Below are 72089 nucleotides of genomic sequence, written 5' to 3' on the forward strand. Positions count from 1 at the left end.
TCTGGTTGTCCATTTGACCTCTCGATGTGTGTGATTTGTCCACTTCCATAAGCAGGCATTTTTATGACCTCTCTGACAGCGTTGATTGGCAAAGATTTGGCACTTTTGTGCTGGATTTGGACTGAAAATTCCCAGAGCCCATTTATGCCCATTTCAAGTAGCTGAGAAAGGAGACTTTCATTCCTTTAACCTGGGGTAGTATAATACCCAATAACAAGTGGAAGTGCTCAACTCAGCATTGCCTCCAAAACTGTAAGCAGTTTATCATTTTAATTGCATTCTGACATGAGTACTTGCATTGTCATAACCAACAATTGAAATAATCTAACTTTTTGCCCTATAAGGACATTTTTTTCTGAAATACCGCAGTTTAGAAGCTGAATTTACTACCCACAGTTGTCTAAATACCAACACATTGGACATTACATTTTTCATAACAGCTTTTTATTTTCTCATAAAATCCAATACAGTATAAGCTGTTAAGAATGTTTTGCATATAAAGCCACCAGATATATAAAATTCTATCATCAGTATTGCATCTAATCTAATATCATTCTAAACTGCAAGCTTTGCCCATTGCAATGTGGTTGAAAACTAAACAACTGTTGTGGGGTCTTCTTATCTTAAGAATGAGTATTTACTAATGCTGAAATACAGAAAAATCCAATTATAAATCATTGTGATCTTCTTATAGAGCAGTTGCACCATAGGTTGTCTTATGGACTGAATACCAAAAGTACTATATACATCTACATTCTGACTCTGACTGCCTGGCTTTATGAATAGCAAGCATTATTGATATGATTTCCAGTGCGCAATGTGAGCGCACTAGGCACAGGAAGTGATGTGAGCAGCAGTCTGATTCCCCAAATGTGTTCAATGGCAGCTATGGTTACAGTGCCCAGTTAAAATTCAGGGTCTAAGTTAATGGCCCCAAACCACCGTGTCATAACAGGGTTGGCCTGTAAATGCTTGCTTTGGAATCAATCAAATAAAAGGTCATGAGCAAAACAGCCATGTGTTTCCCATCTGTATTGCATGCCTTTTTTCACACTTTACAACTTGTGATTCATACTTTGGGGACTTCAGATTGCGCTGTGAATCTCACAGACCAGAAATTGCAATTTATGAAATAAATCTGGTTTGTGATTATCGCAAATTAGACCTCTTTGTTAGTATTGGATTAAGTCCCAGAGTATGTGTCAAATTTGTGATAATCAGTAGTTTGCTGAGAAACTTCAGGTGGATTGACATTTTCTGTATGAGATACATTGCAACTACTGGCATCTCCCTTGAAGTCCAGGGTTGTCTTTATAAAATCAGCAGCTTCTCTGGAATCCTTTGGTTGATCAATGGAAATCACACCTTCTCTGCAATGCTGTGGTGCTTGCATGCCATCAATATCTACTCTAGAATTCTGGTATCCAGGGTTTTGTATTGAATATTGCTGGAAGATATAAAATGTTCAATCATTTTGGCTGGTGAGACAGATTATAATAGGTAGAGCAGGAATACAAAGCTTACCAGAGAAAATGATAATAAAGAAATCACATCCACCAAGAAGAAATCTATCAATTTCAAGGATAACAAATTCATCCTCAATGGAAGTATCTTAATTATTTAATCAGAATAAAATACTTTTTTGACTGCTAGCAGCTGAAGTGCAGTTGAAAGTAATGAGCCATTCCTGTCAATCCTGTCTGTAACTCCACCCCAGAGTCCCTCTGAATTACACCCTCCGTCCTCACTTTCAATACCCACCCTCAGACTTGTTTCTTTGATGGTGTCTTCAGTTATCTTCCTGCGCCTCACCTCCCTTCCCACACCCACCACCATCTTCAGCGCTCCTTCCCCCCCATCCCCAGTGTACAATGCATTGTACATATATGGCATACATATATGTACAATGTATTGTATAAATTGTATATTAATGTACAGGAGAAAACTGACTCCATATTTCTCTCAATGCAATCACATTCACATCACATTCTGTAAATGTTGCTCCCCCCAAAAAAAAATAATGGGAAGTATTTACTCTAGAGAAAATGCAGTCAAATAACTTAAGTGTTAGCTCTTACCTGGGGAATAACAATTAATTGTTTTCTTCTTCGCCTGAAATACAAATATTTAACATTTAATATATTGTGTTATCAGTGTTTTAATATTTTTACCAGCTTATGTTTCAGTATTGGTCACTTTTAGCATATATTTCACAATTTGATATCAATTAAAATCTTCACTACTACCATTAACCGTGATAATCCACATGCCCATTCATTGTATAGTGTTATTAAAATATCATGCCCCAAATATATGGATTAAAAATGTTTAATGAAGGAACTGGATAGTTCTGTGCATTAACATATAACATTTTATGACAAAAATACAATATTCCAATGATATCTCATCTATTTTCCTAAGGCCTGAAATTCTACCTAATCTTAGCCCGTTAAGATCATTTTATCTTAAAATTTAAGGTTGTGCAATATTTCCATATTTGTGGAAAGTTCTTAAATCCAGTCTTAATTTGAAAGCTAGTTTCCACAGTTATTAAGAAGAACTTGCTTTTGAATTAAAGAATTTTCCACAATTCTATGCAATTTTCAATTTTAAGGCAAAATAGTTTTACAGGCTAAGACGAGGTGGAATGTCAGGTCTCTGGAAGTATTGACTTATGTAGGACTATGGCACATTGGGGGCTGGATGGCCCTCGGCTCACCCTACACTCATTCTTAATTTGTTACCTTCGGGATCTAGTTTAGACTAATGATTAAAAAATAGCAATCTTTTGTTTTTGTAGTTCTTTCGTGAATCACATATTCACAATTCACTGAGTTAGTCTTTTGAGTGGTGGTTCGGTGGGGCTGAGGAGGGGGATAAAACCGATGAAATCCACTTCCTGTCATCACCAAACATAGACTGAGCCTTCTACCCTCAGGCCAGCTCTGTTACTTACTGATAGACAGCATGATCGAAACAAAACCAACCCAACCAGATACCAATCAGATCCGGTCAAAAATTTGAGTACGTGTAACATTTCATCCAACAAGCTTACCGAGGACGAGGATATTAATTTAGTTGAGGTAAGGAAATTGGAGTTACAGTCGGTACTGTGACTATGACTCATGATTCTTTGGTCCAAATGACTGAACCACTTAAAGTTTCAACATCAGATTTATTGATAGTTAAACATGGGCTATGATTATTTTTCACAAAGTTCTCATTTATGTCACTGTGAACTTCAGCTTGATGCATTATCTCAGCCTGGCCATTGAATCAGTAATATCTAGCTCATTGGTTAATGTAATTTGCAGAAGCATAAGTCACGTGTTTGTTGTCAGGGTGATTTAGATAGAACAAGGTTAAAACAAAGAAATGCAACATCATTTTGACCTATTTTAAAAAAAACATATTTGGGGAGTTTTTTTCTGAATTTTGCAATCGCCAAGATGAGCGATATTTGCGTAATGAAATGCAACACTTTCCCATGATGGGCATCCATTGTCATCATCAATCACTTTCAGGTCAGGTATAGCATTTACATGCAGAATAAAGACTCGTATAAAAACTCTCAGCAATGAGGGTCTTACAAGTGATTTAAATCTTGATATTCCTAAAGTATTAATTATGAAATCAACATATAGAAATGCAAACTAGATGCAGATTCACCTCACGTTGGAGATATTTTGTTCAAAGCCAACTTGATGATAATAAAGAAAAGGTTAAAGTCATGTCTTAATTGTATTCATGAGGATTTTTATCAATACGGTTACAATACAGCAGTATGAATAGTCAAGAGTCCATGTTGTTTTGTACCACGTTTGGCAAACCAAACACGTCACATTCCATCACCTAATGTCTGGCAAAATCTGTACATTCAAAAACAACAAATATGTTTTAAATAAAGAAACCTGATTATATACAAAAGCACATAGTTATATAACAGCTGTGCTCTCCTAAATCAATAATACAGTCTGCATTTGATGAAACACATTATCATGTTGAAATATCAGAAAGTAATTCACACAAAATTACCGAAGTCCAGATATTTGTTAGGAGTCAAACGTGGTCACTCAATTGTGGTAGCAATGTATCATGAGCAGTAATTAGATGAATCACTTTTGGTGGTTGAGGAAAGAAAATTGGGTAGGAACCCAGGCAAACTCCCTGCTTTTTTGAAATAATGAACAGTCTATGTGACACTACACTGGAGTGTGAGCGAGATAATGAGCGCTCAAGACTTAAAGTAAGGCTTGAACCAATTCCTTCTGATTTAAGTTGATTGTGCAAGTGAGCCAACTGAAGCAAGAGACAATTGAGCCAAACTTGCACTGGAGGCTCCACCTCCAATATGCCCTCATTCTAGAAATTATCCTCTAACTAAGAACATATTGTGTGGGAAACTGCTGAAATAAATCCAGCATCCCTCTTCTTGTGAGGATTTCCAAAGGTGTGCAAACACTCTTGGCTCCTGTCCCAAATTGTATAAAGCCAGTCAGTCTGGAGGACTGTTGACCAATAGTCAGGCAAGAACCTGCAGGAAAACTTGAGGCTTTTATTTCTATGTATGTGAATTGGTAGTTACTTTATCAACATTTTTTTTTAATATGACAGAATAAATCTGATATTTTCTTTGTGACTTCCAGTATCAAATGCGTAAAACTGAAATGCTTTATAAATGGAGAATAATGAACACCTGATAGTGATTTCAAGCCAGTAACAAGTTCAGGGTCTATAACATAAATCAGGAATTTGACACTCAAGTGAATTACATCTATCATCTAAACAACAACATGAAGTTTTATCCTTGAAATAACTAGTGGGACATTCATACTGTGAAGTTTATGAGATCATTTTGTTACACATGACATTGATGTTTTAGTCATCAATGGCTGTCATGCTTGCTAACTCCAGTCCTCTGTGGGTCATTGATCTGAGATGGTGCCCATTCTGAAGGATTAATGAACATAGTCCCTGAAATATATCATATCGCTGTAGTCAACATTTATCATATGTCAATAATTCTCAATGGTTAGCCAAGAAGCCAACTGTGCAATGCAGTGGACTTTTGGCTGATGGATCATAGCATAGTTCACATTTTACTGGCTTTACTCTTCCCTTTTTGATTAAGTTATGTCAGCATCCTGTTAACACGGAAATCCATTCTGTGAGCCAGAGATCCAATGTGCAGCAAGGTTGGCTTCTCAGTGCAACATTGGGAAGGAGTGGTGGGGGAGAGGGAATCAACCTCCAGGATACCTAGGGGCCAGCTATGTTCATTCGCATTGTTGTTAAATTCAGCCAATTCACTGAATGTGTATGTTAATTAACATTATAGGTGTTAATTAATACATCACTATTTTCATCCAATATGTTTTATAGGCACCTCGTGCAAATGACTCCAAGTGTGATATCTAGCTGCATTCAATTCTGATTCTAAAAGTAATTTAAAAAAATGATTTGATGTAATTTATTTTTGGACAATTTTCAAAAAGGGCATGTTTTTCAGATAACCTTAATGAATTCAATTTGAAGTATACTTACCATCTAAAAATGTAGTAAGTGAATGCACTTGCCAGGAGCACCAAACATATTGTGATTAACACAATATTTGTAGAAGTCCCTGAAATAATAAATCATAACAGCCATTAAATCTTTCATCTACACTATTTAATTCATTTGACTTGATGTATTGCTATTTGCTTTTTCAGTAATGCAGCCATTCAATACAGTAGATTTCCGTTATGTATCTGTTATCACTGAAAGACATACTGAAAGGATGATTATTCTTTCTGATAGTCTAGAACTGGAATAGAATGAGCAAAAGGCAAAGCTACACGGAATTCTGTTTCAGGTAACCTACAAGTCAGATTATTTTAAATAAATTTCAGTCCCACCATGATATTTCAGATTTAATTTTTTGATAATAACAATGCCAGTATTCCAAGTGGAATCAGATATTTTCCTCTTCTGACTAATCGCTTTGCCAGCAGTACTAACAAAAATGGAAGCATTTCCTTTCAACTCTTGCTTTTGGTAACCGCTATGCTAAGTAAAGAAAAACACAAATGTTTTAAGAAATATATAGGGCACCTGCTGGACTATAATAATAATAATCCTTGCATTTGATATAGCACCTTATCATGTCATTGAGACGTCTTAAATTGCATCACAGAATGTATTGTAAACTAGATTGACTGTGTATTTTGTGGGTGAAACACGGCAGCCAGTTTGCACACAGCAATGTCCCAGAACAGCCATGGAGTGAGTGACCAATTGGAAGAATTGTTTGTCAGGACACAGCGAGAAATAATGGCACCTTTAGATTCCTCAAATGAAAGTGAAAAAAATTCGACAAGTCTAGGTTATGTTTTTAAAGGTCCATCCAGAGAAAAAGTCAGCCTTGACACGAGGATTGGAGAATAATCAGTGAATAAAGCTGTGATGGGAAATTATCGCAATTTAAGAACATCTAAAACATTAGGATGAGAAAAAGGTAATTTGATCGACCAAAGCTCTGGCATTTTAACACTCAATGGAACCTAAGAAACCTCAGTGCACAATTATAACAGTTCTACAGCATTTGTTTCTTAAGTTAGGAGTTCTAAATCCTGTTTCTTTCATGATTCATATCCATCTTTGTTAAGATAACATACAAAATATTGCTTTTTTTAATAACTTCCCTTCAAAAGGGCATTGGTGAACTGTAGAAGATTCAGAAAAAGGTCTTGTTTGCCTGTTCAGGTGGATGTTAAAGATCCTATCACTTATCTTTTATCAAAAAGGGAAAAGAGTTTCTCCCGATGCACTGGTCAGCAATCCCCCAAATAAAATTAAATTCATGGCTGTGGGACTCTGTTGTGTGCAAATTAGCTACTGTTTTCACCTACAAATGCGTACAACCTTTACAGAAAACTCACTTCAACTTACATTATATTAAATATTAGGATTATAACTTTTTATTGAAAAAGTAATTTCTATGGTTCTAAAGTTGAGAAGGGCCTGATCTGGATCTTGAAAATACAAACAGGTTGAATGATGTCAACCAGGCTACTAAATTGAAAATGTGATTTCTGAACTAGAGAACATAGTGCAAAGATCAATGATTCTTAAGTGAGAGGTTTGAAGAAGCTGGATTTTCTCACTGAGTAGGACATGTGTGAAACAGACTTCCGTCAAAAAGAATTACTACAATATTGATTAGCTCTTTTGAAAAAGAAGCCGTATGGTTAGGATTGGTATGGGAACCCTATATACAGATGGAGATGGTGACATAATGTATAATGTATATAAAACTGGTGTTTCTCCTTAAGACCCTGGAAATATCATATGTGGAATGCAGCCTTTAGGCTCAAATAACATTATTTTTAAAGTCAGATTCATATCCTGCAGTTTCACTTGATTAGCATTGAGGGTCCGATTTTTTCCTTCTTAGAATTTATTCATCTCTCTTTAAAGACTGCACAAGGACTGCTGGAAGGAATGGGCTTGAAGATCCAAATGAGCTTTTCTTATGCTTGACATTCCAAGTAGTTTATATTCATATCTGATACCTCCTGCACTAGAAGATCAGCATCTTCCTCTGAGAAATTGCACTCTCATGAAAATGTTTCTTCAGCTGTGACAGAGTCGCTTTTGAACTCTCAAAACTGCAACCCTCTCAAAAAGATTACTTTTGTCTTGTACTTAATTGATTAATTAAGTACTGTCTCCTACTCTCGCTCCTCCCTCTGGTTCACCACCCACCTCCGCTCACTGAAGAGCCAGGTGCGGGCCGCTGAACGCACCTGGGTCAAATCTGGCCTAACGGTCCACCGACAAATCTGGCTGGACCGCCTCAAAATCTACCGCTCCACTCTAGCCTCGGCCAAGTCGTCCTTCTACTCCAAGATAATCCTGGAGGCAAAGAACAACCCCAGGCTACTGTTTTCTACCACATCCCGACTCCTCCGTCCCCCCTGCCACCCCACGCAGGTCATCTCCTCCAACCTTCACTGTGAGGAGATGCTGGATTTCCTTGAATCCAAAATCAAGGGAATCCGCTCCGCGGTCACTTCCCCTCCAACATCCACCCTAACCCTAACCCTCCCACACTCCGACTCCTACCCACTTTTGTACCCGTTTCCCCACCCTCTGTCACCAAACTCATCCTATCCCTGAAACCCACCACCTGCTCCCTTCACCCCATCCCCACTCCACTCCTTATCTCCCAGCTCCACCTCCTTGCCCCACAGACATCGTCAACCTGTCCCTCTCCTCTGGCTCTGTTCCCATTCCCTTAAAAACTGCCACCATCACTCCCACCTTGATAAAACCCTCCCTTGATGCGTCGCAGCTATCAAGCTACCGGCCCATCTCCAACCTCCCCTTCCTGTCCAAGGTCCTTGAACGAGTTGTCACCTCCCAGCTGCGCTCTTTCCTCTCCACCCATTCATTATTCGAACCCCTTCAGTCGGGTTTCCGTGCTGTCCATAGCACAGAAACTGCCCTGGTCAAGGTCACCAATGACATCCTGACCATCTGCAACCAGGGCTCCCTCTGCCTCCTCGTCCTCCTCGACCTATCGGCAGCATTCGATACGGTCGACCACGCTATCCTCCTCCACCGCTTGTCCTCCCACCTCAACCTTCAAGGCCCTGTCCTTGAGTGGTTTAGGTTGTACCTCTCCCACCGTCTTCACTTTGTTTCCACGAATGGCTTTTCCTCCAGCCCCCGCACAGTCTCGTGCTGTGTCCCTCAGGGCTCTGTCCTCGGTCCCCTCCTCTTCACCCTCTATATGCTCCCCCTTGGTGACATCATCCGCAGACATGGGGTTAACTTCCACATGTATGTGGATGACACCCAACTCTACCTTTCCTCCTCTACACTCAACTCCACGACCACCGATGTCCTGACAGCCTGCCTGTCCGACATCGAGTCCTGGACGAGAGATAACTTTCTTCAGCTCAACGTGCGTAAAACTGAGGCCCTCCTGATTGGCTCACGTCAGCCCCTCCGCACCTCAGGCGCTGACAGCATCAGCATCCAAGGCTGCACTCTCCACCTCTCAAAGCCAGTCAGGAACCTCGGTGTTCTGTTCGACCCTGAGCTGTCCTTTCTCCCTCATATCTGCGCCACAACTGGCACCGCCTTCCATCACCTCCGGAATGTCGCCAGACTACGGCACTACCTCACCCCTCACGCGGCTGAAACTCTGGTCCACGCCTTTATCACCTCAAGGCTGGACTATGGGAACTCTCTCCTCGCCGGCCTTCCCGGCACCTCCCTCCACAAGCTGCAGGTCATTCAGAACTCTGCAGCTCGCGTACTGTCCCGCACCAGGCTTCGGGACCACATCACTCCCACCCTCGCTCGCCTCCACTGACTCCCCATCCCCCAGAGGATCGAATTCAAGATCCTCATCCTCACCTACAAGGCCATTCACGGCCTTGCTCCCTCCTACCTTCTGACCTACTATCCCCCTACCTACCTGCCCGTACCCTCCGTTCCTCTGGCTCCGGTCTGCTCCACATCCCCCGCCCCAACAGCCTCTCAGCCCCGAGGCTCTGGAACTCTATCCCCCAGTGCCTTCGCCTTGCCTCCTCCCTTTCCTCCTTCAAGGCCGGTCTCAAGACCTTTCTCTTTGACCGTGCCTTCAGCTCCCCTCTCGACTCTCTACCCCCTCCTCGCTCCCTCCCTTCCCTCCCCTCACCCTGACCATTTCCCCCCTGCTTGGGTCCTGACCCAACTGTACAGCGCCTTGGGACGTCCTCCCGACGTGAAAGGCACTCTATAAATGGAATCTTGTTATGTTTGTTGTTGTTGTTGCAATTAAGGGTGAATACAAACCCTGAATTCAGCTCCATTTTCCATTCAAAAATATCTGAATGTTTTACAATAACACAATACCAAACATCTTTCTGTTTATCTTAACCAATAAACATGTAGTCTCCCTATTGTTACATTATATATTCAAAGATATATTTTTTCTCATTTACACAGTCTTTGGCCCTTTTGGGCTTGTAGTGTGCTGCCACTAAATAGTGGTGAGCGAGCACCACAGGAAATGTTTTTGGGTGCTTTTTACAAGACATATGATCATATGATTACAATAAAGATCTAAGATGAATACTTTTCAAAATCCATGCAGCCTATCTAAATTAAGCAAAATTAAGTACTGCTCAAAGGGGTGTAATTTTATTATTAATAATAAAGGATACGAAGGCCAAGAAAATGTATAGTGACCTAAAAAAACAGAATGAAGGACAGTATATTCACCATATTGCAGATTAGCACAATCTCTGTGAGGGGAGCCAGGGATTAGGAGAGAGGGAATGGCCTTGACATAGAATGGTCAGACAGACAGGATTTCACAACAACTGATGTACAGTCACATTAATCAAGGGGTGCTAGCAATATATATTCATGGAGTCAAATGTCTATTTTGATAAATGAGCATAATGATGAATGTCCTGAAAGTGCTCAGAAAATGTCAGATGATGTGTTCTGAATCTTTGAATTTTTGCACTTTTGAGATAAAGTTTAGTTAAATGGATATATTTTATTTGCACGTGATCCTCTGCTGGACTGTTCGTAACCATCATTTTTTAAAAAAAGAGTACAAGGTAGTACAAAACAGCATTTCCTGCTCTATCGACTTGTCTAATTGCATCCTCCCACACTCTTCCTGTTTCAAAGTTTTTATATTCTATTGCGGTAATTTACTGCCAGAGCCCAATTACACACACATTAGTCAATGATTGATTTTGCATTTCTCAAAGTGGCATTAAATGAACATGTTGATTGGAAGTGGAGTACTCTGCCTCTACGTCTGAATTCTCCTGCTGCACATTATGCCCTTTTTGCACTTTTTGCTATCCATAGTTACAATGAATTAGGGGAGCCAATTCCAGGTAAATGCATGTGTAATACAGGCATATTTGTGACCCAAGCAACAAACTCGTGCACCAAATCCCTTTGCATGCATAGTTGAAATATTTATTGTTGGAAAAGTAATAGTTTAATGTAGTTCATAAGTCCAAAGATAAAACATCACCTAGATATCTGGTTTATATTGTATTCGGTCTATTCATATTTTCGTTCATCTTGAGGCAATTTTAGGCTAGGTACCAAAAAGTATTTCTTTATGCAGAAGGTTTGGAACAGGAAGGAAGGGCCGTCTTAATCTAAACCTTTCCTGTGATCACTTGTGATTTTGTTGCTCCTTCTTCTTTAGGCTCCATCCCTAACCCCACCATCCCCTCAACCACTACACTATTCCCCTAACAAGAAAAAACCCTTCTACCAGGTGCACCTATCCTGCTCTGTAACCCACCAGATGCAATGAAAGCAGCAAATATTGAGTTACTCTTTGATTTTAATTTCCTCATTGTGAGAAAGTACCTCAACTTCACTTACCTCACCATTTCCTCCAGACTGTCTGCCTGAGATCTGAGACTCACCACAAACCTGTATCTATATTTTTTACTTGCATTATTCAAGCATAAAACTTATTGTCAAACTAGAGGTTTTATAGGAAATTCAGTTGAAATGGAAGACTGAGGCCTGCCTTTAGCACAAATTAACAGATTCAAATTTGAATAAAGAGACTCCATGGAGTCATAGCAAATATTATGTTTTTCCAAATAAATACTGCAGAATTGTTCAAGGTTGCGGTGTTATCTCAGGGTAACAGAAAAAAAAGGATAACAAAGATTACAGTCACAGATAACAGACACTTGATCAGATTCCTGCCTCGCAATTGCTTATCAATTATTTTCTGTATCAATCATCTTTATCCATTGATCAGGATACTTCCCAGGAATGAGTCAGGTATCCATATTCTACACATGAATCATCCATGCTTCTTAGCCAGATTATTGCCCAGTAATCAGTTCCAGGTATCCATGCTTGCAAGTGCGCAAACAAGTTACAAAACCCATTCTTCTGGCTATTTGTTATTAAAGAGGTTTGATGTTTCCAACTTTCCTACATAATTTCAAAAATTCCTTTTAAAAACACATGATTTAGCTAGCGAATCATAGAACACAACCTACAATGGTTTAACAATAGCTAGTGTGATACTGAGTAATAAAACATAGCACCAATTTGAAAGAATCTGCATTGCATTCCACATTTATTTGCAATTACTAATGTTTTCCCAATTAGACTTTGAAAAAAAATTCAATCCATGCAATGTGCTATTCAGTACTGGGCTATTGCAAAGTACTTGGATAATGGGACAAAATGTCCCTCTTGATGGTCGCTGTCAACGGCATGACAAAACATATTGACTTATAGCTGTCTTTTACATGGTAATTCATAAAAAATGGATCTATATAAGGTCCGTTCAGATAAATATCATAAGGTCAGGAAATCAAATACTAGTGCGAACATAGTGTTAACACACACAAACATTGCAGAATATACTCTGTTATCAAACTGTTTGCACAACATTACTATTATATAAAAGGCCCACTACTTTTTGCGCTCAAATCAAACTGCCTGCTTTGTGGTCTAACTGGCTGATATTCATAGTTACTGAATAAATCAAACATGCACCAATGAAATGGAATATAAAGATAGGCAGACAGAACTAGTGGAAACAAAGAAAGTAAAAATCTGAGGAGAAGAGGAGAACTTCTTCTATGGAATCGATTCACCTTCATAATCCCTTTTTTAAAAATACACACTTAAAAATAATGATTCACTTTAATTCTTCATTGCAAGTCCTCACAGTCAGCAGGGAAATGGCCCTTACTATTAGCCATGAACGGCACAATAGGAAGTAAGAGAATTTATCTCCCTTTAAAGTCCTAGGTACTAATTGGGAGGCTTCATTACAGTAATTCAGCTAGTACAGCTTTGACATTTTCCAGGTCAGCTACCTGCTGATTGCTGTCCTATACTATAAAAATACTGATCTCTATTTTTCTCAGTAAAGATTTGTTCCCCTCTTGCTGAGGTAATGACAAGAGGGGAACAAATCTTACCAGGAGATCAGGATAAATGTCTACCAACACGATTGTGTTTACTCACATGCATACGTATGAATTATACAAAAGAGTACTTTAAAAAGAACGTGAGGTGTTGAAATGATACGTTTTGCACCGAGATGTCAAAGACTTCCCCTTTAATTATTATTATTTTAATTATTATTATTATAATATTATCATTATTATTATTTAATGGGGAGATATCTTGAGTGTGCCAGTTTCTAAGATGTATAGAGAAGTATGGATAAGGATGAAATTGGCTCAGATGCATTGCCTAGTATTAAGGTTCCTACATGCTATAACCAAATTCACTGTCATGTTTTCCTACAAAAACAAACATCACATTTGACAAAATTATTGTAAAGCACTTTGAAATGTTTTGACATATATCTTATTGAAGAATGACACCTCCAACATTGCAGCACATCCCAGCATTGCATTGGAGCATCAGCTTAGAATATACGAGTTCAAAGTGCAACATGGGTCTTGAATCCATAGCCTTCAAACTCAAGAGACAAGAGTGCTACCACTGCGCCAGGCTGCCATCTGATGGGTGGGTGGGTATGCTGAAAGGTTCAGACCAATCTGGCTGAAGGGCCTTCATCATCTGAACCAATCTTGTGATTACTTGGAGTATATGGCTCTCCCTCGCACTTCTCCCTACAACGTATTGAATTGACATTCCTTTTTATCTACTCCCTGAAAACTCCAACAAAGAACTATCAAGTGTTTAATAAAGTAAGTAAATCTCTTTTCGCGCTCTGCAGTTATCCATTCATATATTTTATAGTTTTAATTCCAGTTTAATTGTAATAAATACACAAATATAAAGGTTGATGAAGCACTCAAACACATAAACACTGATAAAAGTACCCACAACATAAAATGTGATTTATGCAGGATAATCTATGTTATATGGATGAATATGGCCCAGATACACTGCCCAATACTAAGGTTCCTCCCAGCGCCTTGGAATGTCCTCTTGACGTGAAGGGCACTTTATACATGTAATTTTGTTATCTTTTTATAATAATAATAATAATCCTTGCATTTGATATAGCGCCTTATCACGTCTTCGAGACGTCTCAAAGGCTTCACAGGATAAACTGCAAAGTGAAATGACTGTATATTTTGTGGTGAAACACGTCAGCCAATTGCGCAAGGCAGTGTCCCACAAATGTCACTCCCTTATCATCAGTCCTGCACAATTGAGAAGTACAGAAGGTAATTGTTGTTGCTATAACCAAATTCACCGCCATGTTCTCCCACAGAAACAGTATTCTCTTCTCAAGTTCTTTTCTCCTCTCAAGTTCTCTCACGTTCTTGGCTCCCAGGAAATCTTGGAGCTAAAGTCTCAGCAGTGGAAATGACATGCAAGGGTTTCTATGCTGACGCTCCAGTGTAATGCTGTGGTGTGATGAATTGTTGGAGGTGCCGTCCTTTGATCAGACATTAAATCAAGATCCTTCTGCCCTTTCAGGTGGATGTTAAAGATCCCATGGCACTTCTCAAACTTATAATGCAGGCATTTTTTTCTGCATTTATGTGGCAGTTACACTGGTTCAGCACTTTTTTTAAATCCCATAATGGAATGATTATCACTTTCAAATACCAGGTCTAAAAAGCAAGATTGGTAAAAAGGATTTATAAATAGTAAATTCAAGGCCTCAACCACTTTTCAGTGAACCCCTTGCTGCTGTTGATTGATCACCCTCTGTGAAAATAAATACTTTTTGGTATTTGTCCTAAAACTGTAATTTTATGGAACCTTATTAAAAAGACAATCACACTGATTACAGTCCAGCAGTACCCCCAATGCCTTTGCTCTGCTAACTTACGCTAATATTTTCCAGAATTAGATGGCAGCAGAGCCAACCTGGCTCATTGACAGGACCTGGAAAGGTAGACCAGTCACTTGGGGCAGGGATTCATCCCACTCAACTCCTGTTAATCCTGCAAGCCAAAGCCATGTTAGGTAAGGTTAGCTAACTGGACAAGCAGCAGGAAAGCTTGCCAGACAGCAATATGAATGGCAAGCTATGCGGTTTTAGTTGGCTAAACTTCAGCTGTACCCCTCTACAGTCTGCAAGCCTTGGCTCTTGCCAACCTGCGCCTAATACTTCCCAGAATTAAGTAAGCAAGATGCGTCCTTCCAGGAAGAGTGCACATTCCATTCAAATAATTTATTTCTGGAATTTCCATATGCTGGTGGAGTGCATGGAATTCTCAGTTTGGTTTGGATACTCTTAAGCATGGTGATGGGTTTCCGTGTGTGCCAGACATGAAACACCCGGCTGACCAAAAAAAAATCTACAAACAGTACTAAGTATATAATAGTGACTCAGGTTTTCAAACAAACAATTCATATGTACAAGGTTAATAAAGATAAGGACTTCAAACTTTGATCATAAATGCATGACTGATCTCTCCCCTAAACTGAGGTCACCATTCATGGATAGTCATGACATTGTGTAGACTTTCTCTCTCTTTCTGTCAGATCTAATTCACCCTGCAAAGCCTCTGACAAAGAGTCAATTACTTACTGTCCGAAATAACGTATATGTTCTCTCTGCAAGAGACATACATGACTGAAGGTGTAAAACTTGTGCTATAAAAGCTCCAGATACCTTCTCTCATGGTATTATGTAGCACTTGCAATTTATTTTGGCAAAGTGTTTCCTTAACTTTAAAAAAAAGCATTACTCAGATGTTTGCTGTTTTCAGTTAAATTTGGTTGTACAGAGCAAAAGATGCAACATATGGTCCTTGATTTTGTTTTACAGCCAGACCCTTAAACATTGGGCTGTAACTTTGAGCAAGTATTGGATTTGCTTTCAAGTGGTGCAAACTCAGTCAGTTAAAATTGTCAAAGAGCCACTTTGAGAGAATCAGCAGACAATGCCGTGATTAAAATGTATCTGAGCTGTATTGTGGCACCAAGATAAAGTCAGACAATCCCATTGAAAGTGTACTTCTGCACATTTTCAGCTATACCTTACATCGTATCTTAAGAACAATTCATATTGCAATTAATAACTGACGCAACAGTCTACAAAATTCAATTAATCTCTTAAAATTAATTTTAAAAACTGCTGTCAACACAAATGAAACATCTGCTAAGATAATGAGTGAACATTAAATAAAGAATTACAGGGTTCAAATCTTTTTTGCAAATCTGTGTAACATTTCACCTTGGCAACTTTTTGAAGTGTAAGCATCTAGAGTTAGTGCCATATTTCAACAGAATAAATTTTCTAAGAAGTTTTCTTCTGTGGTTCTCTAATTGCAATGTGAATTGGTCTGCACCAAAGAATTATACCACAAATCCTATAATGGTCATGTGAGCATGTGCAGTAATCTTCAAATTATTTTAACAATAAAATAATATACGTACATTCATCTGAAGTAATTTTAATTTCCCACCAAATTGGAGTTTGACAGTGTTGATAAGAAGCCACACATAAGTACATTCCTGTGTAATTTTTCTTCATGGGTCCTTTGAATTTGAGTTGATTTTCCATTAGTTCAGTGCCTCTTGGAAGTGTGTCATTTTCCCTTTTAAAATAATAAATAATAATTACAGTACATCAATTATAATTGTTCAATAAACACATTCTTCAGAAAACTTGGAATACGATTTCAAAAACATTCACTTAGAATTTGACTAGGTCTAGTTTCCCAGAAAATGGATAAAATAATTAGTAATCATTGAAAATCATATTGTTGAATACAACCACTCGATAAAAAGTATACTGTCTTGCAGTCTGTCAATATAGTTTAATATTAAATGACCACAGCTCAAATTAACATTGTTGGATTTAGCTTTCAATTCGAAACAAAACTGAATCATAATATTTTGATTCGGGTGTCAAAGCTTCACCAGAAACTTTCTCACAAAATACATACAAAGAAAATTACCCTCAATCTGGAGCTAGAAAATGCTTCTATCATCCTCAATTGCATCCATAATACAGAAGAAAAAACAATGGCCAATTTCAGTGTGGTAGCAATATCGCTGTACTGTAGTTACTGAACATTGACTACATGTGACCTAAATGTCAACAAATTTGAAGGTGTCCCTGGGAAATAAGTTTAAAGTATGTAAGCATTTTAAAGTGAACTGATTTTCTTTGGCTGCTATTATAGTTAGTTGTTTTTCTTACTCCAAATACCCCAACAACCTTAAGAGTGATTAGCTTTTTACAGGTCAGTTTTGTTCAGTACCAATTGTATAATTGACCCTTCACCAATTAGAAAAGAGTTGATATTAATGGAGAAGGACAAGGACAACATCAACTTGCTCTACATCTCACTTTATTACTCTTTCACACACATGCACATAATAATCCTTACAAATGGAAAAGTACCCTTCACATTTGGAGGACATCCCAGAGCGCTTAACTGTATATAATGTAAAATGTAGTGACTATGTGTTTCGTAGACAAACACAGTAGCCAATTTACCTACAGCAATATCCCACAAACAGCCTTGAAGTGAGTGACCAATTTTATCAGGGATTGTTTTACAGGCTACCTAGAGAAGCTCCCTTCTATTTTTGTATTGTGCCGTGGGATCTTTAATGTCTACCTAAAACAGGGCCATGGTTTAGACTTTTCCAAAGGGCAACACCTCCAACAACGCAGCACACCCTCAACACTGTATTGAAGTTTATGGCAAGGTTGTAAATATTAACCCTAACAATGGCAGCAGCTCCAGGAAATTCCTGCCACTTTCTGGCATTTTTGGATGAGTTTTTTCACCTTAAGTTTAACTTTTTTCTGCAAATGTAATTGTTAGCATATTTTCTAACCTCTTTGCCATGAATGTTTACGTTCAAGTTGTTTAACTTGCCTGTTTTTATTTTCCATGGCCCCAACATCTATTTTGGAGGTGAGAGCAATTTTACAAATACCTGCACTGGGTTTCACTGGCTAGAAATGACTTTGAAGGCCATTTGGTTACCCAATGAACTCCCAGACTTGGAAGATTGATATGGTCACAATCTAAATATAGCTATGTCTATACATCTTGATGTCTGCAACAGAACCACATAACTCAATTTTTGCCTCCCTCTCTCTTCTATGTCCACAGCCAATGCTACACATTATCTGCTTAGCTCTGGCATCTAAAGAGCCATCTAAACATTCCTATCTTTGTAAAAGCTATTAATTTCCTCCACCAGCACTGAGAATAACTCATCCTACTGCTAGAATATTAATGGTGAGTAGCATTTCAGCAATTGAGAAATCCAAATAAGGCAGAATCTAACATGGATTTTGAGCAGATCCTGAAAAGGTTGAGGTGCTTATGAATGGAGGACAGTTGAGATAAAGGCCGAGACCAGACCAGAAGCATGCACACACATGCTGAACTCAGGCAGCCATGTGTACATATCAAAATGTTTGACTTAATCAGCAATGCCTCATGTTTAAAAATGATAGTAACCTATGAAAAAGATTCCTGCCTGTTAATATTCCGTAATATCGCATGTGAACTTTGTGCTTTAATCTTTCTAGATTGTACACACTCTAGCATTTAACAATAATGAGCTTGATCCCCGGCTACATTTTGATTCATATAGCAGGCTTAATGACTTTCTTGATAATATTGATAACTTGGTGAAATGTCAAGGGCAGTTTGCTGGTTCCAGGCTAACTGCCGATTTTATTGTACCTTTGGTTATTATCTTTTAAGTGCGTTTTATGCTCTGGAAATCATTTCTGGGAAGTGAATGTAACTATTTATCAGCCTCAAGCACTTTGAGGTATGGTATGAATAGTCCCCAAATAGTTTTGCACAATAAGACTGCATTACGTTATTGACCTCAGATTTTGGTAAAGTTCTACTCTATTTTGTCTCAGATGAGCATCACATCTCTCTCTCTCTCTCTCTCTCACACACACATAATAATCTGTACAGCGTTGAAATAGGTAATTTGGCCCAATTTGTCTATTGGCAATCTTTACACTTTACACTCCAGCAATCCTAATCCCCTCTCCCAATCCCCCTCCATATCCCTCGATTCCCTTTCTCCCTCATGTATTTCAGGCCTTTAATGCCAATTTCTACACAGCTTTGTGGAACAAGCCTGGTTTCACTGGGAATGGGCTAAAAATGCTCACTTTATTTTCTTGTTTGATCCTCATAACCACTAATCAACCTCAGCTTTCTTTTAACACAAAACCTTGAGGTAAACGGATCATGGTAATCCAATGTGTCACCCTGTCCTCCTTAGCTATTATTTCTGTCAAAATTGGGCATTTGTTTGATATCAGAAGGGGTTAATTGAGTTTAGCAGGACTGTAAAAATGATTGATTACTAGAGTGAGAATTACAGAAATGTTTTGCAGCAAAAATGAAAATTAAGCAACATCATGATGTTAATTGGAAGTGTTAATAATTGTTAACCCAAAATCCACCTCTAAGATGATGAAAATCAGATTGTCATGTACAACCAAATAATACAATTACTATAATATTTACATTTACATTAGCACCTTTCACATCAGGAAGGTATTTTAAAGCACTGAACACAGTTGACTGGGCACCCAAGACAACAGGCGGTAGGGGGAGAAGGGAAAGATGATTGAAAGTGTGGTCAAAGAGGTAAGTCTTGAGACGAGCTTTGCAAGTGAGGAGAGAAGGGATGAGTTGGAGAAATTGAAGGATAAAGTTCCCGAAGGCAAGGGCAGAGTGGGTGAAAGTTCACTCACCAAATGTGGGTCAGATAGAGTGGGGAGCGTGGAGCAGATCGATGCTCCCTGAGCGAAAGGAGCAATTTTATTTGGTAGGGTTGCAGGAGGTTGCATGAGTAACGTGGGGCAAGGCTACAGAGGAATTTGAAGGTGAATATGTGGATCTGTGGCAGCGTGGCTCGCCTCTGAGTCAGAAGGTTGTGGGTTCAAGCCACATCAAGAATTAAGCTGATACTCCAATGCAGTCATGGAGGTATGCTGCATTTTCTGAGGTGCCATCCTTCAGAAAAGACGTTAAACCAAGGTCCCTTCTGCCTGTTTAAGGTTGATATTAAAGATCCCATGGCACTATTCAAAAAGAGAAGGGAGTTTCTTCTGGTGTCCTGATCAACAATCCCCCAAATAAAATTGGTTACTCACTCCATGGCTGTTCGTGGGTTATTGTTGTATGCAAACTAGCTGCCACGTTTCACTACAAAAAATACAGTCAAACTCCTTTGTAGTGTATCCTGTGAAGCGCTTTGAGAATCTCAGTGATGTGATAAGGCACTATATCAAATGCAAGGAATATTTATTATTATATCTTGAATTTGATGCCTTAAGGGATGGGAGCTAGCGAAACTGAGGAAGAAACATCTCTGTCAAAGGACTACAGAACTTTGTCTTACTTTAAACAGCGTAAGTTTATCTTGTTCACAGAACCAGTTATAATGAATGTAATGTTTTTCATATCTTCATTGTCTTTGAAGGAAATGGTACAGTTATTCCTTTCCATCCTCTTAACTTTCTTTGCATTGTGGGGGCAGCCTTGAATTCTAATGTTGAAGGGACCTGTAAAGGCAAAAGTGTGTTTGTTAGTCAGTGCTTTCAACAGGTGTTGATAAACAATCCACAAAGTACATGTGTGGTGTTGTGGTTGGTGATGGTGCTTATGGAGAAATAACCACTACTTGCAAAAATGTCTGCAAAGTTTTGATATGAATCAAATCAGCTTTTGAGTCTATTCATCTTAAAATCTGGACAATCCCATTATTTCTTGAACTGTTGTAATGCTGTTTTTTGGTTACGCACTGAAAGTCAAAGCCAATAATTTGACATTGATTAAATTGTGAGTAGAAAGTAATTAAGCTGGTCAGGACAATGTTTTTCTACATCTGAAGCTTTTCACATGGGGGATCCCGTCAGGAGAATGTTACATGTAAGCTGTAGATTCACCGAGTTCCGCACTTGAAATGAAGAGTTTTATGTCAGGTCACATATAAAGGTTGCCTGGTAGGTTGACAGGTCAGATTGGGTTTCCCCAGCAGATGGTCAAGTCGGGTTTGGGGTTCCTGCACAACAAACGGGAGATTCACTGACAAATCTCCAGAGTTCAGTTTGAGAATGACTTTTACTTTGATGGTTGTTGTCATTATCTCCTGAGGCCAGAAGAAGGAGGAATGGAAGGCTTGGTTCATGCTGGAGGGAGTCTACACGCTCTGATTAAACTCCCAGGAACACATTGAGGAACAGTTAGCAGAGGTTGAGGTTCTCCTTTGGGACTTTTTTCTTCGGGGTGGGGGAGAGGTGCCAATCTCCGTTTGGCTATGAATAATGTAACAGTTCTGAATTTTGTTTCTAACAAGCTTTTGTCAGTATCCCAATTGGGACTTAGTGGCCACTAGCCAATATTCCATTTGTTAAATTAAGGTATTTTCTAAGAGCCTCATCTTGACTAATGCAGAGCAATCCTATGCTTTCCAGGGATTCCCAGGAGTATTGGAGATAGTAAATTGCCCTTTGTGAGTTTAGGTAAATCAGACAAATAAGAGAGTAAAAGTAACAAGAACACTTTCTCAATGTCCAGTTAATATGGTATACTCCCCATGAGATCAAACATGTAAGCACACATTTTCAAGGGAAACACAAACTCTAAGCATTACTGAATTTATCATGTTGCAACTCTGCTTTAATATACTTCAGATGATTGTTAACTTTTGTAGACTTTGATGCAATGGCAGACATTGTTTTTTTAAATTTATTAACATCTCTATTTTCTCACCGTAAGCATTACAGGGCTTCGTGTCTGCTGCATCCTAATATTTATCCTGGATAATACTTAACAGCTTAAAAATCGCCAAATTCACAGAAGACACTGCTAAAGGGATCATTTTATTCATCTAAGAGAAGATGTAAACTTGCTATTCCATTGGATAGCTCTTGCACATTGCTAGGGCTCATCTCACACTCCATCTGATTTAGCATACAGTGAATGTGGCTCAGCACCAATTCTAATAGATAAAAAAACTATAATGTACATCTCTAATGTAAAAGATTAAGTCACAGTACATCTGAACCCCATGAAACCGTTCCTCAGCTACCAGCCTCCACAGTGCAACTCTGATACCATGTTAAAAATGACCTTACCTGCATGACCACAAGCATGACCTTGCTCCACGACCCTGCTGTTGGACACCTAGATGTCCTTGTTATTTGTATAACGTCCTTTAACCACGCACAACTGTATTGAAATAACTCAACTCAATGCTTAACTGCAAATCTTTGAAAACCATTGTGTGACAGAATTGTACCATAACGAAACAATACATACCTACAGAATTCAGATAAAAAAGATTAATTGCAGTACTTATGTTTTATATCAGTTCTGCTGGGTTTATGTTGTCTTTGCACCAGAATCTGCAGCATGAATCCAATTTTGTGGAATATACATGATATATTACATGCCATCAAGTAGCGGTAGCGCATGATATCTATAGCAGTATCAATAACTTCCATGAGGTGCCACCATCATAGCATTAAGAAAATATTAAGACTATACTATCCATTCCCCTATTATAAGTACTTGAAAATAGCTAGCAAGTGTAAGAAGTTTTATACTCGTGCACACTTCTAGGCTCCAGTGGATAAACAGTTCCCATTTTTTTCTGTGACATTTTCAAAATATTAATTTTCAGATTAATCTCTTCGGCCATAAAGGAAATCACCTCTTTAACACTCCTATTTTGTGAAGAACATTTATCTCTGGTGCGCTGATGCAAATTACCAAAAAATGTAAATGAATTTGTAAATATTAATTCAGCAGTGTAAAACTCGGCTTGACATTACCAAATAGAATATTTTTTGGTTCAAGGTTCAGAGTATTAGAATTCAGATCAAGATTTTTAGTAATAGAATATAATAATATCTTGGATTTAATACGTCAATTATATTATCGTAGGGCCTTTTTGATGTTTGGTCATTTTATGCGGTCGACCATGGCACAGACACAAATCGTTTTCCTATGTACAATAATAATAATAATAATAATAATCCTTGCATTTGATATAGCGCTTTTCACATCGGGAGGACGTCCCAAAGCGCTTCACAGAACACACTGTAAAGTGAATTGACTGTATATTTGTGGGCGAACGCGGCAGCCAATTGCGCACAGCAATGTCCCACAAACAGTCATGGATTGAAAATGACCAATTTATTATTGTTTTTGGTTTGGAGGGATTATTATTAGGCGTGTGGAGTAAGGAAACTTGCCCAAGGTTTCGCCCTGCCTGGAATTGAACTCAGGTCTCTCGATTGCAAAGCAAGTGCTCTGAGCTACAGGACTCCACAATATTAACTACAAAACGTCAGTCACAGTAGGAAGTATACTATGACATTTTTAACTTGGAAACTGTGGCAATGCATTAACTTTTAATTTACAAAGGTAAGCTATGTGGGAAAAGTACTCTTATATTCTTATTTTAGGACTTCCTTTAATACTGGTTGCATTATTGGATCTGTAGTGTATTGTTTCATTCATATACAAACAGTTACAACAAGATATTAAAGATATTCCCTTCAGATTCATTGTCACAATAATAATAATTATTCTTTCATTTGATACTACAACTTATCATTTCATCAAAACATCATAGGATATGACATTGAAACCACAACCATCAGATTCAGAAATAAAAAACTGAGCCAAACTGACATCTAATGTTGCTATGCAGAAATATATTATGTTACATAGACACTTCCAAACTTGTCTCTCATTTATGCAATAGAAAGCTATAATCTATAAATATGGTTTTCTAAGTAAATGAAATACAAAGTAATTTTTAATGTGAGTTCTTTGACATAGCTTTGTTCTGCATTTCTTGCAGAAATTCATGTATCGTAATAATGAAACTTGGGCTTTAACTTCCTGTTGTTTTACAATCCAAAGATATGTTAACATCTTCTATTATCTTATTTCTTTGCTGTAAAATACTGCTACTTGATGGTGGTTGGTTTGTTTCCTTCTAAACATTTTGAAGAAAAATGACCTCCATTACAGATTATGTTGATACAGTTACCCAAACTTATACCTATCATGTAAGCAAGGCTCACTGTTAACTGATTGTCAGCCTGTCTCAGTTGGTAGTACTCTCGCCTGAATCAGAACGTTGTGGGTTCAAGCACTGCAGTGGGACTTTGAACTCGCACTGTTCAGGCTGGCACTTCTGCAGTGCTGAGAATGTGCTGCATTGTTGATGGTGTTGTCCTTTGAATGCACCAAGGTCTTGTCTTCGTATTCAGGTGGATGTTAAAGATCCCATTGCACAATTTGAAAAGAGAAGGGGGTTTCTCCCAGTGTTCTGCCCAACAATTCCCCTAATAAAACTGATCACTCACTCCATTGCTGTTTGTGGGACATTGCTACGCATAAATTGGCTGCCGCGCTGGCCTCCTGAATAAATAGTCACTGCACTTTACAGTTTTTGCAATGAAGCGCTTTGAGACATCCTCCTGATGTGAAAGGTACTCTATCAAATGAATCGATTATTGCTTCTATCCTTTCTTATTTAATACATATTGTATTTTCAGTATTTCAGAATATATGGACCACATACTCGCCGTGGCAGACACACACAGGAGTTTAATCTAGATACTCAAACTGTAATTTTCTCTCTGGTGCTGTAAAAAAAAGTCTAAGGAAACTCAATGCTTAATGTCTTAATTATCTCTACAGGACTTTACGCACTCATTGCACCAATTCAGCGTTATACAAGATCTCAGTTTAACAAATTGTGTTTCTTTCACATGCCCTGTGCTCTGCAAGCTTCACATGTCTAGTTAATGAGTTGATGTGAGATAAGCAACTGTGGAAAACAGCTTCTCTTTGGTACTTGCATTTGTCCCATGATACAATCAACAAAATAAAATACCCTGCTTTTTCTCCCCCTATAAATATTTAAACAATAGCAACAGATCCACCCTCAGAAGTAGCAATTTAGTGTGGGATGTTTATAAGCTGAATTCTTCACTGGAGGGTAAAAAACAGTTATAAATCTTGCAATCAACAATGGTTGGATGGGTCAGTGGGTTTGGAGTAGCTGAGCTTTTCAGACCAATAGGATTTCAGATTTTATCCTATCTGCCTTATCTTATCTCTGCAGGCACATTAAGAAACATTTTTGCTAATATTTATCTTATCTGTTTCTTTGTTAATAGTCTCTGTTGTTGTTAGTTTGTACCAGAACAACATTAAGAATTTGTCTTCAGTAAATAGAGTGTACAGGACTATGTCTGGGGAGTAATTATTTTTGACATCAGCATTATATGGTGCATTTTGCGGTCAATAAGGTGAGGGATGTCAGTGCTGAGAAATGAACATTTTTCCATTCTATAACAACTAGTGTCACTATCAGTCATTCCTGGGTCATATATAGAACATGTTAGGTGCCAACTAATGCTGCCTCAACTCTTTCTCAACAGTGTGCCTTAACCTAATTCTCAGAAAAAAAACTTCACTCACTAGTGAAATATTTTCATTCCTTACAAGTGCTGATGGTAAATGGTCTTTTGATTGAGATTTACAATTCAGAGACAATTTGTTTCAATATTTTGTGCTGTGAGCTTACATTCATTGGGAATAGGGTTGAAACTGCCCCCAAACATCATGTAGATGTGATAAAGTGTATTATTGTCGTGTCTTATTAACATCAATGGTGCTGATTGACATACATATATAAAATGACTGACCATATATAACAAACATTAATACTTGCATTTGATATAGTGCCGTTCACATCAGGAGGACATTTTAAAAGCGCTTCACAGAATTTACTGGAAAGGGTAGTGACTGTTTTGAATCATAGAATCATAGAATCGTACACCACAAAAAGAGACCATTCGACTCATCGAGTCTGTGCCGGCTCTTTGAAAAGAGCAATATAATGTCAATCCCACTTCTCAGTCCCCATAACCCTGTCCTCCTCAAATACCCATCCACCGCGTTTTTAAAAGTAGTTATCGAATCGGCCTCCACCACCCTTTCAGGCAATGCGTTCCAGATTCGAACAACTCGCTGCGTGAAAAAATGTCTTCTCACCTCCCCTCTGCTTCTTTTAGAGACTATTTTAAATCTGTGACCTCGAGTCACGACACACCCACCAGTGGAAACAGTTTTTCCTTTCTAACCTACCAATCCCCTCATGATGTTGAAGACCTCTATTAGGTCTCCTCGTAACATTCTCTGCTCCAATGAGAATAATCCCAGCCTCACTAGCCTTTCCTCATAATCAAGGTCCCTCATTCCTGGTACCATTCTTGTAAATCTCCTCTGCACCCTTTCCAATGCCTTAACATCCTTCCTATAGTGTGGTGCCCAGAACTGGGCGCAGTATTCTAACTGAGACCTAACCATATATAGGTTAGATGAATGACAATGAATATATTGTCTGGTCCACAGATGTGTTGGAGGAAGTTGCCCAACATCTTTTTCACTGGTCCTGATAAGACTCCAGCCACTCCACATATTGGACTGCTTCATAGATCTCAGCAGTGGTGTGCTGGTTAGCCTGAGACTGCCTTTGTTCTGTATTTTTGTAATTATTAGTAAAGATATTATTCACTAATGAGCAGTGCGACACAATTGGCAAATGCAGTATGACTGGCTTCTGAGTGCAATAATTGAGACAGGTGTTAAGAAGTCTGCCTTCAGCACACACAGGCAGCAAGTTCATGTGTGAAATATTTAAAGTTATAACTAATTTGAATGTATTTGAATTTGAATAATTTGAAATACTTAAAAGATATTTAAGTAACATCATAATTTTCACCCTGGAATCTTTGTACCAAGGTAGCAGAGAGGAAAGACTATCACCTTCTCAATCCAGACTAGAAAATTCCTTGGCGGGAAAGACTGCACCTTGACCCATTTAGTATTTGCTACTCAATTTCTTTGTTATGCTTAGTAATTGATCAACCAGATCAGTGGCATAATCTCAGCGCTTTACTCAACCTCCACAAATTTTACTTTGTGCTTTGTTTTTGAACTGCCGTTTGAGTTCAAACCCCTGTACGAACAGATAAGATAAGGTGCTCCAGACCTAAAAAGGTGTGGAATGAAAGCCAAGAAATACAATGGAATCCATCCAGCATGCTTTGGAAGGAAGCAGACTGTGTGAAACTAGGTGGATGGAATGACACATAACTTTAAATGACTACTGACTTGATGAAATGATGGCTGTGATTTTTGTTTGAGAGACAGAAACAGCTGGAATTGTGTATAGTGTCATTCATCACAAGACATCTCCTGTTGTCACATGCAAAGGAAATTCTGACATTTTAATGGAATCTATCTCATCCCTTATGCAAATAAATAAAAAGAATTATGTCAATTTTTTTACATGAAGATGGTACACTTTTAAAAGTAGTAAAAGGTGTGTAATTAAAGATTTGCGAAGCAACACTCACAATTATAGAAGAGTATTATGCAGTATCACAGTCAGAACTCTGCATGTGCTTGAACATGCATTAGCAATAAAAATGGAGACAAAATCTTTTGTTTTGTTCTGATCAATCTGTAAAGCTTTTGATTTAATTTCCCCCCTGATATTAATGCATGTGTTCACACCTCCTCCTCCTCCTCTTACCAGCTGGACAGGCTAGTCTGGATCACAAATGACCTCAATCATCAAAGCTAGTCTGGCGCCGGCTGGCTGTCTTGGATGAGTCAGAGTCTGAAATATTGTTTTTCCATCTTGCTTCAAAGTGTCACTCAATTTTTAATATGAAATTCATTCAACTGAAGTGAGTTTAATGCCTTTGTTACATTAAGGGCCTAATTTTCAGCGCCCTGGGATGTCCTCCCGAGTTGAAAGGCGCTTTAAAAATGTAATTTTGTTGTGTTATTTTACCAACTCCATAATCAGTCACAGGCATGATGATGACTGACTGATGATGACTCACTGATGAGTTAAATTCATTCAACCATTATAGCTACTGTCACCATATAATAAAATACACAGGTAAGTGGAAAGAAATATGATTTTCTATTTTATATGCTTTTTGAAATACTTGTGATAACATATTAGAAATTTACATACACATATTAGCATATTAGACACTCACATAAACATTGGCAGTTGGGTGTCAGTCCTACTAACACTATGAAATGTGTTAAACAATGCCACTACATCAACTGCCTATAGATATAGGTAATCTGCTTTTCACCAATGAAAACAAATCCACCTCTAAGCACAATAATATTTAATCTAATGTGAGGAAATAGCACAAGCACAAAATCAAATCCCGTGATACAATTTTAGGTCACAAGATTAGTGTGGATGAATAATAATCCTTGCATTTGATATAGCGCTTTTCACGTCTTCTAGATGTCACAAAGCGCTTCACAGAATATATAGTAAAGTGAATTGACTGAATATTTTGTGGGCGAAACGCAGCAGCCATTTGCGCACAGCAGTGTCCCACAAACAGTTGTGGACTGGTGACTAAATTATTATTTTTTTTGTTGAGGGATTATTATCAGGCATGTGGAGTAAGGAAACTTGCCCAAGGATTCGCCCTGCTGGGAATCGAGCAAGAAGGCCCTTAGCCCAAATGATGTCATCCTTTCACAACACCCACCTTACCGTCCTCTCATAACAGCAACAAGGAACCTGAGAGACACTCCCTTCTCTTTTCAAATAGTGGACTGGATCTTTAACGCCCACCTGAACAAGCAGACGGGACCTCAGCTCATTCAAAGGGATGGTATCTCCAACATTGCAGAACAGCCTCAGCACTGCATTGGAGTGTCAGACTAGAATAGTTCAAAGTTCGATTTGGGGCTTGAACTCACAACCTTGACATTCAGAGCGAGAACATTACCAACTGAATCAGGCTGACACTTAAAAGTGTGCTCACCATTGATCAATACATTTAGAAAAACTTTGACAGATATTCAAATGCCGTCAAGATGTAATCAAGTGTGGAAGAAAAGTCTGTTGTTTTATGAGTAATCCTTTTTGCAAATCCACTCACTACTGCATTGTTTTTTGTCTTCCTCAATTTATTGACACTAGTAATGACCATGGTCTCCCTTCATTTTTCTTTTTTCGTCCTCCTAACCTGCCATCCTCAATAGCGATTCTCATTACATGGCTCCTTCAGAAATAATCCTTTCCCAGGACTGCAAGAGAGAGGAATTCCTTGTATTATTAAGTCTGTACTCTTACAATCTACAGGAGGACATTGTGGGACATTTCTGTGCACAATCTAGCTGCTGTGTTTGACAACAAAATATACAGTCGCTACACTTTACAGTAAATCCTGTAAAATTCTTTGAGACACCCTCGTTGAAAGACCCTATATCAAATTTAAGGATTATTATTATTACTATAGTTTTTTTGAAAAAACAAGCTTGGTGTCAGCTAAATGCTTCTTGACATCTCATTCAATCTTGGACATTTTCAACTTTGGTGGTTCATCAATGGTCTTGGCCCTTCATCTATGGATGAGAAAACCTGCACTAATAGGCTCATTTGGCCCATGAATTTAGTGGCATGAGGAATTTCTCTTTTCATTAAGATATAAAAAATTATTAGCTTTTCTCATAACTATTTCACAGTGACTCGAAACTTTCTGTGAAAAATCAATCATCACAACCAAATCTATTTCCTTCACCATTTATGCTAATAGACACCATTTCAAGGTACTGAACATGTAAGAGGTCTGAAGTTTCCACCTAATCACAGCCTCCAGCCATTTTGTCTTAAGATTTAAGATGGTAAGGTATTGTGAAATGTAGTTCAAAATTTTAGTTTTAATTTAGAAGCCACTACCATTTCAAAATTGTGTAAAATCTGCTTCCAAATTAAGCCTGAATTATAGAATATTCCACAATTCCAGCAATTACTCGCATTTATATAGTGCCTTATGGAGTAGAATCTCAGAGCACTTGAATTCCACAATTTGGATCTTATCATTTAAAACAAAATGGTTTTACAGGAGAAGATTAGACAGAATTTCAGCCATACAGTTCCGGATTTTATTTTACCATTCTATAGACTAGACTGACACTCCAGTGCAGTACTGGGGGAAGGCTGTTTTGTTGGAGGTGCTCACTTTTGGACAAGAATTTATAACATGGTCCCTTCTGTCTGTGGATTGATATTATTTGAAAAGGGACAGGAGCTTTCTTGCCTTCTTGGCCAACAATCCTCTTGGTCATTTATTCCGTGGCTCTTCTGAGACCTTGCTGTTGCGAATGGCTGCTACGTTTGCCAACACTATATCCTTGAGAGAAAATGCCTGTGAAGCACTTTGAAACATTTTGATGTGATGAATTGATGAAAAAAAGAGTTACTTCTTTATAATCAAGAAAATGTAACAAAATACTTTCAACAAACTTAAAAATTTGAATAATGTGAGGCTAAATACTTACAGTTCCTGTTGGTGTTGTGACAGTAAAGAATTGTGGTAGAAGCACAATTATCACATCAGTTCTACCATATCACTTTAGTTTAGTTACGGGAATATCAGCAGTAAGCAATTCAAGTCACTCAATGATTATGGTGAGCTTTAGCATTTCTCAACCAGGCAAACAAATCGGGCATTCCCATGCTCCTCCCATCCATAGAGAATAACAGAAGATTTGCAAACAAGAAAAAAAACTGAAATACTCACATTGTACAAACAGTTCAATATCCACAGCCTTTCTTGCATGATGTGTCGAATGATTTTGAGAGCAATTAATTTGCACCCAACTTGTAGTATTAAGTTTCTGTATTGTGTAGCTGCTGGTAACCGACAAGGTTCTATTTTCACGTTGATTGCTATTTTCCTTTTTGGTTGATAGGCATTTAAGGTAGTCCTTGCACTTTTTAAAGTATTTGTCATTATGTTTACTTATTGAATAAGGAACTAGAGAAAGGAAAACAAAGGCATAAATGTTAATTTTAACAGTTTGAAAACTAGAATCATGAAGAGATTGAACATCACTTTCATTGTGACATTGGGTTTTATCATCACAATAACAATGCTAACACTATTAACAAACAGGAATGTTTATTTGACAAATATTTTTACATTTCTAAGGAGTTTACAATCCAATAAAATACATGATCTGGTTTGCTTTTAACATCACCATCCTTGCCTCTATTGATTTTGCTTTGCTATGACTGCATCTGGCTTTTGAAAATGTATTATCTTCATTATACAACTTGCCCACAACTTACAGAACTAAAAACATTAACTGAATAACTCATTATTTTATAAACCATAGAAAACACTTTGTAATTCGTCCACAAAATACATAGTCAACCCAATTTACAATATATTCTGTGAAGTGTTTTGAGACATCTCAATGATGTGATAAGGCACTATATCAAATGCAAAGATTATTATTAAATGTATCCTAACTACTCTGTGTGTAAAACAAATCTCTATTAACCTATCCATTTGCTCATTTACTATCTTAAATTGATGCCCTCTAATTATTGATCAGAGGAATTAGGCCAAACCACTCATCCCTGGTATCATCCTAATAAATCACCTCTACAAGCAACTATCGTCCTGGAGGTCACTTACTGCTATCCAGCAAACAATTTAGGGGAACAAAAGATGGTGTGCCATTGAGAAACCAGCCAGAATGGCAATCTTAGTTTAACATGATTCAGTGGGGCATGTCCCACTGCAGAAATTGGTCAAAAACATTTCTAAAAGTAACATAAGTAATGATTTGTCTTATTTCCATCTTTTATATATACCACAACTATTGCACATATTCTTAACCAATATACTATAAAAGCACTCTCTACTAGAAGATTGTATTCGACCAGAAACAATCATATGGAATGTCTTAAACCCATTCCAACACAGTTGAATGTTTTATTAAGTAAACTTACCCCAAATCATCAGATTTATTCTTTTTCTATTTAATCCACAGGAGCTGTTGGAATTGCACACGTGATAATTATTGTTCCACAAGGGGTGAAAGAGGTTCGCACAATTATTTTTTACAGATTTGCTTTCTGTCTGCCCGTGAGATTGAGTTATTATTGCTTTGTCAGTTGGATTTTTTTCTCTCTTTGATCCGCCCAGTCTGCTTATTCCTGTAAAAATGAATGTGAACAGTAACATCCCAAATCCTAAAATAATGTAATCTTGTTATTAAAAAATACAAGTCTGATATGGCGACATACTAATTTTTTTCGCCCACAAAATATACAGTCAATTCACTTTATATTATATTCTGTGAAGTGCTTTAAGATGTGTCAGTGATGTGATAAGGTGCTATAACAAATGCAAGGATTTTTTAAATTAAATTTTGGCTTATAATAAAGAGTATTTAAATGTTACTAAGGGAATTATTTAAGAGCTTGTTGAAGAAGTTATTTTGAAAGTTTCTTTCTTTGCAAAGTTTTTTTAAAGATACAATCTTGGCTAACATGCTTTAATTGAAGTTGAAAAAGTATTTGAAGACGTAATAGAAAAAGCATTAATAATGTAAAGTGAATTGAAGAAACCTCCATGTAAAGAAAGCTCCATGTAATTCAGGGCTCTATTCTCAATACCTTGTCTACTCGGTAACATCATTCACAAACATGAGGTTAACCTCCATACAAATCTACTTTCCCACTTTGACCCTGGATTTTAATACACTGATGTTCTCTCCATCTGCCTATCAGACATCAAGGCCTGGATGAGCCTCAATTTCTTGCAGCTCGAAATGGACAAGATAGAAGCCTTCCTCCTTGATTCCCACCAACATCCCTGGCCTCCTCATCTTCCCTGGCTTTTCTCTCAAACTCACGGAACCACTGAACAACTTTGGCTCTCCTTTCTGTCTATCTGTCTGCAAATCTCGCTTATAAAACTACCTCTTTGATCACACCTACTGTCACCTTCCTCCTCCTCCCTTGCCTGGCATCTGACACTGTTAATTCACTGTTGGTAAACATGCCAACTTTGTAGGTAATGAAGCTATAATTAAACTTTCTCAGTATAAGTTTGTACTAGCTAATATGCCAAATTTACCATTGATTGAGAGAATTGATCCCTACTGTCTGTCTGCTGCATCACATTCAGAACAGAATTTTCTGTTTGAACATTTGAGAAAGCTTGTAAAGAAAGTTTGAAAATAATATGCTTTTAAAAGTCTTGTCTTTATTCTTCAGTTTTGAAAGATTTCACTCCAGGGATTTTGTGCCAAATTGTTTTTGTATTCCATTTTTCTCAGTAATTAAGTTATTACACAGTATTTGACCAAGAATCAGACCTGAAACATTTTCAAGCAGACATCAGCAAGTTTCCAACTGCTACATCTCTGTTGTAATTGACGATTTCAATGTCATGCAACTCACAATATCTGATCTTCAATGATTTTTGGGGGTCAGCTGGGTGTCTAACACGTGCGGAGTATCCAAACCAAGCTGAGAATTCCAGGCATCTCACCGACACATGGAAATCCCAGAGATAGATTGTTGGAATGGAATGCACACTGTCTCCCTGGAGGGATGCATCCTGCTTACCTAATTCCAGGAAGTATTAGGCGCAGATTGGCAAAAGCCAAGGCTTGGGGACCCCAGAGTGTGCATTGAGGTACAGCTGGAGTTTAACCAGCTATAACTGCATAGCTTGCTATTGATAGCACTGTCCGACAAGCTTTCAAGCTGCTTGTCCACGCTACCCATTAGGGCTTTGGCTTGCAAGGTTAATGAGCTGAGCACAAGGATTCCCTGCCCCCCCAAGTCCTGCTGATGAGCCAGGCTGGTTGTGCTGGTATCAGGAATCAGCCTACCAAGATCACCACTGAGGACTGAGTCAATTCTGACATTTTGTTGTCAAACATGTCAATTTGGAGCCAGTTCAGCTCCAAGGAGACCTCACATACCTCCCCCCAAGGAAGATAGACACCAGTTGGTTTGACCTTCGACAAGCATGGGTTTGAGCCCTCATTGGGTGGATCCTAGGTATTAGGAACCCCTGCGAGCTTCCCGGTGGGCAACACGGGTCAGCATAAAATACGTGAGAACATTGCCACCATCTTCCTGTCTGGGCACACATTCCTTCCCATTGAGCGATGGTTCCACCAGTGGAGGTGTGGAGTTTAAGCAGCATCTGCTTACCTCTCTACTGGCCAATCAAGGTGGATTCAAAGTGCTGGATGTACGAACATATGTTCATGAACTCTGACTCCAGGTAATGCCTTCCAACTGCTGTTACCCCAAGCCTCAGAATTTCCTCATTAGCCATCTGGCAGACATCTACCTTCAGCGTAGTAGGAGGATCTTTACAGGACAGCTTGTGACATGACAGCCACCATGATGTTCTTAAGGTCCAGTGACTTTACAGTAAAGCAGTCATTAGTGTGTTAAAGTGCACTCTAAACACTGATTTCGCATAACAGGGAATGAGGCAGCAGAGAACCAATAGAGGGAGCAAATGATTTGGCAAATGATTTGAAAACTAATTTCATTATTTATTGCCTTCAGAAGAAATCATTCAATTTAATTTGAAAAGCATGAAGTTTGTGCTTCACACCGGGAGAGATTGAACTACATTTCATGTTGCCGACATGGGCTTGACTGCAGTGTGTGCATCTCACCCTAATCAGAGGCCATGAATTTCAGTCATAAAATGTATGACTAATGTAGTTAATATTCATTACTGTCATTTAGTCTGGTAACCTTTGTCTGTGGCACCCTTTGAAAGGCCAGCCCTGTCACTAAAACAGGTAGAAAGACAAAGCACTTTTGCTTTTCTGACAACATCAGATCAAGGGAGAGAATAGTTTAGTAGCAATTTCCAGAAGTGCATTATGGCACACATTTAATATTATCAACCCCACATTGGCACTCTAAATGACATCCGTATTTCAAGGGCTATAAGATGTTTCATTGCCATATAGAAAATTTGCTAAATTAACATATTTTCCTTGATGCATGGCTCAGTTTATCACCTTATGTTGCTGACAAAAACGTCAGCCTGGCTCACTTGGTGGCACTGTCTTCTTTGAACCAGAAGATTGTGGGTTTAAGTGCCATGTCGGTATGTTGAATGTATTTAGTCCAGGCTGACACTCCAATTTAATGCTGGAGATGAGCTCCATTGTTGTACTTGCTATCCTTCAGATGAGATTTTGAACCAAGGTCCCATCATTCAGCATTAATTGTTAAGTTGCCAAGGCACTATTTGAAAAGGGAAGGGAGTTTGTCCCTGTGGCCTGGTCAACAATTCCCCAAATAAAATTGGTCATTCATTCCATAGCTGTCTGTGGGACATTGCTATGCACAAATTGGCTGCCTCATTTGTCCACAATAACAACAAATACAACAACAACTTACATTTATATACCACTCCTCATGCAGGGTAACATCCCAAATTGCTTGACAGTCCACAAAACAGTCACTAAACTTTACAATCTATCCTATGAAGCTCTTTGGGATGTTCTCCTGATGTGAAACGCACTATGCCAAATGTAAGGATTATTATTATTAAAATATCAGTCTATCCAATAGGGTGCAGTATGCAGCAGCCCTCTTTGCATATTGACTTTCAGCAGCACCTCCTGTATATTTTGAAAACACCACCCTTTCCCCACCAGACACCATTATCATCCCCATGGAAAATGAAAAAAATAGTCCATTTGGAAACATAGAAATCTACAGTGCAGAAGGAGAATATCCGGCCCATCAAATCTGTACCAGCTCACAGAACAAGGATATTGCTTCAATCTCACCCACCCCCCTTTCATATACCTGTCCAACCCTGTGATCTCCACCAACCAGGAGAGCAAGAACAGTGGAAACACAATCATCTCCAGGTTCCCCTTCGTGTCCTGACTTGGAAATCATAGCTCATTCATCACCAGAATCTGGGTATGAATCCTAAGGAGTACCATCACCACAAGGATTGTAGTAGTTAAAAAAGAATGTAACACCATACCTTCTCAGGGCAATCAATGATGGGCAATTAATGCTGACCCTGTCAGTGTCTTCCACATCTCGAGATAAGTAAACAAAAACATGTGAGGAATTAACCCCATTTGAATTATTAAGCGCTCTGGGACGCTACCCTGCATGAGGGGCACTATATAGTTGTTGTTGTTATTGTATTAACTGATCATTTTCCAACATATTCAGAGCTGAGTTCCCAAGGATCAATGTCATCCAGTTACCTCTAGGATTCCACATTTACAATTCTTTTCAAACCATGTTGCGTGTACTACATTTTAGCCTCATTAGCAGTATTAAGCCATGGGAATAGAGATTTGCTGTTATCAACCAATTAGTATGCAATGACTCAGCATATTAATGTTGCAGAATTACTCATGGTGACTGACATCATGTTCCACTGCCCAACGTAGCAGTAGCATTGTGAATCAGCATTGACCACTTTTAGTACAATTGAGGCCAATTTAATGGTACATTCAGTATTTAGGGCATCGAATGTACCCAGATATGTGGGAAGTGGACCAACCCCCCTCCAATGTTCTCAACTTAAAATCTATCAATCTGCGCCTTTGACAATGAACTTTGAAGGCTCCCCTTCGTGGACTTCATACCTGAGAACAACCACAGTGTTCCACTTACTGCACATCCGGGTACCTTCCATGTGCTAAATATTGAATCGATGGATAAATTGATCCCAAAAAATACCAATTATCTGACCAGCAGCAAGTATCCTTCAAATGCGTCAACCTGCAGTTTCTGTGACTTTCAAGCACTATTCCAAATTTCATAATTACAGGCAAGGTGCTACACTTTGAGACGTGACGAGATTCCACAGAAAATCAATTTTTTTTTAAATTGGGGCTCTTAGTGCTGTAATCAGCATTTCCTTTTAGCACTGATCATGAAAGGCTGGTGAGGAAATTATTTGTGACAGGTCAGCTTTTGAAACAATTTTGCATCTGTATTTTGGAAAGACTTCTAACACAGACGCAAATTATTTTACAAACAGATGATGTTCTTTTTGTTGATTACATTTTGAAAAGACCACCCTTTCCCCACCAGACACCATTATCAAGCTACAATGGAATCTGCCTCCATCATCCTACTCGGCAGGGCGATCCACACTCCAATTACTCTCTGGGTGAACAAAATCTTTCTTTCGCTATTCTTGTGGCTATCATATAACTGTAACTTAGTTACTAACTCCCCTATATAACCACTCAGGAGAGGTTTGTTGCCCGACTTCTTTCAAATTCAAATTTTTATTCCTCTTCTATTTTTTACCTTGCTCTCCTTAAAGCGTGGATACTTTCATGGCTGATACTTTGTGAGGTGCACTTTCTGGTACGCAAGCCTCCCTCCAGTACTCCAGTTTTCCAATCAAGCACTCTCTTGTCCACAACTGATGTCCAAACATATGCACTTTCCAATTGGGGTTACTGGATCCCCTTCAAAAACAGATAACTTGACTGATTTTCCCCTCCTTGGGCCAGGGGCACTGAAGTCTACTGCAGCTCCAATGCTGACATCCAAACTGAGATTAGCTGACTCAACATTGAATCTGCAACCTTCTTGATCGGTGGACACCTGAACAGACAGTGAATTCTACAAAAGTCATTTACAATATTTAGCTGTAAGGTATATTTTGCTCTTGATTTGATGGGGGAGATTCATCTCTCTCTCTTTAAATGTATTGATCTTGTTCTTTGGAGCTCTCGCGCTTTACATCAGAAACAGCTAACCCAGCCGTCTACAATGCTAGCATCAAACCAACTTCTAGAAGAAATGTAGGAGTAGCCAGGGCAAATTCAAGTTGATTTCCCCTCTCTCCCTCCTCGGGAGAAGCTCCCAGGCCTCCAGAAGGTCCCTCCCTCACCCTGACACAACTAAGCCTGACCACCATCAAGCAACATCTTAGCCCAAAAGAAGTAAAGCTTTCAGATTTTAACAAGATCTATTTAATGTTTTTATCTATTCAGTGGTTTGATTTGTTTTTGGCTAGCTAGGATGAACAATACTAAGAATAGATTCATAATACAGCATTATTGCAGCTCACATTAAAAAATACAAATATGGTTCAGTATATAAACACACCGTCTGGTGTGGTAATGAACTATGTACATAGATCAAGAAAGTCTAGTCATTTAGTCTGAGTTAGGGAAGTGTCGGGACAGAAATAGGGAACTGCAATTAATCTCAATACTGCGTTCCTACACCCATCTCCCTTTACTGGAAACTATATGTATGCAGATTAGAGAAGGCTGAAATCTCTGTTGGTTTCAAGAGTAGTGATATTCACAATGTTAGCTTCCAGCAGGATTTCTCTATTATAATTATGCTTCATCAATATTTCTACATGCAATGCCAATGGAAATATCAGGCAGGACAGGCTCAACTGTGATGTCTCTGTGCTCAGAATCCAGATCAGTCCTACTGATTACACAGCAACCACATATCCTCCCCACCACCAGTGGCATCTTATATATCTGAGCTCCTCATGTATCTGAGCTTTGGAGGACAGGTAAGAAAAGGGAAAAGACACATAGTTAGCTGCAGAAAAATTAACTATATGTAGCAGAGGTGTAGCACATATCTAATGAAGGTGAATAATGCAACAGGCCTACAAATATAAAATGCTGCTCGAGGAATCAATCAATCAACAGGGAACTCAGTTTTATATTGTATTTATTGTGAGATGTTTAAACAACACCACCAACAACAAAATTACATTTATTTAGCGCCTTTCATGTTGGGAGGACTTCCCAAGGTGCTGGACATTCAGTGTTTCAGACCCGAGCTGGGAGTCGGCATTGGGGAAGGTGGCAAAGCGGGGGAAGCAGGGTGATTAAAAGCACGAAGGCGGAAAAGAGCCCGAACAAAATTCAAATATCATTGCGCATCAGTCAATAATTCCTAAAATCATAACTGCATGCAAATCTATACATAATTCAGTAAAAATCAACAGAAGATCCCACAAAAGATCCCACAAAATGTAGGGTCTACATATTTGTGGATGGGAATACATATCCTCTAGCGTGCTGAAACGTGAAAGGCGCTTTATCAAATCAAATGCAAGGATTATTATTATTAAAAAGCCTTAAAATAGTCCAGTTTATACAGAAGCATTGCTCAAATGTTATCAGGTTATGAATTGTGATTTCAAAAAATATCAGCTTTTTTATTTGGCCCTTCCTTTCCCAAAGTGGTTTGACTCCTATTTCCTTCTGCTGAGATTTCATAAAATCATAGAATTATACAGCACAGAAGAAGGCCGTTCGGCCGATCGTGTTTTCGCCAGCTCTTTGAAAAGAGTTATCTAAATCAATCCACTCCCCGCTCTCTCCCCATAGCCCTGCAAACTTATTTTTCGCAAATAATTATCTACTTTTCTCTTAAAAGTTGTTAGCGAATCCGTTTCCACCACCCTTTCAGGCAATGCATTTCAGATCCGAACAAGTTGCTGTGTGAAAACATTTCTCCTCACCTCCCCCGTTTCTTTTAACAACTATTCTAAATCGATGTCCTTGGGTTACTGACCCATGTGCCAGTGGAAATAGTTTCTCCTTATTCACCCTATCGAATCCCCTCATAGTTTTGAAAACTTCTATTAAGTCTCCTCTTAACCGTCTCTGCTCCAAGGAGAATAATCCTAGCTTCTCTAGTTTCTCCTGATAACTGAAGTTCCTTATTCCTGATAGCATCCTGGTAAATCTCCTTTCTAAAGAACTGAACACAGTACTCTAGCTGAGGCCTAACCAGTGTTTTATAAAAGATCATCAATGCACTACTCCAGTTCCCTGGATAATGATAAGGAGTGGGAACCCAGATTGATTTTATCCTTAGGTCAAAGCCACAGCCCAGCTAAAATCAGCTAACTGAACATGGACTGGGAACCGATATCTTTCGGTCTGTACATTTCAGAAGCTCATTAAATAAAGCGAGGTTCCAGGTCACTGAGGAGTTGGATTTGTTTTAGCAATAGGCAAAATGAAGCATATGTGAGAGTTGAATATATAATGCAAAAAGCAAATTAATTAAATGTGCTTAAGAAACTATATTTCTCAAACAACATTTGAAACTCAGTTAACTCGTAAATTGCTGGATTATCTGTTAAACTTTCAAACTTTCAAAAGCTGCTGACGAATAAGTATCTAGACACCAACCAAAGTACAGCTAAAGTGTGTGCGGTTTGTTTAATATGGTGCATTGGATTCCAAATGCGTCATGTTACTTAAGTTTCTCCCGTGGTTATCCACGCCAGCCTCAGGCCACAAGAAGAAGAACAACAACAACTTGCCTTTATAGAGTGCCCTTCACACGGGGCAGCGCCTCCTAGCACATAGAGCAGCCTGTCCAACACCGTGACAATTAAAAGCAACACTGTGACAATTATCATTATTAATAATTATGACATTGAATGTTACATTTTTTTACCCCTCAAATCAATTCTCTGTTATTCTGTTGTATTTATCCCACGTTTTAACTTGTGGAGGTACAGTATCTCTGCACACTGCTTGCTGCTAGTAATTACGATTATTTTTTCAAAAGATCGCAAGATTAGTTTGGATGCTCACTCTTCCTGAAATACTTATCCCACTGATTTCACACCCAGCATTGAGCTGTTTTTAAAATGAGGCCAGTGTACTGACCTCAACCCCCACCCTTTCTAGTAACCTGTTCCAGCAGTTAATTGTCCCCTGGGTAAAGAAAAGTTTCCTGGTGTCTGCCCTGAAATTGCCCTTTGCAACTCTGCCATCATGTTAAATCTGTTATTGATGTATATTGTACAGGAACATAACAACATAAATATATCATTGGACACATTTCTTCACTCTGTTTCCACATCCCTTCATATGCTTATCTGCTTCTCTCATTAAACTCAATTGTTTCTGCAGATTTGACTGGTTGGGGCAGTGCAGCTCACATTCTCACACCTCTTTCTTTGACAAAAAATATTTACTCATTTATCTTTTGACCACCTTAGCTATAATGTTAAGATTATGAGGCATCCATTCAATTACAAAATTGGGATACAGTTATGAAATACATAGTCACTGCACTTTGCGGAATATCCTATGAAGGCGAGCGCTTTGAGTCGAAATGAAAGGATTATTATTATTTTATAAATGAGAGTACACATTAAAATTGAATCTAATATAAATAGTCACTCAGGGCTCAGACGAAAATCTTAATTTCTTCAGGGGAATGTTTAAAATACCCTGGTTTTATCTTAAAAGTAGCATAAAGTTTCTTTCTCTGACTGACTAAGCATCAGCTCATCGATATATTTGAATTGTTACTGGTAAAGTGTTGTTTGGAAACTTACCACTGGTGCTGAAAAGCTGACACAGTAGAAGAAAGAGTATAATCTCCATGTTCTCTGCAGAGACCTGAGCTGCAGATAATGATCTGTGTTCTGATCAGAGAGGAAGGACTTGAGCAGCAACTGTCAGCAAACCAAATGATATAATAAGTCATGCGTCAACCTTTACCACAAACAGCTACGACTTCAGACCAATTGTTTTCTGAGTTCGGTTTCATTTGTGCAAAAATCATCAAGTTTCACAAGAAAGGTCAGCAACGTATGGTTCTGGGGCACAAGTTGTTTCTCAAATCACTCATAGCAAATCTGAACACAATGTAAAAAGTGTAGCACAGTGGAATTCATATTTTAACTGTGTTTATATGACAGTATGTTATACAGTTTAAAACTATTTATGAGGTAACTGTTGTAAATGAAGATTTATGTGGAAACCCTCCTGGGAGTCATTGATTCTGATAGAATAGTGTCATTCCTGAGTCAGACACTGCATCTCAAAAGTCAGGCAGTGCTGTTCCTCCAGAGACAGCATTGTTGTAGCCATCTACATAATTAATAGGTGTGCATCCAAATTGCCAATGGTGCTGAGGTTTGAACATGCTCGTGGTATAAAGACAACATGCACTGACTGCTGGCGAGAAGCAAATATTTATCTTATGAGTGTCTTGCCAAGCTTGTGAAAAGAAGTTATATAAACGTAAATTGTATTACATTGAATTGTAATCCTGTCACGAAATTAACCCAACCCGGTCAACTGTTGAATATTGCAGACATTCAACACATCTATGTCTTCCTCATCTCCAAGCACAAGTCACATAATTTCCTGCACCATGAATCTAGGCAGATGGCCTACTCTCAGCATCTGACAACATGAAGCAGGTCCAGAAGATGGATCTCGCCTATTGTGATACCCCCTCAATCCTATCCCACCCCATGCCACATATCACGACTTTGAGCTCATAGTTGAGGCTGACACTCCAAAGATGGAGATGTGCTGCATCATCAGAGGTGCTGTGTTTTGAAAGAGTCGTTAAACTGAAATCATGTCTTCCTGTTCTGGTGGATGATAAAGATTCCATGGCAGTTTTCGAAAAGAGAAGAGTGTGTCTAGCCAATAATCCTCCAGATAAAATTGCTGCGTGCAAATAAGCTTCTGTGTTCAACTGCAAAATACATAATCATTACACTCTACACAGGCATTTCCAAACTGGGGCCATGAGATGGTTTCAGGGGGCTATGGAGCCGGGAGACACACCAGAAGTGCAAAGGCTACGGAAGTCTAGTTGGACTATGGGAGCCCAAAAAGAGATGTGAAAGCGCATATTCACGGTTCCTGAGGTATTTCAGGACAGCCTTTTTTGGAAGCTGTGAGGAAGGGAGGCAACCTGTTTGTTCGTGTGTGTGAATGTGTGTGTGGGAGAGGTGGGAGGGGCCTCAGTCAGAATACATGTTGAGTGAAAATATCAGGCCAGTTCAACATCAAACTACAGTGTACTTAGGTTTCATTCGATTATGGCTCACTGAAGAATCTAAACAGAGCCAAGTAGTTGGGTTGCTGATACAGGAACACTGAATAATGTGTCAATGTTATCTCACACCTTTTTTTGCAGCTTTGCATATTTACAACTGTGTTATCACCCCCATAAGCATTTCTTTATCCGTCTCGTTTTATGACATTTTCTATGCTTTTGTTTCACATGACAGTTTGGCGAATTTCACTCTCATCTCTGAGTTTGAGATTCATACCAGGGTTTGAACTCATATTCTAGGCATACTGAAAGAATGATACATTTTTGGATGTGCTGACCTTCAGATAGAACATTAAACCGAGGTCCTTTCTGCTAGCTCTAATGCACATTAAAGATCTCAGGGCATGAATTTCATGAGAGCAAGACCTGGCCTATATTCCTGTATCAATAAAAAAGCTTAATTATGTTACAACAAACACACTATATAGCACCTTTCACATCAGGAGGTTCTGGACATTCGAGGGTTTGCACCCGAGCTGGAAATTGGAGTCGGGAGGGATGGGTGCTTGCTGTTTGTGGACATCACTGGGGTAGATTAAAAAAGTAACTAATTTTCTGAAGTGCTTCAAAGAATTTTGACTTGATTGATATCAAACACAAAATGATCATTATTATTACGCATACAGTATACATCTTTGGAGTTTTTCAAATTAGCATTTATTGTAAGGAAATCAGATTTGGGAGGTCTTACTCAGGCAATCTGTCACTTCCTACAGTTACATAGATTAATATGGCATGGAAATAGGCCATTCAGCCCAACCAGTCCATGCTGGTCTAGTTATAAAATTTTAAATTTATATGAAAACAGATCTGTGTTTTATATTTTTTGGCCAGAGATGGTTAAACTGAATGATCAATTTCATCTGGAGGATTGTTGGGCAGATCTGCAGGAAAAACTTCCTTCTCTTTTCAAAAATTGTCATGGGATTCAGGCAGATGTGACCTTAATTTAAGGTCTCATCTGAAGGACAGCACCTCCAACAAAGCAGCAGCACACCCTCAGCATTGCATTGGAGTGTCAGCCAAACTACGGGACTTGAACCTACAACCTTCTGACTCAGAGACGAGAGTGCTACCAATGAGCCAGGCAGACACTTGATCCGCTGAAAAACAAAGATCATCTAAAGGCCTACTGATTATAATCGTAGAAACCCATGCATATAAGGGAGCTTAAACAGAATTGTAAACAGGACAAGAATCTGGCCTGCTGAGAGCCTGCTAGCAGTAAACAATTGAAGTAGGTGTAATTTACTTGTTTGCTGCAATGACTGATGTTTTACACATGGACAGATTTGCAAGATAAAATGTACCTACATCTTTTCAATTAGGAAAGCTGACATAACCTCTGTGCCTCTTCTTCCCAAACCCACCCTGCTCAAATATTAAATTTCCCATTATCTTGCTATTGCCAGGATTTATATCTTTAACTTAGATCATGTAATGAACAGCTGAAGAATGCCCAGCTGGAGGGCAGTTGCTATCTCAGCTTGTGGGGTAATATCAAGCACCAAGTCAAATACCGTAAACCAATTTTGCTTATTGAGCTGGTAATTTATAGAGTTCTCAGTCTTTGAGACTCCTACAAATTATTTGTTAAGCGGTAAAAAAAATGAAAACGCACAAACTAGATGTTCTTTAAAGGCACAAATATGTCACAAAGGTAACAGCCTGGCTGAGTAAGTAGCACTATCACCTCTGAGTGAGAAGGTCCTGCGCTTAAGGCCTGAGAAGTGTAGGGGTGAGTTGTTTTGCTGTAGATTCCATCCTTCAGATGAAATGTTAAACTAAGGTCTCATCTGCCTCATCAGGTTGACATTAAAGATCCCATGATACTATTCTTGGGCCTTGGGACTTCCTCCCGATGTGAAAGGCGCTTTACAAATGTAATTTTGTATTATATTCGAAAAGAGAAGGGAATGTGCCCACAATCCTCTACATAAAAGGATCTTTCCCTTCACGAATATTTGTAGAACATTTCTGTGCCCAAATTGGCTACCATGTTCACCAACAAATATATAGTTACTACACTGTACAATAAATCCTATCAAGGGTTTTGAGATCTTTCAATCATGTGATAAGACACTGTATCATATGCAATGATTATCACTAATATTCCAATATACACACATATCTTTAACATACAATAAAATCAATGAAAGTTTACAGAATAGACAGTCATTTGTGCCCATCATTCCGGTGCTAGCTTCCACACTGGGAGCTCCCTAATCTAATCCCATTACCTTGCTCTCTCCCCATTATTCTTTAATTCTAGTTTTCCTCAGCATTTACCCATCTCTTTTTAAAATATGGTTAGGAAATCTACTCAAAACAAACAGAAAATTAAATATCTTTCTCCTAACCAGAACACAGTAAGAATAAGAATAAGAATTTCGCTATGTTATACACAGGAATGATTCAGTGAACCAGATGGAAGGAAAGATAGTAATCCTTTATTTTCTTTTTCCTTTTGGAACTCTATCCACAACCTACCCGTGGCCTTGACATCTGTTGTGCGTCATTGAATGGTGCGTCATGAGGGATGCTCTGTGAATAAGCCATCAATGTAGTGCAGAGCAATACTACAGAGTTCATTTTTTTCAGTCCTGTGCATGTTTTGTCTCTACTTGAGAGATATTGAATATTTGTTAATAAGTTTTTAAAACAATATACAAAGAGAGATTTGATTCCTTAAATTAAGTCTGAACATCCCTAATTGGGTTTGCCAGTCCTGGGTGCAAAGATTAGGATTGTCATATTGGAGTAAATAATCTAACACTCACTGATGTCATTTCATGCTGTTATTTCTTATGATTAATTACTCATTAGTCAGAATGCTTGTCTGTTTTTAAACATGCAAGATAAGTAATGCTGAATTTCTGGAAATGGAAGATTAAGTGTTGGGTTTACAGAATGATTTTTTTAACCTATAAGGGCCAACTTTAACCAGTTAATTTCATAACATCTGGTATAGCATCAAGTAGTTTTGTTTGGTAAATATTCTGAACTCACTGCACAACACATTGTGGCTTCAGCAAACTGATCTAAACTGGGCCCCAGGAAACGACACAGCCCTCCCAACCTAAGTGCCATTTCTTATCTGCTAATCTCACTTTCAGGGGTTCAGTCCTATGTAACTGAAGAAAAATAAAATTAATTCTAATAATAACCATTTGCATTCAATATAAAGCCTTATGTTGAAAGGTCTCAAAGTGCTTTACAATATTGTGAAGTCATAGCACATGCTGCATATTCCTCTGCACATAGGTTTTGCAAACTCACTGCTTGTCGGCCTCCCCAACTCCTCCCTCCACAGGCTGCAGATCAACCAGAACTCTGCAGCCCATGTCCTCTCCCGCACTAGGCTCCGCGACCCTATCACCCCCATCCTTGCCCAACTCCACTGGCTTCCCATCACACAGAGGATACAGTTCAAGATCCTGGTCCTCACCTTCAAAGCCCTCCACGGTCTTGCTCCCCCCTAACCCCCTACCAGCCTGTTCGCTCCCTCCACTCTGCAGGTTCCAGCCTGCTCCACATCCCCCACCTTGCTTGCCCCACTATCAGTGGGCGGGCCTTCCGCCACTCTGCTCCCATCCCGCAGTCCCTCCATCTCATCCCCTCCCTCGCCACCTCCAAGATCCACCTCGAGACCCTCCTCTTCAACCGTGCTTTCGATCTCCCTGCTTCCCCCCCTACCCTCCACCACCCCCACCCCAACCCTCAGCTCAGGTCCATAACTCTGTCTGTCCAGCGCCTTGGGACGTCTTCCCGATGTGAAAGATGCTATACAAATGTAATTTTGTTCTTGTTGTCGTCCTTTAACCTTTGACTGAGTAGAATGCTTGCTTGGCTCTCACTGCAGGGTTCTTTCCTCATCAAACATTAGGCTGGATCTCCTTGGTTTGAAGTGCAAGACATACTTCAGTAAAGGAGGGCCAGGCCTGCAACATTGGCCAAATCCTACAACTACAACAAATTCCATTTATATAGCACCTTTCATGTCTTGAGGATGTTCCAGCGATGACACTTCTGAGATCCAGTGGGCTCCAAGCTTGTACCAAATAAGGACATAATGCTAAACATTATTGGAGACAGTTGAGCTTAATTGGAGTCTTTAAACCAAAATGAATAAATATTATGTCTCAGTAAATTGAATGAAGCATTTATAGGGAGAAAATGAGGGAGTTATTTATAAATAAGACATTTTNAAAAAAAGACAATTAGAATGAGAATGTTCCAGTCAATAATGTTAGAAAACATAAGTAAATTACATGAAACAGCCGCTTGAAATTGCTAGTATTATGGCCACAGGAGAAAATTATATAGTGGTTTGATGGTTCTGCTGACAGTTTCCTGTTAGTGTATAAGAAGATACAAACCTCTGACTAACATATGTGGTAGCTTCACCATTCAAAGGCCTATTTACATATTTTCACTTATACTAAGTTTATACTGCTAGAAGGAAAGCTACTTCAAGCAATAATAATAATAATCCTTGCATTTGATATAGCACTTTTCGCATCTTCTAGACGTCTCAAAGCACTTCACAGAATAGACTGTAAAATGAATTGACAGTATTTTTTGTTTACTATGTGTAATAAAGTCAGGTATTAAAATGGTCATTCTAAAGTTTTGGCTGCTGCAAGGCAGAACAAAAACTTTTGACAATCTCCCACTGGAAAATATAAGTAAAAGAAAGGTCTTGCAGTTGTATAGCTCCTTATTACATCAACAGATCCGAGTGTAGGACTTTAGTTTGACAAAGCTGCCGACTATTTTGTTTGTAGATACTTTCCATGGTGACAACAACAACAACTTGGATTTATATAGCACCCTCCAAGATGGACGGCGTCTCAGAGCACTTTACAGTTTCGGATCCCGGGGCCGAGCCAGGGGGAGGGGGGGAAGGTGAACAAAAGCGCGGCCGAAAAGAAAGGTCTTCAGCAGAGACCTGAAAATGGGAAGGGAGGGAGCGAGACGGAGGGAGTGAGGAAGGCAGTTCCAGAGTCTCGGGGCGTAGTAGCTGAAGGCACGGCCGCCGAGGGTGGAGCGGAGGACTCGGGGGGGTAAGGAGGAGACCAGACCCGGAGGAACGAAGGCAAAGGGTACTGTTTTGAGGAGAGAGGAGGTCAGAGAGGTTGGGGGTTGCAGAGGAGTGCAGGGACTTGAATACAAGGGTGAGGATCTTGAAATCGATCCTCTCTGGGATAGGCAGCCAGTGCAGTCTGGCGAGGATTGGGGTGATCGGGGAGTTGAGTTTCGTGCGGTTGAGAATGCGAGCCGCAGAGTTTTGAATGATTTGGATTTTATGGATGGCAGTGGATGGGAGACCGGCAAGGAGGGCGTTAGAGTAGTCCACCCGAGAGGTGGCAAAGGCGTGGACCAGGGTTTCAATGGCTTTTGGGGAGAGGTATTGGCGGAGATGGGCAATGCATCGGAGGTGGAAGAAAGCGGTACTGGTGAGGCACCGGATGTGGGGGAGGAAGGATAATTGGGGGTCGAACCTGACGCCTAGGTTGCGTACGGGTTTGGAGAGTTTTAGGGGGAGGTCGGGTAGGTGGAGGAGGTGAGCGCTGTGAGAGTTTAAACGTTGACGAGAACCAAAGAGTATGGCTTCCGTCTTATCAACGTTCAGCTGAAGGAAGCTTGCGCTCATCCAGCCCCTGAGATCTGACAGGCAGGTTGACCGAAATCAAGGGACTGGGGGTCACAATGAGAGGTGGAAGTGTATCCCATATCAGCGGATAACATCCCCAAGAGGGAGCATATAGATCAGAAAGAGGAGGGGGCTAAGGATGGATCCTTGGGGTACCCCGCAGGTGACCGGGTGAGAGCGGGAGGAGAAGCCATTTGTGCAGATGTACTGCTGGCGGTTTGTGAGGTAGGACTCGAACCAGGCGAGTGCGGTCCCACTGAGGTGGATGATGGAGGAAAGGCGGTGGAGGAGGATGGCGTAATCGACTGTGTCGAACGTGGCGGAGAGGTCCAGAACGACAAGGAGGCAGATGGAGTCCTGGTCACAGATAGAGAGGATGTCGTTTGTGACTTTCGCAAGCACAATCTCTGTACTGTGGGCAGGGCAGAAACCGGACTGGAGGGGTTCGAAGAGGGAGTGGGAGGAGAGGTGTGCGCGAAGTTGATTGGCAACAACGCGTTCTAGAACTTTTGAGAGGAAGGGCAGATTAGAAATAGGGCGGTAATGGCTGGGGTTTGAGGGATTAGGGAGGGTTTTTCAGGAGGGGTTTGATGACAGCAGTTTTGAGGGAGGCAGGGACTGATCCGGAGGAGAGGGACTGGTTGATGATGTCAGCCAGTATTGGGCAGAGGAGGGGGAGCTGTGTGACCAGTAAGTTGGTGGGGAGGGGGTTGAGGCAGCAGGTGGTGGGTTTCATGGAGGTGATGGTGGGTGAGAGGGAGGAGGGAGAGCTGGGGAGGAAGGAATGTCGAAAGGGGGTGGTGGTAGGAGCAGATGATGAGGAAGGTGAGGGGGACAGAGAGGGCGTTGTGGTGGGTGACAAGGGCAGGTGGATGAGGCTGCCTGGCGGATGTTAAGTATTTTAGATGAAAAGAAGTCCATGACCTCCTTGCACTTGGCATTTGATACGAAGATTGAGGAGGCTTGAGGGGGGTACGGAGGAGATATTGTGTGGTGGAAAAAAGGATTTTAGGGTTGTGTTTAGCCCCCAAGATGATGTTGGAGTAAAAGGCCATTTTTGCGCATGTCAAAGAATGGCAGTAACTGTGGAGATGCTCGAGCCACAGTTGGCGGTGAACTGTCAGGCCAGTTTTCCGCCATCTGCGCTTGAGCAGACGGGTTTGGGTTTTTTGGCGGCGGAGATGGTTGTTGTACCGGGGGATCAGGTGGGTTTGGAGATGGCCCTGGATTTCAAGGGACGAGGGAGTTGAAGGTGGAGGAGAGGCGATCATGGAGCAGCTGGATGGCTGCTTCAGGATCTCCGCAGGTGAATGGCCAGAGGGACAGGATGTTTGATGAAGTGAGGGCTTTTGTGAGGGTCTCAGGGGGCAGCCTTTTCCAAGGGTGGTAGAGGATGGTTGAGGGCTTGGTGGAGCAGAGAGCGATGTGAGAGGAGAAGGAGATGAAAAAGTGGTCCGAGATGGCCTTGTCCACTATGCTTAGGTCGGAAATGTCAAGGCCGTGAGTGATGACGAGGTCAAGGGCATGACCACGGCTGTGTGTAGGTGAATTTATGTGGAGGGTAAGGTTTAGGAAGGAGAGGAGGGCAGTGGAATCGGCAGAACAACAATAACAACAACAAGATTCCATTTATAGAGCGCCTTTCACGTCGGGAGGACATCCCAAGGCGCTGTACAGTTGGGTCAGGACCCGAGCAGGGGGAAATGGTCAGGGTGAGGGGAGGGAAGGGAGGGAGGGAGCGAGGAGGGGGTAGAGAGTCGAGAGGGGAGCTGAAGGCATGGTCAAAGAGAAAGGTTTGAGACCGGCCTTGAAGGAGGAAAGGGAGGAAGCAAGGAGAAGGCACTGGGGGATGGAGTTCCAGAGCCTAGGGGCCGAGAGGCTGAAGGCCCGGCCACCGATGGTAGGACGGTTAGGGCGGGGGTTGTGGAGCAGACCGGAGCCAAAGGAATGGAGGGTACGGGCAGGTAGGTAGGGGGATAGTAGGTCGGAGAGGTAGGAGGGTGCAAGGCCGTGAATGGCCTTGTAGGTGAGGATGAGGATCTTGAATTCGATCCTCTGGGGGATGGGGAGCCAGTGGAGGCGAGCGAGGGTGGGAGTGATGTGGTCCCGAAGCCTGGTGCGGGACAGTACACGAGCTGCAGAGTTCTGAATGACCTGCAGCTTGTGGAGGGAGGTGGCGGGAAGGCCGGCGAGGAGAGAGTTCCCATAGTCCAGCCTTGAGGTGATAAAGGCGTGGACCAGAGTTTCAGCAGCGTGAGGGGTGAGGTAGTGCCGTAGTCTGGCGACATTCCGGAGATGATGGAAGGCGGTGCCAGTTGTGGCGCGGATATGAGGGAGAAAGGACAGTTCAGGGTCGAAGAGAACACCGAGGTTCCTGACTGGCTTTGAGAGGTTTAGAGTGCAGCCTTGGATGCTGATGCTGTCAGCGCCTGAGGTGCGGAGGCGCTGACGCGAGCCAATCATGAGGGCCTCAGTTTTACGCACGTTGAGCTGAAGAAGGTTGTCTCTCGTCCAGAAGTGGTGAAGGGAAGTTTTGGTGGAGGTTGAAATTCCCCATTATGAGTAGACGCTTGGAGCAGAGGGACATGGAAGGAGCCGGGGGGCTTAGGGGGGGAGGTAGACAAGGAGGATTTTCAAAGGAAGAGAGGGGTGGAAGAGGGTGAGGTGCTCGAAGGAGGGGAAGCAGCCAGAGGAGTAGGGGATGAGACCAAGGGAGGCTTCTCCTGACGTGAAAAGCGCTATATCAAATGCAAGGATTATTATTATTATTATTATTTGAAAATGAAGGCCACCCCGCTACCACGTTGGTTTGGACGGTTGTTGTGGTGGAAGGTGTACCCTGGAGGGGAGGCTTCCACTAGGGGATGGTGGGATCATTGGGGGAGAGCCAGGTTTCGGTGAGCCCAAGAATGTCAAGGTGCTCGTCCAGGATGAGGTCGTGGATGGGAGGAGAGACATAGAGGGGGCTGGGAGGAGAGACATTTGGAGTGGAGGAGGAGGTTCGGGTCGGGGCTGCAGCCAAAACGCGCAGGCAGAGACCGGGAGCGAGCGATCAGCGGGACGGCATCAGCCCGCAGGCTGTGTGGTCATGGCTGGGATGGCAGTGCCAGAGGCCAGGCCAATGTTGTTGTTGACAGAAGATAAACACATCAAATACAGTTAGGAAAAGTTGAAAATTAGGTATCTTCGGCCCAGTGAAAATCAACACTTTGGTCTTGTCAGGACTGAACACGTTGCCAGTTCTCATCAACGTACATTGAGGGGGATCAGCCAGAATGCTTCTGGCCTCTTGTGCTGATGCCGCCCAGAAGAAAATCTGATGGCTATTTAGCTGTACGTATGCAATTTGTGCTCTAATAAAACAATGTCCAAATGTTCTCGCTTCATATAATTGCCAACAAATAATATCAGACCTACTATCTCTCAGCATGACCCATATTCAAGTGAATTACAAAAGATTTCCTCATTCATAGCAGAGAACACACCTGGCCTGGACATTCACCGGGACTACACCCTGACTACCTGGGCAATCCCACTCAGGACACATTGCACAGTTGCTCTAGAATCACTCAGAAGCTGAGTTCTGCAGTGGCTGCCCCCAAAATCTTCACTCTTCTCAATCCAGGGATTTTTTTTGGGTAGCAATTTCCGGAATAAATCTTCCAACCATGTTATTTTCTAAAGAATTTTTTTTGTGATGGGATTGCGACTAATAATATTGTTCATTTCGAGATTGTAATGTTGTTGCCTGAACAAACTGCTACTTTAGCTCTCAGCAAATATGATGCAACAAATACTAGTACATAATGAGACAACAGCTTTTTGTACTTTAAGCTTTAGTGTTTTACCAGTACAATAAATATATTGCTATTCATTTGAAGCATGTTGATTAGATAGAATAATAATCCTTACATTTGATATAATACCTTTCACGTTGTTATATTGCCGTTTTATCTGTCAGCACTCACTGTCAAGACTACATTTGAATAATAGATACTTGCAATCATACTGGCCATCATACACCACACTAGAAGAATAAAAAGAGTAAAATGCCTTCGGAAGAGGAGGTGATTGCAGAAGTATTGCCTAGGAAAAAATAATGTAAGTGCTTCTTTCTTTTAGCTCCGCTAATAACAAATAATAATAATAATCGTTACATTTGATATAGCACCTTTCAAGGGAACATGACATCCAAATCCATTCCAGCCTCCATGTACATGCAAAACCACTGGAGATCATTGAATAGCAGTTACTATTACTGTTATTATTATTAGTTTGCTATTGCTTTTTAAAAAAATATTCAATTAAGTTTGTTCAGTTGCTGAAAAACAGCTTTACAGGTTACCAATGAAGCCTTAAACAGACACGTTAATAGAGCTGTACAACTGGGAGATCCTGTACCTGTTTTAGACCAAACCAGGAAATGAATACAGACAATGAGTAAACTTATCGTCAGTCCACACAGGCAATCGTGCCAACACATGAACTTATCTGTGCTCTGAGGCAAAACAAGAGATAAAACAGGACAATAATAATGCAAGGACTATTATTATTATACAGATTCATGTCTCTGGCAACTGCAGCAAATCAGGCTTATTCAAATAAACCACATAAGTATACGTTTATACCAGCATAAACATCTGCTGACAGTTACATTTTTAGCAGCTTCTTTACTGAGCATCTCATTTTCTCACCTCTCCATCTTTCTTGGGCACTATTCTCCCTATCCTGAGGTGGCTGACTGTTTTTCGTCTTTCCACTGAAAGTAAAAAAAATCAATTTCAGCAGATCACCTTTCAGATCCTTGTCTTCTTTGCCAAATCTCCTCACAGTCTTACCTGTGCTTGTCAGGTGTCCAGTGACCAACTAGTGACTATGCACCTGACTATGGAGGAAGGTAAGTGCTACACTCCCTGGAGCTGAGCAAAATTGATCCGAATTGAGTAGATCTTCTTTGACATTCTTAGCCAAGTTGGTCTGCATTACTCCGAATACACATGATGACAGACCAGCAAAGCCTGGCTTGTTGGCAGGATGTGGAGAAGCAGACATTGCAGGAAGTACTAATTTACTCATATCTGCCAATTCTCAAATATGACCTTTTTACATTTGGCAAGTTATGGCAGGCAACAAGAAGCAAAGAGTGCTGTAATGCCCTTAAAGAGTATTACAAGAGATAGCACATAAAGAGAGTATTAAAGTTTGCTAGCACACCAGGTCAAGTTGTATCGAAAAAACAATGAACAATTGGCCTGCTAGACAGAATTTAGGCCTAATATCCTATTAACGTGCCCTTAAAGCATCTTATTCTCCATTTGAAAAACAGTATAGTACTTCCTGAATTCTGATGGACGTTCTTTCTCTTTACTGCAATTCTGTTTACTTCACTAAAACAATCTGCACACATATGCTGCATTTGCCATAATCCTTTACAATTTTAAGACATTTGGAAAATAATCAGGGTTTCAATGATACAGATCAAAATTTAATATTCATAACTTCTCTCCACAAGCTGCAGATCATCGAGAACTCTACAGCTCGTGTCCTCTCCCGCACCAGGCTCCGTGATCCCATCACCAGCCCCCACACCCCACTCGCCCAACTTCACTGGCTCCCCATCCTCCAGAGTATAGAGTTCAAAATCCTCATCCTTGCCGTCAAGGCCCTCCACAGCCTTGCCCCTTCCTACCTCTGCGACCTGCTGACTCTATATCAACCTGTTCGCTCCATCAGCTCAGCAGGCGCTGGCCTGCTCCATGTCCCCTGGCCGGCCCATTCCACCATCGGCAGCAGGGCTTTCAGGCTTTCTACCCCCGCCCTATGGAACTGCATCCCTCAGTCCATTCGCTACACTCTCTCCCTTGCCTCCTTCAAGGTGTGTCGCACAAACCTTCCTCTTCGACCGAGCCTTCAGCCACTCTTCTACCCTCCACCCTCCCCAATCCTGACCCCCAGCACCTTCGGATATCCCCCCCTGCGTGAAAGGAATTATATTGTATTGTATAATGGCTTTCTCCTGCCCCTTGTATGACTGATTTGCCTACCAGCTGTTGGCAGTCTGTTACAAAGACAGACAGGAAAAGTATGGGGTGGGGAGGGGATAGGGAAGTTGAGATCAAGCTTGCTAGATTATTCTGTGAAAAACAGGATTTTTATGTAATTCTTTGATCCTGGAAAAAGTGACCTTTCACTTTATCTTCAGGGAACTTTGTTCTGGTTTGCTGAAATTTACAATACTTTACTGCATTTGTCCACAAAACACAATCATTACACTTCACAGTAAAATCCTGTCTAGTGCTGAGAGACATCCATCCTCCTGACATCAAAGGCACTATACCAAATGCAACTATGTTATTATATATATTGGTTAATGGATGTAAAACCATTTTTTCCATTTATTGGTCAATAAACTGATCATTAAATCAAAGAAAGGATTTAATTAGTTTTATGAAGGAAATCTTCTTTTAACTAAAATTGTTAAAAAGAATGCTGATTATTTTGGAAAAATAATGTTTCCCCCGTGTCAATTTCTGTCTGAGTTTTGGGATGTTAATGTGTGTCAATCTGGCTCTGTTGGTTGCACTCTCTCCTCTGAGTTAGAAGGTTATGGGTTTAAGCTTCAGGACACAAACTCATTCTAAGTTGACACTCCAATGCAGGGCTGGTAGTGTGCTGCATTGCCAGAAGTGCCATCCTTTGGATGAGTCAATAAGTTTTCGTCTTCGGTGATTCTCCCACCCCAATCCCCTGCCCTCCACCCCTCTCTGATCCCAACCCCCAGATCGGGTGCAAACCCCTCATTGTTCAGCTCCTTGGGACGTCCTCCTGACATGAAAGACGCTGTGTAAATACAATGTGTTGTTGTTATTGCCATAGAGACTGAGGGCTGCTCGAACCTTCTAACCTCATCTCTGTGAAGCTCTGAGACACTGTGGAGTCCTGTAGCTCAGTGGTTAGAGCACTCGCTTTGCAAGCAAAAGACCTGGGTTTGATTTCCAGCAGGGCAAAACCTTGGGCAAGTTTCCTTATTCCACACGCCTGATAATATTCCCTCAAGAAAAAAATAATAAATTGGTCACTTCAATCTATGACTGTTTGTGGGACACTGCTGTGCGCAATTGGCTGCCACATTTTGCCCACAAATATACAGTCAATTCACTTTACAGTATATTCTTTGAAGTGCTTTGAGACGTTTAGAAGACGTGAAAAGCGCTATATCAAATTCAAGAAGTATTAAGTCAAGGTCCCATCTGCCTATTCAAGTGGACGATAAAGATCCCATTTCAGGAACAACAGTTGAAAAGAAAGATTTCCCAGAGTCCTAGCCAATAATTCTCTAAATAAAATTGTTCATTCATTTATTAGCTATTTGTGGGATTTTGCTGTGTGCAATTGGGCTGCTGCATTCACCAACGAACACAGAATAAAATCCAGTGAAGGGCTTTGAGATATCCTCCTGACATGAAAGGCGCTATACAAGCAGGGATTATCAAGCACTTGGTGGATTAATTGATCTGGTCAGTGGAAGAGAGCCCAATCGATAGATCCATTAAAGAGGTCACATCAGCTGTTTATTACTTAATTCAGTTTCCTCATACCAATAAGATCAGAAATTCCTCTGAGCCACTCTCTTAATGTCATTGCACTGTGGTTGAAACCTTTTTAAAAATCAAAAGAATTGGAGGGGGAAAAAAAATCAAAGGGATGTCAAAGTTGATCCTAATATCTTTGAACTGGTTGATTTGAACTGTGGTCTTGATAAGACTCCTTTTTTAAGTTGCAGTAAATGTAAATGTGCTGAGCACTAATGAAAATAAACTTTACCACAGACATCACGTGTATTTTTCAAAATCTAATATATTTTAGATCAAGTATCTATGCAATTACAATTGGGATAAATCTCATACAATGATCAATCACAAAGATGCATTAAGTTACAGCAAGTAATTACCAACTTTACTTCTCTATTTAACATTCATGGTAAATTCTACAAAAGTAAAAAAGTGCATTGAAATATCGATTACTTCATGTTTAATCTAAAATATTTTTCAAAATATTAATCTGAATTCACATTTACAATCTGGATTAATAACTACATTCTGTGACCAAGTCAGGAAATAGAAAATAAAAGTCTTTAACTACATTCAACATCTACAGCAAGTGAGAACAGTAGTACTCTTTTTTGTACGTTTACTCAGAAATATTTGAAAACCGAAAACTGACTCAAATTTCCTATTTAAATAGTTTCTCAGAAATCAAATTAAATGATATTTCTTTGATCAGAGGAATTTAAGGAAAAAAGGAAATTTAAGAAAAAAAAGGAAAAAAAAAGGATTTAAGGAAAAAAACATGTTACGTTTCTACAGGTCCTTTCTTCTAATGTTTTTCAGAAATATTTGAACAATGCTCAATTCAAGAGCTCAACTGAGATTCAGTGTAAATATGGTTTATGACAGATTTAAATTAATTAAAATCTGCAGAGACCTAACGAACGGATACCAACAGGCCAAACCGTCTCAAGGGGTGATAAGTACATAAAACAGCAAATACGACCTATAAAAACAAAAGTAGTACTTGTCAGTAAAACATATGTAGTATATGTAGAAATTAGCCTAGAGGAGTAATACAACTATGCTTTTCCATTCAGGGACATAGCTACCAATGGTTAGTCCATACTCTATTGCCAATACAGCTTTCCCTTCAATTATAAGCAGCAATGGTGACAGCTCACCCACAAACTACACAGAAACTACACATTACAGTATATTCCATGAATCTCTTTGAGACATCTTGATAATGTGATGAGGAGCTTTATTAAATGCCTACAAGGCCGATGTATGGCCATGCAAAGGGTATGTCTGTCGATTCCTGGGCACTCGTCAATCGTGGTGGCTGATGCTGGCGGAAGCTTTCCATCGCCTCCTACTCACGCTGTAAGTAAATGGGAAGATGGTGGGGGGGCTGAACCCCATCTCATCCAAGTCACCCACCACTTATGTATCATTTAAAAATTGGGAGCCCTTTTCATGGGGCCGCTCGAGAACCATTCGCAGTGGCATTCTGGAAATTTCCTGATTTCCCGAATTGCCAGTCCGTGATAGCGTTATTTTGGAGCAAGAAACTTTCTGGTATATTAACCACATATTATACTGTAGCACTCACTGTTAATATTCCTTAAGGCATCACTATGATTAGTACAGTCATTTTTGTGGTTTGAATTGTTCATTATGACACATGTAAAGTCCATAAATTTGGAAAGGAAAGTGGTTTTCCACATCAGTGATTCAGTGACAACCCCAGACAATCTGCACCTGGTATCCCCAGCTCCACACATAATTTGTAAAATAACAACATTTTTGAACCGAAAACCCAAGTGTGTTATTTAAGGATACAATACTGAATGCCTTAGTCCCACATGAGGTAATGACAAGAATCACTTAATGAATAAAAACTGAAAAGGTATTCAATATCTTCCAGCGTCAGCTATTCTCAAACTGCATTTTAAATCCCAGAATGAAATGAAGTTGCTTATAAGCTATCCTGATATATAGGAATCTAAAATGTTACAAGGCTGATTTTTTAAATTCCTATTTGTTTTCCCACTTCAATATTCTCCCCTCCTCTCCTGAAGCTACTTGCTCTTGCTGGGATTCATTTACATGCATTGGTCACACTCCAGTAGCTTGCCATGCCTGAATGCTTCAGCAGCAAGTCTTGGCAGCCTTTTCAGTATGGAAGATACCATAGCTAAACCCAAACTCACCCCAATTCAATCAAGCTGATTTTCAAAGAGCACGGAGGTCAACTGAAGTAATTCTACAGCTACACAACTCAGCACAGACCTGGCGCCTTTCAGATTTATTGCTCAGTTTCACAAAGCACTTCAAAGCAATTACAGTAAAGTGTAGTGACTGTGTAATATGTCTGTGTTTTTGCAAACAAACATGGTCCACTTGTGGACCACTGACCTATATCAATCAAAGAAAGTTCTAGTGCAGTATGGTCAACCCAAGGCCCGCGGCCCAAAAGTCACCCGTGGTGACAACAAGAAGTGGTCCGCCGAACATTGGAACTAGTCTCGGTAAGTCTGTGCTAAATCAATATTTTGTTTCCAGGAGCTACTGAGTAGCAATTTATGTGGCCATAAATAAAGAATTATTCAATTAAGAAAAAAATATTTGTTTGGCCAACTAAAAGGCCACCACTGCTTTAGAGGCTTTTTTGGAAATAATTTTGTATTGTATTCTTTTGCTGGTCCAATAATAGAGAAACTAAATCTCTGAACCGTTGATGCCAAGTGATGAGCTCAAAATGATTTTAAAAATCAAAAATATGATTCCAGTTACAGTGACAGCAGAATCCAGGAAATGACAAGGACACAGACCCTGCAGATGCTAGACCACATATCACAGTAGATCACATTTCATGAACAGGTCTGTGCTGAAGAAAATACATTACTTTTATCAATAAAACTGTCTCTCCGAGAAAAGGTAATTTCCATCTATATTGGGACATGATCTCAAGCAGGCAATGCTTCAAAAGATTCTGGATGCGATATTTAAGCACAATCCTACCTGATGTTTTTTTTATTGAAACAGGGAAGGACAAAGGGATTATGAACTTGCTACCAACAAAGATGTCCTTTCAAAGATCCAGGATTATCAATTATCTATCTTTCCCTTTGGACTGAGTCCTTGTTGTCATACAGTTATGGCAGAAAGGAAATAACTGCGCAATTGGCTGCTGCGTTTCGCCTACAAAATATACAATCAATTCACTTTACAGTATATTCTGTGAAGCACTTTGAGACGTCTCAAAGAGGTGATAAGGCGCTACATTTAATGCAAGGATTATTATTATTTTATAGAAGAAATATCAGAAAGGGGCCAGGTAGTATATAATGAAAAGGACTATTTGAACATTGATACTTTGTAACAATTGGGGGTCTGCCAGATTTGAAATTCAATCTATGAAAATACAGTTTGGCAGAGATAGATAGCCCACAAGATATAGTCAACTCACTTTACATACAGTATATTCTGTGAGCTGTCTCATCGACATCAAATGCAAGGATTATTATCATAGAAGTGGAACAATGTCAAATTGTAACCCCAAGTTTGAAAAATGTTTAAGGGTTTTTCTCCAGGAATGATGCAGAGTTTCAAGATATATAATTACCCATCCAGGTACATCTGAAAACAGACAGTTTGAAAAGAGACAGGATATGAAATTAAGTGTTTATAAGTGTGGCTATCCTGTGAAAAAAATTGATCCTTTTGTCTTTTGGGGGAAAGAAGTAGGGTGGATATTCTGGAATTATGAGTGGGACTGAAGGGTGTTCTTCATTTGTACCTCTCATAGATTTATAACAATCCTTGCATTTGATATAGCGCCTTATCACACCTCCGAGACATCTCCAGTTCCCAAGTAATGAATTGTACTGAATCATCTTCCTTATGTTCGGCAATGGAGAAATATCCGAGGAGCTGAGGATAACCCAGATCACATTTCATTTATAAACCATTTGCAGTTGGCACAAGCTACATTTACCCTAAAGCAAGCTCCCAAGTGATTCTAAGTGCTGACATGTGCCTACACAATGAGCAGGAGCTTGTACTGCTACAGAAACTATAGACCATAGAAAGAAGCTGAATCAGAAATTCCAGGCTTTTGGTACAAGCCAAAAGATGAGGCTTTTTAGGAGTTACAACAGGAATTGAACTACATAGCTTGATTTCCACCGGAAGGGTGCAATGTGGATGCACGTGTCATATATAAAATTGTTGAATGTGTTTGGGGAGGAGAAGGAACAACCAGAACCCAGAAATGTAGGCGTGCTGAGTTTGGAGAATTAAATATTATTTAAATTCACAATATAATAGTACAAGTCATTCCAAATAGGGTTTTGGCTCTGTCATACTTTAACCATAGCCTAGAATAGTAAGTTGTCACACTCAAGGTTTCAATATCGTCTTTGAGAAACACAGCAAAGCTCAGTTTGCATTGGGTCCTCGCCGGTATCAACCATTTTAACAATTGAGAAGAGTCAATTGTTGTGCCAGAGCTATTTGTTATGATCAAAAACCAAAGCTATTAGTTGTATAAGCATTTCTCATGCTTCTTTAGTGAATAACATCAAAGAGAAAGTGCAATCTGTCTTCACTAAGCAGAGTTTAAAACAGTTATTTGTACGAGAACACTGGGGTTGAACACGTGTCTTGAATTTTAAAATGCGTGTGTGTACATTAGAACTGCACCCGGATGTGCCAGAAGCAGACATCAGAGTTCTCAATACCAAAAGCCATGAAATCAGATCATGCATTTAACTTTGGACTGGTGGCATTTGACTGTTGTTGGCAGGATCATGGCTCTTCATGAATGAAAGACTCAGAATCTCCATGAAAAAAATCAAATCCTTATTCTGGCTTCAGTCAATTGGAAGGATTATTATAGCCAGTTCTGAAATTTTTTTAAAATGTGGAGCTTGTACTGATGGATAACCTGCTGCAAAGTATCAACAACCTCATCAGGATGGAAGTCTGATGATACTAGATTGGACTTTTCCATTCCTAATAATTGGCATTCATTTTGAAGGAGAGTTTGATAGGAGTATGCTTCAGATGTCAACAAACTTGGTCACTGATTATCACGAGTTTTACAATCATTCTGATGATTGCCATTACGTTTGTCGAACTGCTTTATAACATTTAGAACACAAGTCTGGACTTTCCTTTAAACCTCAATAACATTTCACTAAAATAACATTTATTGGAAATACTAGCTTAATTTTACTTACATGTTCTTCAAAAAATTTCCTAATTTTCCTTGTTGTAATTTGATTCCAATAGTTTTGCTATTGGGACAGAGGCAATTTGTAAAGACCATTCGTCGTGCTTGGCATGTAATACCTTAGGGATAGGCTTCCAGTGTAAAATCAGCAGATTTTATGGATGTGTTCTCAGAAAGAGAGATACTACCATTACCACAATTAGGAATGAGCAAGCTGTCAACGATTCCTTCATGCTTATTCTTTTAAATCCTTCACCCATTTTGTTTAATTATAATTATTTTAAGATTTTCCACTTCAAACAAAATCAATTCACCCACTTGCGAAGACACAGAAACAAACAGACGTGGCACCCCACACAGCACTTGTGTTTCAAAGGAGTAGGGCTATTTATAACTACAATCAAAAGACCTTAACCTTCAAAGGGGCCAAATCAGATTTGGAATGCTTGCTGGTCCTTAATTGTAATGGGTTTTGATGGAAAACCACCAGGTAGATCGTTTTAGACTCAATTTGAACCAAAGAAAAATTGCCTTTGCAAAATTCCCAGCCGCTGTTTTACACTTAAAAAAAATTACTGTTTCACAACAGAAAATATCATTTTAAACTGTGACTGGATACCTTGCTTCAGTGCTTTTGCAATGGCAGTGATTTTTAAAAAAATAATAATGAAAGGTATTTTCAGTTTGCAATTTGCTTATTAAATTATGAGAAACTCCTTTGTGGTCTAAGAAACATTTCACCAGTTGCTTGTGGCGAGAGTGTCTCAGTAATTTTAAAAAGGGATAATGCGGCAATGCCATTTCAGAATACATTATCTGTGAACATTTTGTTGCTGTGGAGGTTTTCAAATGTGCGTGGCGGATACATCTGAAGAAATGCTGTGAGTTCTTAAACATAGTGCTCTGTCCGATGGATGTGGACCCTGTCATTTCTGACACTCCTGTGGCAGCTGCTCAGCTCCTGGGAAGGGAAATGCTTGTACGTTAGCTGCATCTGCTGCATGCAACTGCCCTCATCTGTTCTCTTTTGGTCTTGGTCATCATCTCCTGATGAATATCTGTGGTGACATTTACTTGATCTGTCCTGGGAATATAGAATGAAGATACATCACATTGAAGCAAACATTAAAAACTTCAGTGATTCAGTGATAGAACCATTCACTTTACAGACATATATAGGATAACAGGCTGGACGCTGGATAAAGGTCATGTTCTTCTTTCTTGGAGATGTGCCATTTGATAACATAAAATATTTCTTGGTCCATTATATGTCATATTTTCAAAACTGGAACTTTTTAAAAGTAATGTGTTTTTATGAAATAGCTATAATAAAATACAGATCTTAAAATAAAAAGACATAACCTTCAAAAAGTTCCACTTTTGAAAATGATGAGTTTATATAGAATCCCACACAATACTGGCTGAGTTATGACTTTCATCTAAAGTATGGGTATTGTCATAACTCCTGAGCAATGAAATGCTGAATAATTGATCAAGTCACTCACACATTAGATAAAAGCCACATTTCATTCATAGACTTTCAGTTTATACAATAAATGGCTATTGTTTGCTTACAAAATTGGAATTTTAGTGACGAGATAAATAGTCGATTAAAATCTGGAATTAGTGTTTTCAGGTGGGCTAAAGGGAGAAAGATAGTGCATGTGGTGAAGCTCCCATTAATGTAATACGGATTAGATCTGATCCCATCCACCATTGTTTAAATCCACAAGTTAATTAAGAACATTATGCATCACAGGAATCCAACGTATTGCGGAAATAAAATATATTTTTTAAATCTGGCAGTAGGGCAAGAGCCCATTATTCTTTAAATTATTTAAATTATTCCTCAAAATCATTTATTTTTAAACCTCATAACCTTCAAAAGATTTAAAGACAAAGCAAAATGACTCATTTTTTAAACTATTTGTATCATGATTTATGTGACATTTCTAAATTATCTATTTTTGCCCCAGGGTTTAGAGGTACCTAATCCACAGTAGTTACAATGTTGCCCTACCATTATAAAGCTCTCAGAGACCCTATTCTACGTATAATGCACTATATAAATAGAGCAACGTATTGGTGTTGCCTACAAAATATACAGTCACTATACTTTAAACAACAACAATTTGGATTTATATAGCGCCCTCCAAGCCGGACGGGGTCTCAGAGAGCTTTACAGTTTCGGATCCCGGGACCAAGCCAGGGGGAGGGGGGTGAAAGTGATCAAAGGAGTGGTTGAAAAGAAAGGTCTTCAGCACAGACCTGAAAATGGGAAGCGAGGGAGCGAGACAAAGGGAGTGAGGAAGGCAGTTCCAGAGCCTCGGGGCGTAGTGGCTGAAGGCACAGCTGCCGAGGGTGGAGCGGAGGACTCGGGGGACAAGGAGGAGGCCAGACCTGGAGGAACGAAGGCAACGGGTAATGTTTTGAGGAGAGAGGAGGTCAGAGAGGTAGGGGGTTGCAGAGGAGTGCAGGGACTTGAATACGAGGGTGAGGATCTTGAAGTCGATCTTCTCTGGGATAGGCAGCCAAAGCAGTCTGGCGAGGACTGGGGTGATCGGAGAGCGGAGTTTCGTGCGGGTGAGAATGCGGGCGGCAGAGTTCTGAATGAGTTGGATTTTATGGATGGTGGTGGATGGGAGACCGGAGAGGAGGACATTAGAGTAGTCCAGCTGAGAGGTGACAAAGGCATGGACCAGGGTTTCAGCGGCTTTTGGGGAGAGGTATTGGTGGAGACGGGCGATGCAACGTAAATTTTACAGTAAATTCCGTGAAGCACTTGAGGTGTTCTTCCGATGTGAAAGTCATTATATCAAATGCAAGGATTATTATTATTAATTAATAAAGTTAACTCTATTCCTCTTCAGATAACATTCCTTCTTTTAGTCTACACTTAGCCTTATAAACTCCAATCCATCCCAACAGTTTTTATTTGAAAAAATAAACAAAGTATTAGATTATTTTTATTGGGAATTTGTTTCATATATTTGTTGCTTTGTGTGGGAAAAGACATTTCTCCTGATCTCTTGTCTCCCTTGATACTAGACCCTTGTCCTTCTTCTATATGCACAGAGCCTAATGGTCTGCTTGAATCTATACCAACTATCCCTCTCGGCAGTTTAAAGACCTGAAGGATCATATCCTTCTCTATATCCTGATCTGCAATGAAAATACATTCAGCTGTTAGCTTCTCCAAATAACTTGGAATCCTGAGTCTCAGAAACATCTATCTTACTTTCTCTGAATCCTCTCAATGGAACAATATCCTTTTGAAAATCGGGTATCCAAAATTGTCTAACAGTCCCAAATATAATCTTTTAATATGAGGTTAGAATAACTTCACCTTGCAACCAAATGACTTTACAATGCAACCTAGTATTTAATTTGCTTTTATCAGAAGTAAATTTTATAATAATGGATGAATTGCTCACTGCTATGTTGTTATGAATAGTATGATGGTCAGGGCACCCACAATGTGTTGTATTACATTAAAGTATTGCACATTCTACTATGTGGTTATTTAGCTGTGCATGAATAATAATTGCATGGTATATTAAATAATATTGTCCCTCAACACCTCTTATGACCCATATGCTTTATATATGTTCAATACGCTAGGTAAGTGCAATTTATTGTTATTGTTTGATTTCAAGATCCTCACAATCGTTTTCAAATCCGTTCATGCCCTGGCACCTCCCTACCTCTCCAGCCTGCTCACCCCCCGACCCACAACCTGCTGCCACCCCTCGACTGGCTACGGCCTCCTGCATGTCTCTCGTGCACTCCGCTCCACCATCGGTGGCCGTGCTTTCAGCCACTACGGCCTAGACCTCTGGAACAATCTTCGTCTATCCCTCCTCCTTGCCCCTTCCTCCCTACCTTCAGGTCGTGCCTTAAGACCTTCCTATTCGACCGTGCCTATGGTCACTTCCCCCTTCCCCGGGCTCAGGGTTGTGCTCCATCATTTTCCAGCGATCTGGGATGCTACCCTGCGTGAGTGGGGTCTATAAAAATGCAAGTTGTTCTGTGCACTCAAGCTGAAATCCTCAAGAAATACACTACAGTTGGTAACAAGCAGCAGAACTCCTGAGTACGTGTGAGATCATTGATTGGATGATTGATAAAGCAGGATATCCTGCTTCCAAATCCATGCTTGACTTTTCCATATTGTCTTTGTGCTCTTTAGGTGACCATTGGCAGACTCCAGTAGAATACCCTCAAGCATTTTACTACTACTGCTATGCTAAGTGAACTTCAATTTCCAAATTCATGTCTCACCATAGTTGGTCGACCTATTAAAACATAATACATTCAACAAGCATAGTTCAAATACCCAAATAGAGAATACTTCTTGAAACTTGTTGGATATAATTATCAATGCAGTCACTACTGCAACCTTTATATGTATGTACAAAAAAAACTTTCAAAGCATTACAAAAAAGGAATAATTAATAAAGTGAGATGGAATTGCTGTGAATTAAGGCAATGTTACACTAGAAAACAGAGTGTGAGAGTGATTGAGTCAGTGAGTTGTGTAGGATTATTAATTTTTAGTTTGAACCTACCCAGGCTCGATGTCCTGCCAAGCCTCTATGACGAAATGTCTATGAGCTGTGGGCAGATGCATCACAATCGCCTTTTCCCTGCCTTGCAAATTCCTATCTTTCTAGGTCATGGAGAATGTGTGTATATTCAAAGCAGTTTTAAAACACTTCAGTGAATTTAGCCAAAACGGGATCGGCCATTCTAAGTGGTTAGTATACATCTCCTATTCAATTTTGGCAGTGTGATTACTAAGGGAACATTCATTGTGTTCGCATAATATTGTGTAGTGTGTGATTGAAGAAAAATTATTCAAATTAAAAAGCAAACGCAATTTGTTATGCCTGTTGTAAAGAGAAAATAGCCCTGTAAAAACAAAAAACATGGACCGAACAATGCAAACCTCAAAATATAGTCATTTTCAACTTTAATTTTATTAATATTATTAAACCTCAAAATATTATATTTTACAACACTAGAAAATTACCTAAATGCCATGAGCTAATCTTCAGTCATTGTGATCATATCATAGTTCTATATTTATTACTGGTATCAGAACTATTTGCCTTGCTCCCTGACAATAATGCCCTTTAATACTAATCCATACCCACATGCCTAACGGAAAGTTACAGCAATACTCGAGTGTCATTAAGTAAGAATTTACTTGTAGAGTGTTAGATGTCAAGGATCCAGCAGCACTTCTTTCCTCATGCGCAGCAGATGGTTTGTGTGTAGGAGGAAGGTCAATCCTACAGAAGAGAAATAAAATGTTCATTATTTCTGCATTTTTGTGTGCAACATAGCACTTACATGAGATTCATCTATTTAGGTTAGCAAACATTTCTATTAGATAATGAAATGGTTTATCACAAATGTGAAACAAAGATTGACTGCCTATGTTTACAGAATCCATACAGTGCTTAGTAATAGCAGACATGTAAGACAGAACAGAGAGATCATGAAACCCACTCAGCAGAATCTGTCCTTATACCAACATTGCAAATATATTTTAAAAATCCACATTATTGTCTTAAGAATTAATTTCAGGTGAATTTATTTATTTATAAACCATTTCTCCACCTGTACCTATTTGGTCATGTTAATAGAATAATGAGTTCTTAGTGCTTACATCTTATCTAAGTATGATGGTCTTCTCTTCCTTCGGGTCAGGAGGACAATGAGGAATATTGTTATAAGAAACAAAGCAAGCACAGCTCCAATAACAGCACCTGCTACTGCTGTAGATGCAGTGTGTTTCTCTGGACCATCTGTAAAACAGGTTTGAGAGATTTAAACTTGTCTCGTGTTAAATACCTAGCATAAAAGCATCACCGTGGCTTCATGTTTTTTTAATCTGTTACATTATCCAAGATAAAATGTACACGGTAGCTGAAATAACAGACTAATTCTTCTTCAGATGATTTGAGACCTTCTGAGTAGCATATTATAACGAAAACAGCTTTTTGATATAGACCAAATTTTTGACAGTTCTGAAATATGGTACTTTGTGGTTCTGCCACAGAGTCTATGATTGCTTATTTCTGTAACAAGACCTCTGAACATGGCTTTCAGCAGTCTTGCTTCACAACATTTTAGCAACACTCTCACTTTGAGGTATCCTCTCTAATTTCAGTAGCACTGGGTAATGACTGAATCATGTTGCTCTCTGATCGTCTGCTGATTATTGCATAATGTGAGCGAATATTGCAACTTGATGTGATTTCAGATCATTTGTATGACTAAAATTGCTCCACGTTCTGGGAGTCACAACTGGCTGCTTGGATATCTAATAGTTAAAAAAAATCTAGTGATCTATTTTTGATAGAAAACTTTACACAACTAACTAAGTGACACAATTTAAAAAAAAGTGCATTACATTTTTTGTGTGTTGTACAATTCAGTGTGTATGTTATACTCTCTGTGTGTATTAAACGTGGAGTCCCATAGCATAGTGGTTAGTACGTTCGCTTCACTAGCAAAAGAACCCAGGTTCGAATCCTGGGCGGTGCAAAACCTTAGGGAAGTTTCCTTACTCCACACGCCTCTGTTGACCTAACAGTAAAGTAGGAATCTGGTTATCAGTCGATTGGGGATCGCTTTACGGAGGTAATAATCCTCCAAAAAAAGTAAGTAATAATTTAGTCACGGATTCCACGACTGTTTCTGGGACACTGCTGTGGGCAATTCACTGCTGTGTTTCACCAACAAAATACACAGTCAATCCACTCTACAATATATTCTGTGAAGCGCTTTGAGACATCTGAACGAGGTGATAAGGTGCTACATCAAATGCAAGGATTATTATTACTTTATTAAAGACTGCACTTTGATGGCCAACTTCAAGAATACATTATCTCCCCTTAACACGCGGAAACCTTCACCATGTTTAACGGTAGCCAAATCAGACTGAGTTCCACATTTCACATTTATATTTCATTATTTGGTAACTATAGGAATAAACAAACCCTAAAGCATGCAGCTTTTTAATACATTGAAATTGTAAAATTATAGCAAAATTGAAGCCCATGGGATAAAAGGGAAGTGGCAGCATGGATATGATATTGGCTGGGAGACCGAAAGCAGAGAGTAGTGGTAAATGGTTGTTTTTCAGACTGGAGTGAAGTATACAGTGGGGTGTCCCCCAGGGGTCAGTATTAAGTCCACTGCTCTTTTTGATATACAAAAATAACTTGGACTTGGTTATAAAAGACAAAATGTTAAAGTTTGCAGATGGCATAAAAACAAAAAAATTGCTTTTTTCGGGGGGGAAGGAGCGGAGAGTGGGACTGATTGGGTAACTCTTCCAAAGAGCTGGCACAAGCATGATGGGCTGAATGACCTCCTTCTGTGTTGTAATATTCTATGATTCTTTGATTTTTGTGTGTAAAATATTCATTAACATGGATGACACTCAACTTAAGCTACCAAAGAATTTTTAGTTCCAACAGGAGAGGGCAGCACTGATGTATACACAGCTTAAAGTAAAAACGTTCCTCCAAGTGTTAAGATAATTGTTATCATAATCAAAATTTAGTTAACATTTCAAATGTAAATAAATTGCATTGCTTTTTTCCTCAGTTCAGACCTCCAGCAATAGCTAATCACACACCCTATGAGATTGCTAGGTTAATTCAAGGACTTGGATGAGGAGAGATCATTTAAATAACCAGCAACAGTGGCTGGAATGTTGATGAACCAAATTGAAGAGACAAATATTTGATCGCATTTTTAGTGGTCAGCTCGTGCTTATCTCAAACTCTGCAGCACAGCAGAACACATCGGTTAAGGGAATAAGACAAATACAGAAGATAGAAACACAAGATCAGTACCAGAAAAAAACAGTTAAAAATACTTCACTCTGCCCTGATTTGGTATTCACAGTTGTATGCTTCTGGTGCACTGTAATAACACTATACTTGTGCTGCTGTCTATCCAATAGGAAAATACATGAATGTTACCATTCCTATCCCTGGCATCCACAATCGTAGACTGTAGCTACATACTAAAACAATTTTAATCAAATAAAGAAGCTATTATTTGATGGAATAAATGAGCTTCTTCTCTTCACTAACACTTAACTTTTATTTGTTCTTTCCCTCTAGGAAAGTACCCAGACCACTGTTGATAAAAGGCAAAAGATGCTTTCCTTTCTTACCCAGCTTTGTGCATGAGTCACAACCTTTCAGTCGAGAATTTTTCCTTCAACGTGATGTACAATGTTGCCTGTCAATTGTTTTTTTGAAAGCGAGACAAAGAAATGTACCACTTGAAGTAGTCCCCAATTATACAATATAAAGCTCATGTTCAGAAGGAGAAATGAGACACAATGAAGAAATTTAAAAGGGCATTTAGCAACGCAAGACATTTTGTTATGTGAACTATCGAGGAAAAAGAGTGGGAATTACCAGGTCATTGAAAAGGAGGACAGAAAATACTGTTACCAGGCAACAGCATCTTTCCACATGTTCTCTTCATTGAGCCTTATTATTTTAAAACTGATAAAGGATATGTAGAGCAATACAACTCTCTCTGGGGACTTTTTAACTAACATAGGTATGAACTGCTTAAATAGAGTGAAATCATAATAGAATTCAAATATTACCACCCAGTTTCAACCATTTGGAGTGATAAACACAGAATTCAGTTTAGAGATGTTTTGACACCTAGGAATAACAGCTCTGCAACTCTGCGATGTGGGTTACTCCTGCAGATCACACAGACTTCTAATTCCTCAACACTGGCATTTCTATGCAATGCTTGCTGCCTTTGGAACTTATTTACATGTATTTACTTACAGAAGCAATTATGATTTAGTTCCAGTGACTGTGATGTAACTGGTTGGATTCTACAGCATTGCCTTCAAGCTGAGAGAGATATGAGCTTCATTCTTTTCAGCCCAATATGGAGGCTTCCCTCGCACCATGAATAGACAACACTTCACCCAATAGATAGACAACACTTCACCCGCAAAATATACAGTCAATTCACTTTACAATATATTCTGTGAAGTGCTTTGAGACGTCTCAAAGACGTGATAAGGTGCTATCAAATGCAAGGATTATTATTGTGTTTCCAAATAGTCTCTCCTTAACAACTAGACTGCAAATGGTTTCTTAACATCCCAAGATTGTTATTTTCTTCTATAAATATTCTTACAATATCAGGGATAATCTTCTCTCAAAAGAATTATATATAATTATTTTGTATATGTAGACATATATATATATAATTTATATGACTGTGGCTCAATCTTCAGTTCCTATCAACAGCAAGAACATAAATTCTAATGTCAAGATTTCCAACAATACTGAGTGCAATGTCTCAAAGGCTACTGAATTTGATTTCAGCTTGCAATCTGAGTTACTAATCTTAGTTGTAGTTATAGCAATGCAATCACTCTTTAAACCGAGAGATTTTTTATCCCAACAACAATATTAGACATAAATCCTCTAAAAATCAAAGATCATAGAAAGTTATCATCTCAATAATTTTTGGATTTGTTCAGAAAAGATAGACTTGATTGATTATTTATTTACTTCTGAGTTGGCTTTATATTCAATGTACTTCATAGAGATGGCCCCTGAGCTGACATAGTAATTGTGAGTGTTATCTGTTGTATGCATCACACTGGTAACAGCCAGTCTAGGGAATATGTATTGATAGGAAAAAAGGACTTTTTATATTGTAGTATGTTAATCATAATTACTTAGAAAGGAATGGAATTTGGAATCCAGTTCACTTTGGGAGAGATAGACTATAAACATTGGGAGCCTTTAGAAGGTGTCCTGTGATTGCTTTGAGATGAATGCAACACTTCATATTGCTGCATCTGGTGAGTACTGTTTAATGCAATGTAATATACTCTAAAAATGTGTGTTTTTATGCTGACTTGGATTTAGATTGATAGTGGGAAACAACTTAGGAACCTTTGCATTTTTAGAGAGGCAAATACTTGCATTATTGATGCAAGTTCATCTCTTTCTAACCAAAAGGGCGTGTATGTTTGAGTGGAATGGATGGCTTGTCTCATAACCTAGTTGTATAAAGATACTGTTCTGTGGTAAACCATTTTTTTTAGAATGCACTAAAGACTACTTTATGTCATTGAACAAACAAAAAACTGAAAAGTTATCCAGTTGGTTAACTTAGTAAAGAGTAAAACAAAAGTTTAAAAATTACTGGAGAGGTTATCTTATGAGAATTATCACAAAAATAATTTCCCCCGACAGTATTTGTTTATTGGTTGTCATCTATATTAATGCTGTTTATAGGAGGTAATCTTGTATATCACTTTAAAGGTAATAAATCATAGAAAATATTTCGACCTAGAATTGCACAGCATTTAATTTCCTGAAAATCACTCACAGATAGATACAATATTAATCTTGGCATATGATATTTTATGTTGTCAAAATGTCTCAAAGTGATTCAGAGGATGTAAAGTGTAGTTACTGTGCATATGTAGGCAAATGTTATAACCAATTTGTGTACAGCAATGTCCCACAAATAGCCATTAAGTGAAAGACTTATTTTATCTGGAGTTTTTGGTTAGGACACTGGAAAAAATTCCCCTCTCTTTCTAAATAGTGTCAGGGGATTTTTAATGTCCACCTGAACAGAAAGACTGGGATTCAGAAAAGCAGCCGTTCACCACAACTCTCTGCTTTCTGTCTCCCAGCCAGTTCTGGATCCATGCTGCCACTGTCCCTTTTATACCATGGGCTTCTATCTTTCTTACAAGTCTTTCATGTGGCACTTTGTCATGAGCTCAAATATGAGCTCATTATGAGCTTGCAACCAAAGGATCCCGCCACTTGGCTAGGTGCGTACTCTGTGACACACAATGCCACAGCACCACTTTGACTTGGGGGCCACCAGG

General features: G+C 39.4%; 1 protein-coding gene across 1 annotated transcript; it reads right to left on the reverse strand.

Moving 5' to 3' along the window:
* Positions 1 to 443: 443 nt before the first annotated feature.
* On the reverse strand, positions 444 to 41309 carry LOC103190020. The gene is made up of 8 exons (XM_007910625.2): positions 41198 to 41309; positions 31822 to 32028; positions 30602 to 30838; positions 20338 to 20500; positions 16369 to 16529; positions 5545 to 5623; positions 2079 to 2112; positions 444 to 1447 (listed from the first exon to the last, which is right to left on the reverse strand). The coding sequence occupies exons 1-8, from the start codon at positions 41244 to 41246 to the stop codon at positions 1184 to 1186; spliced, it is 1194 nt and encodes a 397-aa protein (XP_007908816.1). The 5' UTR covers positions 41247 to 41309; the 3' UTR covers positions 444 to 1183.
* Between the last annotated feature and the right edge of the window lie 30780 nt (positions 41310 to 72089).

Source organism: Callorhinchus milii, unplaced genomic scaffold (genome assembly GCF_018977255.1).
Source record: "Callorhinchus milii isolate IMCB2004 unplaced genomic scaffold, IMCB_Cmil_1.0 Scaffold4, whole genome shotgun sequence".
Taxonomy (NCBI): Eukaryota; Metazoa; Chordata; class Chondrichthyes; order Chimaeriformes; family Callorhinchidae; genus Callorhinchus; species Callorhinchus milii.

Excerpts from the sequence above, each read along its gene's own strand:
- LOC103190020 (XM_007910625.2), bottom strand. The coding sequence starts at position 41,246 with ATGGAGATTATACTCTTTCTTCTACTGTGTCAGCTTTTCAGCACCAGT. Across the intron at positions 16,530-20,337 it reads ATAAACTTACGCTGTTTAAA|GGAAAATGACACACTTCCAA; the intron begins GTAAGACAAAGT and ends TTATTTTAAAAG. Across the intron at positions 2,113-5,544 it reads ACTTACTACATTTTTAGATG|GCGAAGAAGAAAACAATTAA; the intron begins GTAAGTATACTT and ends TTTGTATTTCAG.